We start from the raw sequence: 72089 nt of genomic DNA, 5'->3' as shown, positions 1-72089 counted from the left end.
TTATACGGCTGTAGATCTAAAAACCACCTCGTGACCCGCGGATTGGACTCCCTGTGCAAGGCCATCCACTGTAAGGGTGCATGGTCTGTCACAAGAGTGAATTCACGTCCCAAGAGGTAGTATCTCAGCTGAGTAATCGCCCATTTAATAGCCAAAGCCTCCCGCTCCACTGCCGCATACCTAGTTTCCCGATCCAACAGTTTCCGCTCAGGTACATAATGGGGTGTTCAACTCCATCGACGCTCTGGCTCAGCACGGCTCCAAGACCTGTGTCCGGCGTCCGTCTGGAGAATAAAAGGTAAAGAAAAATCTGGTGCCTTTAATATAGGAGCTGACGTAAGGGCCAGTTTCAAGTCACTGAATGCAGCCTCTGATTCCTCATCCCATACCACATGATTAGGTCGACCCTTCTTTGTGAGGTTTGTCAAGGCGTAGCCTCTCGGAAAATCGGGGTACAAACCGGCGATAGTAACCCGCTAAACCGAGAAATGCTTGAATTTGCCTCTTGGTTATCGGACGGGGCCAATTTGCAATGGCATCAATTTTAGAACACTGTGGTCTCACCATACCCCGGCCCACTAGATAGCCTAAATATTTGGCCGACCAACCCAAAATAACATTTTTCGGGTTGATACGAAGTCCAGCTTCTGCTAGTGTCCGCAATACAGCTTCAACCTGCAGTATGTGTTCCTCCCAGGTGTTGGAATAGATGACAACGTCATCCAAGTAGGCAGCACTATATGAATTATGAGGACGGAGCACTTTATCCACCAGACGTTGGAAGGTCGCAGGTGCCCCATGTAATCCAAATGGGAGGACACGATATTGCCAGTGACCACTAGGGGTGCTGAACGCTGTTTTTTCCTTAGCGGAGTCCGTTAAGGGAACCTGCCAGTACCCTTTAGTCATATCTAGAGTAGTCAAAAATTTGGCATGTCCTAGCCCGAGGAGGTCATCCACTCGCTGCATCGGATAGGCGTCAAATTGGGAGACTTGGTTAAGACGGAAGTCATTGCAAAACCTCCAACTTCCATCGGGCTTACCGACCATAACGATAGGACTGGACCAGGGACTATAACTTTCCTCAATCACACCTAGCTCCAGCATTCGTCTGATCTCCAACTCCACTTCAGCCTTTTTTGCCTCGGGAATTCTGTATGGGCGTTCTCGGACTATAACCCCAGGTTTTGTCACAATGTCATGCGCAATCAGGGAGGTCCGACCTGGTTTTTCACTAACTACCTCAGGGACAGACAGGATAACTGCTTCGAGCTCCTGACGTTGTTGGCGAGTCAAATTAGTTCCGAAATTAAGGTGTAATTGATGAGCAAAGAGAGAGCGGGGCTGTCCGGAGGAGGGTTCAGAATCCCTGTCCTTCCACGGTTTCAGCAGATTGACATGATAAATCCGCTCGCTGGGTCGACGATTTGGTTGTTTCACCAAATAGTCGACCAGCCCTTCCTCTCCTTAATTTCATAGGGCCCTGCCAATGAGCCAGTAATTTGGAATGAGAGGTAGGAACCAAAACCATGACACGGTCTCCGGGTGGAACTCCCGCAGAGGCGCACCCCGTTATAGCATCGGGCCTGAGCTGCTTGCGCCTTTTCCATATGTGTTTTTAATATGGGTCTAATTTTTTCAAATCTATCGCGTAACTGTGCGATATACTCCAATATATTTGTTGATGGGAGGGCCTCTTCCTCCCATCCTTCTTTTAAAACGTCTAATATGCCCCGGGGCTGTCGTCCATATAGCAATTCAAATGGTGAGAACCCCGTGGAGGCTTGTGGAACTTCCCGATATGCAAAAAGGACAAGGGGGAGGAGCTGATCCCAGTTCCTTCCATCCTCATTGACTACTTTACGCAACATCTGTTTGAGAGTCTGATTAAACCTCTCTACAAGACCATCGGTTTGAGGATGATATACCGCGGTCTTTAAATGTTTTATTTGAAGTAGCTTGGCAGTCTCCCTGAACGTCTGCGAGGTAAAAGGAGTCCCTTGATCCGTCAGGATTTCTTTAGGGATCCCAACACGCAAATACTCCCACTAGTTCCGTGCGATAGCTTTTGTAGTAGCTGAGCGCAGCGAACAGCCTCTGGAAACCGGGTAGCATAATCTACCAGGACCATTATATACTTATGACCTCTGGCTGAGGGTTCTAAGGGTCCCACCAGGTCGACCCCAATCCGTTCAAAAGGGATGTCTATTAAGGGTAAGGGAATTAGAGGAGCACGGTCCCTCCTAGGAATTTGCCTCAATTGACACTCTGGACAGGATGTACAAAAGCGCTAACCTCCTCGTTAATTCCGGCCAAAAAATCGGAGTTTAATTCTCTCTAGTGTTTTTCGGGACCCAAATGGGCTCCCAGCAGATGGGTATGTGCTAGTTCACAGACCTCTCGCGTAAGTCCAGCGTACTAACAACAGTGACCTCATCTGCCCCTCATGTTCTGCTACCCGGTATAACAGATCATTATTAAGCACAAAGTGAGGACCCTGTGGCATTGGATGCGAGGTGCGTTGGCCGTCTATCAGAACGACTGCATTCTTTGCAAATTTAAGGAGTCATCATTCCATTGCTCCCTTTTAAATGAAGCCGGCGTCTGCCTGAATTGAAACTGCAGACGTGAGAGAGGATCGGATTCGACCTCAAGGGGCGTGTTTTCATCCCGAGCCGTCGTAGCGCTTACTGATGACGTCGGGTTGCGACGTCCCTGGCGTTCGTCGTCATCACCAGAGGCGAAGTCCGCTCCTCTGCCGGCTGTAAACACGGCGGAGGAAGTTGAGGCGCAGAATCAGCGTCCGTGACTAGACCTAGTGATGGGGAGAAGCGCCTGAATTACCGCTATTTATTTTGACCCAATCTCTCCCTAGTATCACGGGAAAAGGAGGATTATCCATCACAGCCACCATTAACTTCTTTAAATTGCCGTCCCGACAGATGAAGCAGTTGGCGGATCGATAATACCGAACATCCCCGTGGATACAGGTAATGCAGGTCTTATTTTTACACCATTGTCGCGGTAATATCAAATGGCGAGCAACAATGGAAATGTTACTGCCGGTATCGAATAGAGCGATTACTTTAATACCATTCACTAGTACTTCTCCCGTATGCGAACAAGCCAGTGGATTAGCGAGAGCGCACCGTGCCTCCTCCCACATTACTCCGCAGACCCCTTTGCTGCTTCGCAGGGCCTGCCGGCGCGTATCAGATTCCACTCGAATATGCTTCGGATTACAGCCGCAGGACTCTGTGTTAGGGACGCAAGCACGCCCGGGTTCACCTGAGTTCCATTCTGACCTTCCTAAGGCGGTTTCTGCCTTTATGAGGTCTATCATCTCAATTAATGAGATAATATTATTATATTCCCAGGCCGGCTGGGCGATTTTTTCGGGTAGGCTTGGAGCAACAAAGCGCAGGCCACCTGCTCCGCTATTTGGTGGCTGGACTTTTTATGGGGTTTTAGCCACCCAACCACCTTAGCCCATAAAGCCACGGCCTGTTTCCTGGTTGCCTTAGCTGGGTTATAGGTCCAGGCCATTATGTTTTTCACCTGCCAGCCTGGGTTTTCCCCACCTTTAAAGGGCTTGCCCTTTGTGGGATATGATGAGGCAGTCCCCACACCCAGGTGGCCAAAATAAGAACCCAAGGTGTCCCCTGACGCACTTGGCTCTAGTCTGTGGTTCCCGGGACTATTTTTCCCCAGACCTTTAAAAGGATGATGGGTCGAAGCATAGTCAAGCTTTCTCCAACACGCCCCAACTGACGCCCACTCGGCAACTCGGGAGCGGTACTTACCCATCTGACAGGTTGTTGGTATAGGAGTGTGTGTCGAGCCTAGGTTGAGGTTTATCCTCCTTTCTCTCCTGGAGGTTATCATCCTGCCGGCTACGCCACTGTAAAATGAAGCCACTCGACACACGTATAAAAGGTTTGGGGCAGCCACCCATATAATATTCCTAGCTGCAAAGGAGTCTTTTAAGTTTCAGCACTGATGTAATCAGTACGGAGTCCAAAACAGAACTGCTCAAGGGTTGCAAAGATGGCGGTTATAAATGATCAAACAGGAAGTGACATTAACAGGAAGTGATGTTGGTTGACCGGAAGTGATGTCTCTCTGACATCAGTCTGGGAATCGGGACAGGAAGTGACAATCTTCTGGGCCGGAACTGGAAGTGACGTTTTCCTGGGCGCCGGAACTGGAAGTGACGTTCTTCTGGGCGCCGGAACTGGAAGTGATGTTCCTGATTCAGATAGGCTTTCCTGCGGCTGGTCTGCAGAGATAGCAAGAGAAGGTTTATTGCACCCGCCTCCCCTGGCCTGGCGTGGAATTACTATTACTTGGTCCACACAACGCCCTCCTATTCACACGTGTGTGACAATATATATATATATATATATATATATATATATATATACTAATGGATTATTTTTATCTGTACCACACCTTTCCAGGTTGATGGAGAGGTCAGTGACCTGAAGGGCAGAATACAGACTGTGGTATCATCTATTCTGCGCAAAATGTGTGTCCAGCCTTTAAATGGTGCTGTTGCACGTTGGTTTTTGTGTTTTGAACATGATGGCAAACAGGTTGAGATTTACAGGTTCCTGTAAATCATCTTGCACATATGAAGTATGTTTTTTGAATAAATTGTTTCCGCCATTCAAATGTTAACATAATTTTGACTCACCCTGTATTTGTATTTATTTATTGAAAAAAGCAACAGCCAGGGCATTTTCTCCTGATGGTCATCACCTCTAACATCACCTTACTTTGATAAGGTGTCCACATTGTGTGTTGAACTTCCAATTGTCATGCTATTTTCTAACCCATTTAATCCAGTTCAGGGCTGCTGGTATGGGTGTTAGGAGTGCAGGCCAGTCCATTGTATGGTGAATAATACCAAACACACACTAGGGCCAACTTAGTGTCGCCCGTTCACCTAACCTGCATGTCTTTGGACAGTGGGGCGAAACCCACACAGTCACGGGTAGAACATGAACAATGCATGTAGGAAAGACTCATGATGCAAGCCCTGGTCTCCTTACACTGAGGTAGTAGTGCCACTACTGTGACTCCTTTTTTTTAATTTCATCACTAAGTTTTCGTATGAAAATGCTTCCCATAAATAATATAATTTACATATCCCTGATTGAATGTTTTGTTCTAGGCACCATAATCAGTTAACCGACATGCCAGAACTGAAATCTTTCTTCCTTTCCTGAAAATTCTAGGATACAATCTACAACACTATCTACCATGAGGAGACTTGTCAATTTCGCAGACTTTGACAAATGATAATAAAATAGGATTTTAGTTTAAGACAAGTGATGCCATATGAGGAATTTTGTTTTGCTAAATCAAAAGATTACAATATGCAAGTTTTCAAGGCAACTCAGGATGTCTCGCCTGAAGAAGGGGCCCACGTTACCTCGAAGCTTGCATATTTTAATCGTTCTAGCCAATAAAAGGTCTCATTTTGCTTGACTTATAATTTAAAAATGATAAATTATAAAAATGATAATATAAAACTTATAATCATAAAAATTACCACATCCATTATGGTTAACATGGTACAACACCCTAGTACTATGGAAATTTTGTTTACATTTTTCAATTTAAAGTAAATTTTAATTTTCTAGTCTGTACTTAATGCAAAACAAATAAAATTAGAAATAAAGAAATTTGTCAATTAAGAAAAGCAAACATGAAAGTTTAATTAATAATAACTACCAGTTAAGAATTTTAAATTTATATTACCCTCATTTTATAAATGTCTCCCAAATTAACAAGCTTTAATTATTTTGCAGAAATTAAAATTACAAAATGTACAGCTTAAAATAATAAATAACCACAAAAAAGGAAAGCAATAATTTAAATAAAAATTAATACATGAAAACTTAAAACATTGACCTTGTATAAGTGTTATAGAAGAAAATAAGGAAAATATTTCACAAAGGTTAAAGGCAATGAAGGAGTGATTAAGAGATGGAAGACACTGGGGGGTGCTGTTGTTGCAACAAAATTTTGAATAACTGAAAGTTCCTTCAATTCTAAAGCCAACAACAGATCAGAGGTGGTCTGCATTATCTATTTATTTATTTACAGATCAACCAGTGACACCTTTAGGTCCCATGATGCCCCTTTTAAGGGAGAAAGGATACACTGTAATGAAAATGTTGCTATCATACAGAAGACAACTTATGGAATGGTCGTTAAATGTAAGCAGGAGAAAGACATTTTATTCTGAAAAATGTTAACATTCTGTGAACCATTAATTTACCTTATAGGCCAATGGCCATTTATAGAAACCATAAGAAGTCACCATCAATCTGAGAGATTATGGAATCATGATGAAAAGGAGTTCATGAGGCATTAATTGATTGATCAGATAATTTTGTATCGCCCATTAAGGATAATAGCAGAAAAGATGAGACATTTTATAGGGTTCATCATCGAATCAAGAAGAAATTGCATGTGGTAACCAGTGTAAGGCAAATCCCAGTTCTCTTTATCACAATATTGGCAAAATTACAGAAATGTTTGGGAACTTTGAAAAATGCATTGAAGTCAATGGGGAAGGAGGACCTGAACTAATTATGAGTGGATAACAATGATGTGATGGTGTTTAAAGTGTCTGAGAGGACTAGGGAACTGTGTGCCAACTATTCTGGATTGATTATTGTGGCCAATAAGTGTGAGCTGAGCTGTGAGGCAGCAGTGATAACCACTGCACCAACGTACCTTAAACAATGAAAGACACAAATGAAATGATAATCACAAACAAGATACAATAAATGGCCACATACCAGCCATATGTGGAAAAATGTATGATTGTGTTTACAGTGTCCCAGTCTTTGGGGGCACCGATTGGCCAAGCTGCACAGAAAGTTTTTAAAATCATGCTTCAACCGCCATGCACAATTAGCCATGTGGTAAAGTGGTATCCACACAGCTGGAAAATCTTTTTTGTTTCCGATCAGCCTATGCAGATGCTTTGCACTTTTTTCTTCTATGAAGAAGATTTAATTCTGTTTATTTTTGTATTGCGCTCTTTATCAAGTGGAGGCACAAAGCACTGAGTCAAGTCCTCAGGTTAAGTGCAATTACAAATTTTACAAGTTATTAAATATAAAATTAGTACACATAAAGACACAGATTTCTTTAATCATAAAAAAGCAGAAACTGATTAACACAAATGGAGCACAGCACTATCTGTCTATTAATTAATTATGGAACCATAGTCAGTTGACAACAGAAGAAAACAAAACAAAACAAAAAATCATCAATGGGAAAAATAAACCTCCTGGGGTCCACCATCACCTAAAACAGACAATGTCAGACACATGCAAGACCCAATCAGAGCCCTGCAGACTTCGGCTGACTAGCTGCCTAACACCTTCTGGTCATTCTATAGTGGAGTCTGCGCTGGCCGTCCAATCTGATGATAGAATCTTTCTATCTGATGATTTCAAGGCTCCAAATATCTGAGATGTGTTTTCCACGAGTAGACAAAAAGCTTGGCAGTAGACGCTAAGATACCTAGAAGAGAAACCGAACAGAAACAATTTATAAATATTGTATTACTTATATTTTTATACAAAGGACTAATAAACAGAAATGTATTGTGCACAGCTAATCGGCATCTCTAGTCAGGGTATGCTAAACTGAAGTAATGAGTCTTCAGCCTGAGATTAATTTGCATCTCCTAGATCATCAGGCAGATCATTCCACAGCTTTGGGAACTAAAAGCTTGACCGCCCACTCTTGTTTTATTAATTCTTGGAATTATAAGTAGGCCAGCATCTTGAGATCTTAATGTGTGCTCTTAATCATAAGTTAAGATAAGTGACTGGCCATTTTAGGCATTCCTTTTGCCTACAAGGTTCAGATTTATAAATAAGGATAAAAAAATATGAGTGCCCACTTAACAGGAATAAACAGAGTTGGATATCTATTACGTACAGGACACAGAAGATGCATGGATGGGGGATCTCCAAGCAGATGTTTTATATTGCTCAAAAATACAGATGTTATTCATAGTTAAATAATTTGAAAAATGTTCTAAAAAGAAAAGCACAGTCAAAAACTAAAGATGGTAAATATAAAAAGACAGCTGGACTAAACCAGCTGAAAAGAAAAAACAATTCTTCAAAAAGTTTGCTTGCACCTCCCCATAAATGGCACACATGTATATGGCCATTCACATGAAGCAACAGAAAACGGGGTTCATCAGACCAGGCAACCTTCTGTTGTTGATCCAAGGCTCAGTTCAGACACTCACATTATCATTGTAGGCACTTTTAATGGGGTTAGCAGGGACATTCTGACTGGTACGTAGTCCAATACGTAACATAGTTTGATTAGAATATTAGAAAGATCTAGACGAGAACAGGCCATTCAACCCAACAAGATCAGCATTCCTATCCATTTAATTCTTCCAAAATGACAAGTCAAGTTTCGAAAGTTTCTCAAGTCCTACTGTCTACCACACTACTTGGTCACTTATTCTATATGCCGTTGGATCTCTCTTTGAAGAGAAATGCTTGTGAAAAAATTGACCATTAACAAGTTTCCAACTGTTTCCCCGTGCTCTTAGTGAACTAATTTTAAAGTCAGAGTCTTGATCCACTGGACCAATTCCCTTCATAATTTTAAACACTTCAGTCAGGTCACTTCTTAATCTTCTTTTGCTTAAGCTGTAAAGGCTCAGCTCTTTTAATCTTTCCTCATAATTAATCCCCTGTAGTACTGGAATAAGCCTAGTCACTCTTCTTTGGACCTTTTCTTGTGCTGCTATGTCCTTTTTGTAGCCTGGAGACCAAAACTGTACACAGAACTCCAGATGAGGCCTCACCAGTGTGTTATAAAGCTTGAGCAGAACCTCCTGTGACTTGTACTCCACACATCAAGGCGCTATATAACCTGACATTCTGTTAGCCTTCTGAATGGCTTCTGAACACTGATGGGAAATCGATAGCTTAGAGTCCACTATGACTCCTAAATCGTTCTCATAAGGTGTACTCTCAATTTTCCGACCTCCCATTGTGTATTCAAACCTAACATTTTTACTTCCTACCTGTAATTCTTTACATTTACTGACATTAAATTTCATCTGCCACAAATCTGCCCAAGCCTCTCTGCTGTCCAAGTCCTTGTGTAATAATATAACAGATTCCTATTTATCTGCTAATCCACCTACAGTATCTTGGTATCATCTGCAAACTTAACCAGCTTGTTGCTTATATTAATTAATTAGCACAATGTTAACAGTTCGGTTTTCTATGGTATTCTATGGCAAATGCCATATCGAGCTCCACGGTGCCCACTAGAGAATGTCGGGCCCTCAGGCCACCATCATGAAGTCTGTTTCTGATTGATTGGTCAGAGACATTCACACCAGTGGCCTGCCTGCCAGAAGTCATTTTGTAGGCTCTGGCACTGCCCACCCTGTTCCTCCTTGCCCAAAGGAGCAGATACTGGTGGGTCATGCTGATGGGTTAAGGACCTTCTGTGAGAGGTCCTGTCCAGCTCTCCTGGAGTAACTGTCTGTTTGTCTCCTGGAATCTTCTCCATGCTCTTGAGACTGTGCTGGGAGACACAACAAACCTTCTGGCAATGCCATGTATTGATGTGCCTGCCATCCTGGAGAAGTTGGAGTACCTGTGCCACCTCTGTAGGGTACAGGTATTGCCTCATATGAGTGAAAAAAGAGATGAGATAAGGAGGGAAAAATGTCAGTGGCCTCCCTCCACCTGTTAACCCATTCATTCCTGTTTTGGTGGTCGTCTCTTTCAGTGTTGCCCCTCTAGTGCACCAAAGCAGCTGAAACTGATGAACAAGCCCCTCTGCTAATTCACCGACCAGATCAGTAGCCCACAAGTGTCATTGACTTGATGCTACACTCTCATTCAAAAGGGGTCTTTTCATTTTTTTGAGCAGTATTTATGCAAGTTCCCTTGTGAAGTTATTTTTTTTAATAAATTCCCACTTTTGTATGGAAAGTTGTGTAGAAACATTTTGAGTCTCTGTTTGTGCATATGTAAATTTCATAAATTTGACCCTTCCAGATCTACACACAATACTCCCGAAGGGGTCTTATTAGTTCAATGCATTAGCGCATTGAGAATATGTCAGCATAGATACCAGTTTATCTGTATTTTTTTTAAAACATCTACATTTAAGTAGCAAATCTCTATATTTTTAAGCTTTGTCAACTTGATATTCAGCGGTTCTGCTGTACTAAATATGAGGCAGTGTTTTGGGTGGAGTGGTGGCTCTGAGGCTAAGGATCTGTGCTGGTATTCCAAAGGCTGCTGGTTCGAATCCCTGTCACTGCCAAAAGAGATCCTGCTGGGCCCTTAAGCTAGGCCCTTAACCTTCAATTGCACCAGGGGCACTTTACAATGGCTAACCCTGTGCTCTGACCCCAAGGGGTATGCAAAAAAACAAGTAATTTCCTTCAGGGTTAATAAAGTGTAATTCATTAAAAACAATGTGTTACATTTAATTTGTCACAAATCTACCCAAGCCTCCATTCTGTTGAAGTTCCTCTGTTGTGATATGGCTAATTCTAGATTCTATGCATTGCACCAAGTTCGGTATTGTTCACATACTTAACCAGCTTGTAATTTATATTCCCATCCAAATAATTTTTACAGTCTATATTAAAAATAGCAGCAGCCTTTGCACCGCCCCCTGCTGGACACCACTCTTATCATCTCTTAATTTAAATAAGGTTCCTTGCATCATCACCTTCTGCTTCATGTGTCTGAGCCAGTTTTGTACCCTCTTATATGCAATGCCCTGAATTCCCACTTGTTTAAGTTTCTATATTAATCTTTCATTCGGTATCTGATCTAAAGCACCCTAAAAATCAAGATAAATAAAATCTGATGCTCCTGTCTAAATGAGCAAAGGAAACAACTCAGGCAGCAACTTAACTAAAAACACGTTTCTAATCCACTGGGTGGAACTGCCTAAAAGCTCTAAAACTACTATGCTTGCCATCTTGCTTTTGCCACACTATTAGACAATGCAAGTAATGAATAGACACCCACCACATGTACCCCTCCCAGGACTTTCTATTCCTCTGTTAAGCTTGTGTGTGCCCCACTCTGGTGTAGCACCTTTGGTTTGTGGTTTAGTAGGACCTGTTATATGGGCTTCTGTGCTCAAAATAGAAATAGGCAGTCAAATAGTGCAGAGAGGTTGACTGCTTCTTAAATGCTAAAAGCGTATTACAGTCAGCGGATGTGGTGGTCACATTGCTAAAGATGAGTTTTAGTCAGATGGTATCATTTTAGGTTTACCCTGGCTTTCCAAGCCAAGAATGTACACGTCTTCTTAAAGTGCTATGTAACCTGAAATTTCTGATCATATCTATGGGTAAAATGCAATTAATAACTCTTAGTTAGCAATCTACTGTGGACAGTCACCAGTTCGTAAAAGGGCAAAATCATTTAGTTAGTGAAGTCAACAAACAACATAAAAGCCAGGGAGAAAACCAAAGAAACCCTAAGTGGACATACAGTAACGATGTACGAAACCTCTGAGAGGTTAGGAGCCTGTGCTGATACAGCGCATAGCCACACCCACTAAATGGCAAACCAGCTTACGACTCTAGTGCAGCCGTGCAACTGGTGACACCTCAGCACCACACTAGTTCAAATGGAATGGAACCAGTGGGAGGTTTTTGATGGTGCCTAAAGTGCCAATTCTTCCACCAGCCCCCAGGTTTTTCCTAGCAGGTTGAGGGCCTACATGCATGGCTGGATAGAGGTTAACATCATACCCAGGATAGAGCAAATGCAGGATAAGGGCCTTGCTCAAAGGCCCAACAGAGTAGAGTCACTTCTGGTGTTTACAGGATTTGAACCAGCAACCTTCAGATTACCAGTGCAGATCCCTAACTTCAGAGCCACCACTCTGCCCACTAAAACTCTGCCCCTCTTCTAATTACATTAGGACTTCAAACCAGACCCTCACACCTTCTGAGGAAGTACACTCAGCTACAAGAGGCACAGCCTAACTCTCTTTAGATTAAGTAGTACTTCCTAAATTTTTGTAAAATTTACCCTCAGCCTAATTCAAAATGACATCATGTCAAGTTTTGAAAGTCCCTAAAGTCCTACTGTCTACCACACTGCTTGCTCACTTATTCCATACAGTATGTCTATGGATCTCTCTGTGAAGAAGAATGTTTGTGAAAAATTTACCTTTAACAAGTTTCCAACTGTGTCCCTGTGTTCTTGATGAACTCATTTTAAAGTCATCGTCTCGATCCACTACTTAATAATTTAAAACACTTTAGTCATGACTCCAACTACACTTCTTTTGCTTAAACTGTAAAGACTCAGCTCTTTTAATCTTTCCTCAGAATTCATCCCCTGTAGCACTGGAATGGGCTTAGTCACCTAAACTCTGGACTTTTTCCAAGGATGCTTTGTCATTTTTGTAATATTGAGACCAAAACTGAACGCAGTACTTAAGGTCTCACTAATGCGTTTTAAAGTTTAGGTGCAACTTCCTTTGTCTTGTACTGCACACATCAGGATGCTAAACTGTATAACTTATCATCCTATTAGCCTTCTTCATCACTTCTGTCCACTAAGTTTGTGTAGTGACCAGTCCACTAAGATTCCCAGGTACTTTTCATAAAGTGTACTTTCAAGTTTCAGATTTCCCGCTGTGTATTCAAGTGTAACATTTTTACTTCCTAGGTAATACTTTAGATTTTCTTACATTAAGTTTCATCTGCCACAAATTTGCTCAATCCTCTATGCTGTCCAAGTCCCACTGTATTGATTATGAAGATTTTATATTATCTGACCTTCCTGCTATTTTGGTATCATCTGCAAACTTAGAAAATTGATTAATTTCTTGACCAGATCATTTACAATATGTATTATAAAAACTATATAAGTTTCTAATTCTGATGAGATTCCTCGCACCACCACCCTCTGCTTCCTGTGTCTGAGCCAATTCTACATCCATCTATGAACATCACCCTGAACTGCCACTTCTTTTAATTTGATGCCCAACCTCTCATGTGGCACCTTATCGAATGCTTTCTGAAAGTCCAGATAAATAATATCATAAGCTCCACTTTGATCGTATCCTTTTGTTGCCTCCTCATAGAATTCCAACATGTTAGTAAAACACGACCTCCCTCTTCTGAGCCCATGCTGACCGTTCCTAATAACTCCTGTCCTTGCCATGTGTTGCTCAATCTTATCCTTAATAATTACTTCCATTAATTTATCTGTGATACATGGTAAGGTTACTGGCCTGCAGTTACTTTCATTGACCTTGTCACCCTTTTAATATAATATGAAAATATTTACTAGCTTCCAATCTTTTAAAATTTTTTAAAATTATGTACTCACTAGCTTCCTTAAGAACACGAGGATAAATATTATCTGGTCCTGGTGATTTGTTTGATTTCATCTTATTTAATCTGAGCAGCACTTCTCCCTCTACAATTTCCAAATCCCTCAGTACCTCCTTAGTAGTCATTATTACCTCTGGGAAGTTATCCACTTCTGTACATTTGAACACCTCAGAATAACACAAGTTTACAGCATGTGCTACTTCACTGTCTGTATAATGCATTCCCCTTTACTGTTCCTGATGGACTGAAAGATTCTATTTGGATCATCTTTTGCCTTTTCTGCATGGTTTCTCTCCCACTGTCTTTAAGCCTTCCTTATATCCTTTTTTAAACCGTTTCTCTCATGCTCTCATATTAACTATGATTACCACTAGACTTACTAGTCTTATATGCCTTATTCATCTATTTTTTCCTTTGTAGCTTCCCCTTAAGAGCCCTATTTACCCACTTTGCGGTTTTCTTTATTTTCTTACTGCTTCTAAATTTTGAGAAGAACTTGTCTATGCATTATATGTAAAACACTTTTAACATGCCCCACATCTCCTTGACTTTCTGCATACTTCCAAGCTTGTACGTGTTTTTCTTACTGAGGCTTTGTCATATCTGCACGTTATTTTTGTTTTACATTAACTCTTTGAGGGCTGAATATTTTTGCCAAACAAACACAGTTTTCTGAAAAGTAGTGGTTTCACACATAAATCAACATCAAAACATTTGTTGCTGCATGCTCTGGTCGCCAGTTTGCTGTTTCTTGTGACTTGAGCCACTCAGGTCCAGCAGCTGCCAGTCTGTCTTCACATTGCAGGGGTGGTCATGGTCGCAATGCAGTGCAATTTGGTTTGTCCCTCCAGTCATCATAAGTGGTGGTCCTCCAAGGCAAACACACCCGTAGATGTGTCAGCTACACAAGTGCATCCAGCACCATAATCAGCTGGAAAGCGATCAGCTGGTGCTGGTACCTTATTTGCTTTTTCAATCCCGATCTCCAGATCACTTACATCAAAATCAGACTGACATGTCAAGAGATAATATGCAAAAAATGCAGCCCTCAGAGTATTTTGCCTGGGTATTTTCATTGATCTCTCACCAGAAGTCGATGCCATTTTTGAAGTTGTTTGTTCTTCACTACTCACACGAGCACAGAAAATCTTGGTCAAACCAACAAGGCTAACTTCCCTTCTAGCAAAGTGAGTCAAACTTAACTGTAATGGTAGGTTTTGTCACCATTTACAGTTCATCATCAGCCTCATCCCCACCTGTTAACAAAAGTCAACATCCACCCTGAAAGAGTTAAAGATTCATGACATATTGGTGTGCTAAAATAACAAGCTGCTTTACCACTGTATCATGTGGCTGGCAATAACATCATTGCTAAAAAAAAAAACTATAAGGCCGTGGCCAAAGTTGTTTCTGAAACATGATGGAAAAAAAAATCAATTAAACTCAGAGTGTGCTAATTATTATTCAAAGTACAACAGAATATCCTCAGGGACTGTCAAGACTGAAGTACTCTCAGCAATTCTACCAATATTTAGGGAGAAAAAGGGAGGTTCATCCCCTTAACTTAACTGCCCTACCACACCCCATCTTTGGGAAAGAGAATTTTTAAGCATTATCTCTTAACAAACTGGTGCCTTAGTAACAGCTGTGCTTTATCAATTGTTGGATAACAACACTGAGTAATTCCCACCAAAGTGAGTGTGGTGATATTGGTTATTGGTTTCTGAAAGACTGGGTTAACCCACATAGATTTCTCCATAAAGAACCTAGTTATGCTGCCAGGTACACCCTTGACTAAGTTACACTTATAGTCTGGCTATGTTGGTTGCACTCTGTTATTCCTTTTCCTGGTTGACATAATCAGTCTCAATATTTCAGAAATTGCTGCAGTTTTCTTGTTGAGCTAAAAATACAGAAATTACCTCAGCAGCACAGTCTCAGGAGCTGTGTTGGGAGTAACACATTGAAAAAAGCACAAGTTACACTGTTTTACAGTAAAGATTAACATAACTTATTTCACTGAAATAAAAATACCTGCGTTATTATTATCCCAGCAGCACTAAGTGTAAGTCAAGAAGCACCCATATCAGTATGCCAGTCCTGTGCGGGACTCAATCACACATCCAAGCAGTATTGAGTGAGCTGTGTGCAATTAGGCAACAGAAACATATTAATAAAGGGACAGTTTAATTTGAATCCAGATATTTGCTATGGATATTGATATATATATATATATATATATATATATATATATATATATATATATATATATATATATATATATATATATATATATACTAATAAAAGGCAAAGCCCTCACTCACTCACTCACTCACTCACTCACTGACTCACTGACTCATCACTAATTCTCAAACTTCCCGTGTGGGTGGAAGGCTGAAATTTGGCAGGTTCATTCCTTACAGCTTCCTTACAAAAGTTGGGCAGGTTTTATATCGAAATTCTACGCGTAATGGTCATAACTGGAAGCAGTTTTCTCCATTTACTGTAATGGAGATGAGCTTGAACGCCGTGGGGCGGAGTTTCGTGTGACATCATCACGCCTCCCGTAATCACGCAGTACATAGAAAACCAGGAAGACCTCAAAAAGCACTGAAGAAAACATGCATTATATAATTGAGAAGGCAGCGAAACAATAAGAAGCGGCGAGTGACATATACAACCATATTCATGAGTTCTGCTACTTCGGAAACAAAGCACGATGTAAACCTACACTTTAAATTAAGTTCATAGACAGGCTGCGCTGGCGTTTGTAATTTAGTGCCTGCCCATATAAGGCCGTCCGTCAGCGGCAATCCAATAGCAAACTGCCACTAAATATTCACGGGTGAAGGACTGTGCTTATGGAGAGGAAGATGAGATGGTCAGGGTGGTGTTTGACACAAACTCAGCGAAACTGCGAGAGAAAGTTTTAAGTGCCAGGACTAAGGTAACATTAAATACAGCCATGGACATAGCACGAGATGGCACCAGCACAGCTGGGAACCTTCATGCATGTACACCGCGGCTCACGTGAACTGGCGCGTGCACAGATAAAAGCAACAGTTCCAAAGAGCTGAACAAAAACGAATTACACAATTGAAAAGGCAGCAAAAATATGAAGCGTCTGATAAGCATATTCATAAATCCAGCTACTGCGGAAACAAAGCACACGTGGAAAAGTCAATGTCCGCTAAAGGAAGACAGTGTAAAAAACCCGTGCATGCAGTGTGTCAGGTCTCAGATAAAGAAGAAGACGAGCTGTTTATTGATGCAGTAAGAAACGAATCGATGAAAGAAACCTGTCATCTTTACAGCGATTGACAAACACGGAATGTAACTTGAACACAACACATCCTACAAATACGAACCTGATTGAAAGAAATAATGATAATCAAATCCTTGATGACAGCAACACTCAGTAACACTCACAAAACAAATACTGTATATTGACAGTCATGTTACGTTATTTTTAAAATGTTCCCTTTTCTTTTCTAGCTTTTTAACACACTACTTCTCGCTGCGACGCGGGTATATATATATGTATATATATATCCCGATCTACATACTCGAATAATGGATACTTTATTAGCCATCAATGATTGTTTTGGTAAAGCCATACTCAGTGTATTCATTAGATGAGCGGTAAAAAGTAAAGCGAGGGAGGATGACTTATTGAGGCATGCAGGCTGTAGTGCGTCAACTCTATCTGAATTGCGATCACATTTGAAAAATATATCTTTTCAAGTTCTATTTAGTCCATATGTGTCAAACTCAAGGGCCCGGGCCACATCCGGCCCGGCGTGTAATTATATCCGCCAGCGAGATCATTTTATATACTGTATTATTGTTATTAATGGCCGGGTATATGAAGCACAAATAAACTACAGATCCCATAATGCAGCGCTTCAGCTGCCTTGCCGAACACTTACGCGTTAATCAAGTCTAGCTTATGATGCTGCAAGTTATTGCGAAGCTAGCTCACACGATGCTGAAGAGAAAAGTTGATTCTGAAAATAGAGCCTTTAAAACCGATGGGAGGCTGAGTATATGTTTACTGAACCCGTGTGTCTCATTTGTGGAGCTAATGTGGCTGTAATTACAGAATTTAATCTAAGACGGCACTATGAGACAAAACATCAGGGTAACCTGAATAAATGCAGAAGATACAGAAAGCAGAATAATTAAATAAGAATCTGACACTTCAGCGGACGTTTTACCGTGCACAATCACAAAGTGATTTCAAGTGAAGCTGCTTTTATGGGAGACACAAATGCACCAGTGCAACTTGCCCCACTTTCCCTGTTGCCAAGTAATGTTAAACCAAGTCGTCACTACGGTGTTCCCAAATCGCACTTTGCTGATAAACTGGCGCGCACTGAGTTTGCACGGCGCTTTGGTGACTTTGAAGAACAAAAAGTCCGTCTACATGCGGCTCGAACCTTGTGCATGTTTGGTAGCACATATCTGTGTGAGAAGCTCTTCTCAGTGATAAAGACTAACAAAACAGCACACAGGAGTCGCCTCACTGATGAGCACCTGCAATCCATCCTGAGAATCTCCACAACACAGAACCTCACACAAACAGAAACAACTTGTGCCAAAAAGATGCCAGGCGTCCAGCTCTAAAATGACATATGAGCAAAGACAACTGAATGATTTGATTTGTTATTGCTGAAAGGAACACATTTTATTTATATTTCCAGGTTTTGTTATGCAGCATGTTCATATTTGAATTTGTATAATTTTGACAGGATATATTTTTATGGAGAGCAAAATCTTTTGGGATATTTAAAATCTAAGTTTATTTTTATATAAAATTACATAAGAGTAAAGAAATTTGAAGGTTTGTTCTTTTAACGTTTACTTTATTTCTAACTTGTATAATTTAGACAGGATATATTTTTATGGAGAGCAAAATATTATAAGTTGTTTAAGGTTTGATTTGATTTATTCAGGAATAATATTCCTGTCTGTTTTACCATTCCTACCAAAGATATTTCTGTCGACTAAATAAAAATTCCTTCTATTTAAAATTTAAATAGAACTTGAACAAATCGATAGTTCATAATATCCACGCAGACTTGCACGTAAGGCGGGAGTTATCCGTTTTAACAAGCAGCGTATTGCACTGATCTGAAATAGCTGTGTGTGTATATATGTAGATATGTATGTATATGTATATATATGTTTATATATGTGTGTGTGTGTATGTATATATATATGTGTGTGTATATATGTGTGTGTATGTATGTATGTGTGTATGCATATGTATGTGTATATATGTGTATATATATATGTGTATGTATATATATATATATATATATATGTATATATATATATGTATATATATATGTATATATATATATATATATATATATATATATATATGACAACAACACTCATCACTCACAACAGTGACAAAACAATTACATTGACAATCATGTTACGCTATTTTCAAAATGTTTCCTTTTCTTTTCATTGCTTGTTTAACACACTACTTCTCTGCTACTGCCTGGTATTTTTGCTAGTATATATATATATATATATATATATATATATATATATATATATATATATATATATATATATATATATATATATAATATGGATAATATTACAAATAACAATGCTAGTAATCCCAGAGTCTTATTTTCCACAATTGATCGTCTGTAAAACCCAGGTAACTCAAATGAATGCCCCCAGAATACTTCCAGTGAAACCTGTGAGAACATTGCTGTATTTTTCAATCAAAAAATTAATGATATTAGAGATAACATAGTATATCTCCCCAACACTGCAGAACCTCCAAAGCCCCGGTACTCCATTATAAACAAATTAAATGCTTTTTACCAGGATAGATTTACCTGAATTACATATTACAATCTCTCAACTGAAACCCTCCACCTGCGTCCTTGACCCAATACCAACAAGGTTTTTCAAAGAAATATCAGGCGTGCTAATTGACAATATTCTGGACATAGTTAATTCGTCATTAGATACGGGGGTCTTTCCAGAATGTCTTAAGACTGCTGTAGTTAAACCCCTGCTCAAGAAAAATAATCTTGACCCCTCTGCCTTTGAAACTTTTAGACCCATCTCTAACCTGCCCATCTTAAGTAAAATTCTAGAGAAGGCAGTCATTTTGCAATTAAATGACCACCTCAATAAACCTGCTATTCTTGATAAATTTCAGTCAGGCTTCAGAACAAATTACAGCACAGAAACTGCACTTGTTAAAGTAGTAAATGACTTGCGGGTAAATGCAGACAGAGGCCATTTATCTGTTTTCATCCTCTTAGATCTGAGTGCTGAATTTGACACCATTGATCACAACATTCTTAGAAATCGCCTTAGTCAATGGGTGGGCCTATCTGGCAGTGTCTTAAATTGGTTTGAATCCTACCTGGCAGGGAGAAAATATTTTGTTAGTTGTGGTAATTATAACTCGAAGACACACAATATCTGATATGGTGTTCCACAAGGCTCTATCCTGGGTCCGCTGCTCTTCTCAATCTACATGCTTCCGTTAGGTCAGATTATCTCAGGGCACAACGTGAGCTACCACAGCTATGCTGATGACACACAGCTGTACTTATCAATAGCACCTGATGACCCCGACTCTTTTGATACACTAACACAATGTCTTACTGGTATTTCTGAATGGATGAATAGTAATTTTCTCAAACTAAATAAAGAGAAAACTGAAATTTTAGTGATTGGCAATAATGGATTCAATGAGGTTATCAGAAATAAACTTGATGCACTAGGATTACAAGTTAAGACGGAAGTAAAAAATTTAGGGGTAACCGTTGACTGTAATCTGAATTTTAAATCGCATATTCATCAGACCACTAGGACAGCATTTTTTCACTTAAGAAACATAGCAAAAGTTAGACCTCTTATATCATTGAAAGATGCTGAGAAATTAATTCACGCTTTTGTTTTCAGTCGACTAGATTACTGTAACGCACTCCTCTCAGGACTACCCAAAAAAGACATAAATCACTTGCAAAGAGTGCAGAATGCAGCTGCTAGAATCCTAACTGGGAAAAGAAAATCTGAACACATTTCTCCAGTTTTGATGTCACTACACTGGTTACCTGTGTCATTCAGGATTGATTTTAAAATACTACTTATGGTTTATAAAGCCTTAAATAATCTCGCTCCATCTTATATATCGGAATGCCTGACACCTTATATTCCAAATCATAACCTTAGATCTTCAAATGAGTGTCTCCTTATAATTCCAAAAGCTAAACTTAAAAGAAGTGGTGAGGCGGCCTTCTGCTGTTATGCACCTAAAATCTGGAATAGCCTGCCAATAGGAATTCACCAGGCTGATACAGTGGAGCACTTTAAAACACTGCTGAAAACACATTACTTTAACATGGCCTTTCTATAACTTCACTTTAACTTAATACTGATACTCTGTATGTTCCATTCATCACAATAACTATTCATGTTGGCTCTAAAATCCGTACTGACCCCAACTCTCTCTTCTGTTTCTTTTTCCGGTTTGTTTGTGGTGGCGACCTGTGCCACCACCACCTACTCAAAGCATCATGATGCACCAACATTGATGGACTGAAAGCCAGAAGTCTACGTGACCATCATCATCAGGTCCTTCCATGAAAACCCTAAATACAAAGAGGACTGTTTGACTTATGTTAGGTAGATTGCCCAGAGGGGACTGGGTGGTCTCGTGGTCTGGAACCCCTACAGATTTTATTTTTTTCTCCAGCCTTTGGAGTTTTTTTTTGTTTTTTCTGTCCACCCTGGCCATCGGACCTTACTTATTCTATGTTAGTTAATGTTGAGTTATGTTTGTTTTTTATTGTGTCTTCTATTTTTCTATTCATTTTGTAAAGCAATTTGAGCTACATTTTGTTGTATGAATATGTGCTATATAAATAAATGTTGATTGATTGATTGATGTGTTGAAACAGCTTGATCAGGTGATGCAGCGGCCAGTGCTCATACCGCAAATCGTCACTGGCTCAGGTCAAGGATTTAAAAAGAGGATGGATGGTATTTACTTCACAGCACATGAAGGACAAACATACAGGGTGGCCCATATTTATGTATATAATTGAAAAGGGGTTATTGTCAGGAAACTACCAATGTTATTACCAAGTAACATAATGGAACCTTAAATGTTTTTTCATCCCCTGTTCTCCATGGTGTGCTCCACCAATGCGCCATCCAGATCGATACACGCCTGAAGACCAAGAGCAACGTTGTCATAGGCAGTTTGACACATCTGTACTGGTATCCTCTGAAATTCTTCGGTGATAGCTGCACGTAGCTCAGCCACATTATGGATGCTATGTTGATACACCTTGTCTTTTAGGTAACCCCACAGGAAAAGGTCTGGTGGGGTCAAATCAGGAGACCGAGACAGCCATTCCTGAGGCCCACATCAGCCGATCCAGTGATGTTTCATTCATGCACTGTCGCACTGGTATGGTGCCCCATCTTGCTGCCACCACAGATCATCAATGCCCAGTCCAACACATCGTTACTCCCATTCTCAGGCTACACAATGATGTTATTTTCAATATTTTTCATACAGTAGTATAAATGCTACAGCCTGTGAAACATCATATACATAAATATCAGCCACCCTGTATTTATAAAACGCAAGAAAATGTTTGGCTGTGGGTTTTTTTTTGGTCAGTTTCATGAAGATTTATGCATGGGATTAGGATTTAATAACATATGCTGACCAGTCAAATGTTTTCCATTGTCACACACGTGTGCTTCAGGGCTTATCTAATGGTAATTTGCCCCCAAGTTGAGGGTTGGCGTTATTACCTAATGTTTCTCCTCCTTCTCCCCTACAGACTACAAATCCAAGTGACATCACTTCCTGGTTATGATTTCCTGGCCCCTCCCCTTCCAGTCTGGCTTCTTTTTAAGGGCCTGTGCCGTCATTTTGAGTCAGTCTGTCGTTTGAGTCCAGTCTGAAATGATATTATTGATATTTTGATGTTTTTACATCAATTATATGGGGTTCATCTTTGAGGTGCTTTAACACTTTGTCTTGTCTTATATCCCACAACATACAAAAGAAGAAAAAGTAACAAAAATGTAGTGCAATGCTTGTAACCCCTTACCTTACATATTAAGTAACAATACATCGTATTTTGTTACATTTTTTATAAGTAATGATTGATGTATCTAAATTACTACTTGGCAGGCACAGGCTCCATGCTTTCTTTAGGATTCATTGTGGCTGTTGATGATATTTAATCTTTTTGTAGAGCATCTTTACAACATTTTGCTAAAAGAAAACTGCAGAAGCACACCTAAGCATGTAAACCGAGGGTTTTATGAAACTAGGGTTCTGTCTTAACTGGGTTGCCATTTTTTTGTGAGCATCTAAACACACTGAGTGACATGCCAGCATAGCGTAAGCAATCTTTTGTACTAATTTCTCAACATGCATTTAAAGTGTCCACTTTATTTTTGTTTGAAGTCTGTTTTGTTTATGTATGAAGTGAATTGAGCTTCCTAATGACATTAGTTGTGGATATTCCTTGAATTACTATATTTATAAATATGTTGTCATTGAGGCTCTATAAATCTGTTATGTTAAGTGTATATTGGAGGACGTCAGCATTACTACCATATTACTCCTTTCAGCAGGGCTTATTATTAGGATAATGAAATATCAATAAATAAATATGTTAGTTGTTACTTCACTGCTTACTGGAATTTCAACTGAATTATCACCGCTTTCCTCAGAATTTCAGACGCCCTTTATGGATTTTGCCTTGGCACTCACCCTGAGACTGAACTAATAAATTAAATGGCTATGATATATCTATAAGATTTCTGACAATAACAAGCTTTTAAATGTGATTTTGTTGGATGCTCTAAAACTTTGGCACACTAACATACATGGATATGCCAATGTTTATTAATGGAAGACACAAGATATTTTAATACATTCACATTTTCAGATGAGCACACCTAAGCTCCATGTATGCATGTGGCAGCCATACTGTGCCAAGGTTGCAGGAGGGAGAAATCGCCATCTTCTGATGGAATGGAGATCCTTTGGTCCAAACCATGAAACCTTCCCAAAAACTCACACCACAAATAATATAGATTTGTTTAAACAATAATTGAATTCAAAAAACTATTTTGGATCGTAGGGAACAGAAGTGGTGAAAACTACCAGAAAACGAACAGAACAAACAAGGGATGTGGATGAGAAAATCAGTAGTGTAGTGCCCAGCAGGGTGGTGTAGAAGTACCATTGTGAACGACATTGGAAAATGCTCTTAAAAATCTGGATTTTATGTAATCTGCTAATACATGTTGTTATTTTCTATTCCCACAGGAAGAATGTGACATACTTTTGAAAAATAAATTACTAAAGAAAAAGGTGATATCTGTTTTTGATGAAATAAATAAAAAATGTAAAATGCTCCATCTTTCAAAACACTAAGCACATTCCCTGAGCACACCTGTATGTTACACTATACATTCATTTTCTAACTTGTTATAATTTACAGTAATGCATATTATACTTCTACCAATCATCTCTAATACATTGCCTATTTCCTCTGTACCTTTAGGGCATCTTTTATGTGTTGTGGCTTTGTTTGTTTTATGCAGTGCTTCTTCCTGTATTTAAAATGTGCTCTCTGATTGAATATAGAATTCCACCTAAGGCTGTTTTTGTCAGAGATGCAACATTCCATGCAAGGCAATTGTGGTAACATCATTGGTGTGAAGGCGTAAAACCATGATCTCTGGTCAAGTACAAAACAAGTTAAATGTCCACTAATAACTGATCATCAAACCCTAAAATGGGAAATGAGCTTGGCAGGCCACAAGTAATGCATTGACACAATCAGGCGTTTAATAAAAACTTAATTCTTCTTTAGGCAGCTTCCATTATAGGTCACCACACTGAGTGATCTTTTGCCATATCTTCTTGTCCTGTCCATCTTGTTCTGTTACACCCATCACCTGCATGTACTCTCTCACCACATCCATAAACCTTCTATAAGCCTTCCTCTTATACTCTTCTCTGGCAGCTCTATCCTTGACATCCTTATCCCAATATCCCCAGCATCTCTCCTCTGCAAATGTCCAAACCAACGCAGTCTCACCTCTCTGACTTTGTCTCCAAACCATCCAACCTGAGCTCAAGGGCCCAACAGAGCAGAGTCATCACCCTAACCTGCACATCTTTCCCAGCTCGGTCCCTCTGTCTAGCCCACCTGTCCTTTTCTCCCTCCTTAGTGTCCAACCTCTCATACAACTCATCATACGCCTTTTCTTTAGCCTTCACCACCTCTCTCTTCACCTTGTGCCTTATCTCCTTGTACTCTTGTCTACTTTCTGCATCTCTCTGACTATTCCACTTCTTCTTTGCCATCTTCTTCCTCTGTATGCTCTCCTTTATTTCCCCATTCCATCAACGGGTTTACTTTTTCTCCTTCCTCTGTCCAGATGTCACGCCAAGCACCCTTCTTGCTGTCTCCCTTACTATATCTTCTGTAGTTTCCCAGCTGTCTTGTAACTCTTCACTGCCACCCAGTGCCTGTCTCACCTTCTCCCTAAACTCAACCTTGCAGTCTTTTTTTTCAACTTCCACCATTTGATCCTTGGCTCTGCCCTCAATCTCCTCCTCTTATTGATCTCCAACATCATCCTACAGACCACCATCCTATGCAGCTTAACCTGCCACCACTTTGCAGTCTTCAATCTCCTTCAGATTGACCCTTCTGCATAGGATGTAATCTACCTGTGTGCATCTTCCTCCACTCTTGTATGTCACCCTATGTTCCTCCCACTTCTTAAAATAAGTATTCCCCACAACCATGTCTATCCTTTTCACAAAATACATTATCCTCTGACCTTTTTCATTTCTCTCCTTGACACTATATCTACCCATCACCCCCTCATCTCCTCTGCTCCCTTCACCAAAATGTCCATTGAAATCCACTCCAATCACCACTTTCTGCCCCTTGGGTACACTGTTCATTACTTCATCCAGCCTACTCCAAACGTTTTCTTTATATAAACCTTTCTTCTCTCCATCATATCTGCTAACTCTCTCCCCTTACCACTCATACTGCCAACATTCAAAGTTCCTACCCTTAGTTCCACTCTCTTTACTTTCCTCCTCTCCCCTTTCCTCCAGACACGTCTCCCCTCTCTTCTTCTCCTTCTTCGGCCAACAGTAGCCCAATTTCCACCAGCACCCTGTTGGCTAGCAGTACTGATGGCAGCCATTGCTAACCCGTGCCTAAACTCATCCGAAATCTGTATTCTTGTCCGCATTTTGAACTGGCAAAATTTTAAACCAGATGCCCTTCATGACTTAACCCTCCCCATTTTTCTGGGCCCGGGACCAGCATGAAGAACCACACTGGTTTGTGCATCCCCTGTGGCTGGGTTAATAAAAAGAAATGGTGAAACAGTGGAATGAAAAATAGTAGACATTATCTGATCTTGTTTTCTGAAATTGATTTTCCTACTAAAGGTTGCAGTGGCAGAAGATCAAGCAAGTTAGCTGAGGCTTTCCTCTCCCCACCTGTAAATTTCAGCTCTTCTGGGGAAATTCCTAGACTTTCACAAGCAAACCAAAAGATATAGACCATCCATTCATTCCTGTGTCCACTGCAAGGATCCATTGCCTAGAGAACCTCTAAGGGGAGTTGCCTCAACTGACTCATCTCAATCCTAAAGATCAGCAACTCTGCACTAAGGCTGTCACAAATTGCTTTGACCCCATCGTTTCTAGTTACCCTGTGTAAAAACCCCACTTTTGCTGGTTTTACTAGCAATCTCATTCTTTGGTCATATCCACAGGTCATGATCACAGGTGATGACAGGGCTGTAAATTAACTGGTAGACAAAGAGTTTTGCCTTTTGACTTTGCTCCAGCTTCACTAACAAGGACTAGTACAGCGGCTACAGAACAGCTTCAAGCACTCCAATCTGCTTGTCAATCTCAAGATCCCTTCATCCATCACTTGTGAAAAAGATCTTGAGATTCTTGAACTCTTCCACCAAGAGTAGTTGTTTCCCCCTTACCTGGAGAAAGCAATCCACTCTTTTCTGGGAGAGTATCTTGATCTCAGACTTGGTGGTACTGATCCTCATCTCAGATACTTCACACTATATCTGTCTTGGGAAAAGAATAGGGCGAAATGTGCATGCAGTCTGTACAAAATTATTTTCTGTAACTTCAGCTTATTGAACACAAAGGTAAGAAAATGTACTTCAACTTCATCTCTGCTGTATAGGCATTTCTTTCCATTATAGTATTGGTCAGAACCACTGATGACATGTGGTTTGTCAAACATGTCACATCACAGAAATGAGAAGACCGTGGGAAGAAGTGAGACTGTAGGTCTGTGTGTGCCCCTCTCATGGTAGGCACTCTGAAGTGGTTATATGATTAAAATTCTGCATTCAGCTCTGCAGCATGCACATCTAGACTGAGACACTTATTGGATGATGTACACATATAGGAGAAACAGAAGAGCAACAAGAGTAGGGAAACCACATTTAATAAAGACTAATTTCTAAAATGTGCTGTCTTAAGTGGCTTGAATCACACACAGTAGACAAATCAGAATCAGTGAGCACAGTAAGATTCAACATCTTCACCATGGAAGGAATAAAAAAATCAGTATGGATTGATCCATACAGTGCTTCCATGTGAATTGCACTTTAGTGATATCACAGGAATCACTCAATGGAAATTTTTACAAAACAATAAAACCATTGTACAGTACAAAAATATAGGATCAAGTTCATTAACTTATATAATATTTATTATGTACAGAAGTAAAAGTAGAGTTAGATGAACAGGAAATTGAAACGAGAACAACTTCACTAAAATATAATTTGAAATTAAATGCATTGGGTCAAATGAAGCAAACAACTTGCTCAGATGGATGCACGTGTGGATTAATACCTCTGTGGATGTCGACTTCCACAGATCTGTTGTAGTGTGTGAGAATGTGTTAATTTCTTTATCTGTATCGTCAATCTTGTGCTCTGTTAGGGCAAACAAGCTGTTAGTTATTTTCACTTATAAATTTCTTTGTGTGTGTGTGTGTGTGTACTGTCACACAGGCATGCCGGAGGATATCCTCATGGGCATTGGCCATGATATTTGATAACCTGCTGGGGATGCTGTCGTTAACATTCTATTCTCCTTCTCACCACCAAGGCACTGAAAAACTGCCCAGTGAGGGTACTTAGCTTCACCCTTTCCTGTTTGTGCAATATAATAAGACTGGCTGTTGTCTTTTATTAGATTAGATTATATTAGATAGGATTAGATCAATTTTATTAATCCCAAGGGAAAAATCAGATGCATAAACATAAAAAATAAGAATACAGACTCAAAGGACAAATAATACAGCCAATCAATCAATCAATCAAGCAAGCAATCAATCAATCAAGCAATCAATCAATACAAACAGAAAGCAGAAAAGGCCCCCTAGAGAGGCTTCTTAGTACACAGTGGTGGAATGAGCCAGTGGCTAAAATTGATCCAAGAGAGCGCCTCCTGGAGGGGACTGTTCCACAAAATCTTTACAAGATTTCACCTTGTGATGGAGCAGGGTTTCCTGATAAGTGTGTTCAGGTGTTGTGCTTATTATGAGCTCAGGTTGCTTTCCTAGGAGATTCCAGTGTAAACACCACAAACAACCTTTAGGGGTTTGGTGGTAAGTCAACCACCAGTTTCTTTTGTGTTGCTGATGTTGAGTTGTAGATTGTTGTCTCTGTTCTCCATAATTTTCCTCTACTCTGACTCATCTCCATTATTAATGCAGCCTATGATGGATGAGTCAATTGAAAATTTCTGTAGATATCAAGCGCTGGTATTGTGCTGGAAGTCTTTTGTGTAGAGGGTGAATAGGAAGGGAGACAGGACTGTTCTGTCAATACACATGTTTGTTTATCTGTCTGTCATGGATTCAGAAAGCATTCAGACCCCTTCACTCTCTGCACATTTTTCTGTGTTGTAGATTTAATTTTAAATGGAACTATTTTTCATGTTTGCCATCAATCTACACTTAATAATCGATAATGTCAACATGAAATTATGTCTTAAAAATCAAACACTAAAATCTCTCATTTGTGTTAATGTTTCTACAGTGCTAAATCTACAACACAATAAAGTGTGCCAAAAGTCAAGAGGTCTGAATACTTAATGAATCCGTAACCTATCTATTATTTAGTACTGTTCTGTCAGCATATCTGCCTACCCAATATTTTAGTGCTCTATTTATACTATAAATTTTCAATTTCTGCCCAGATCAGGACTCCCTCCCTCTATCAATTTTGTCTAAAGATCCAAATCTTACATTTTGTTATATCCTTGGTGTTTGAAATCTCTTGATACAAACTCAAGTATTTGAAATAATGGTGTCTATTTGCTTTTGTAACTCATATTATTGCTCTTCTCAAATGTTATGTTCCATGCATTTCTGGAAGCTGCCAGGTGAACACACTTCTTCATTTCAGAGTTTTCTTGATAATGTAGTTGCAGAGAAATCTCTAAAGATTAAGTACCATTCTGTAAACTTAGTTATATTTGTCATATTGTGGCCTTCCTTTAATCCAGTTCTATATCAATCTAACTGTTATAGCATCGAGGGTGGCACAGTGGCGCAGTGGTAGCACTGCTGCCTCACAGTTAGGAGACCCGGGTTCACTTCCCAGATCCTCTCTGTGTGGAGTTTGCATGTTCTCCCCGTGTGTGTGTTTTCTCCAGGGGCTCTGGTTTCCTCCCACAGTCCAAAGGTTAGGTGCATTGGTGATCCTAAATTGTGCTTGGTATGTGTGTGTGTGCCCTGCCCAGGATTTGCTCCTGCCTTGTGCCCGGGAATGGCTCCAGCAGGACCTTGTGTTAGGATACAGCGGGCTGGAGAATGGATGGATGTTATAGCATTAGAAACACTAAACCTCATCAAATACTACATTTTCTAACTCAGTAGTTCAGGATACACAATATGATTTATTTAATGATGCAGCGATCATCTGTGAAATAAACAAACCACATATTTGTATATACCAATGTGGTTTATTTTTATTTTTTTATTTTCATTTGGCAAAAAAAAGTCATTTGTTTCTAGCCAGTATGTAGATACACTTGAACTGTGAGGCAGCATAAGTTTAAAAGCACAGCCGATTCAAAATATGAAATTCCATTTTAAGCTCTATTTTCTTAATTGGACTTCAGAATACACAGTGTGTTTTTTCATTTGTCCCCTCTGTTGTTGACTTTCCATGGTTCTCACTTCAGCATAATGCAGGTCATCCTGGATAGGAGACAAAAATGATAACTCATACAGTCATTTCATTCATAAATCAGCAAATGTTTGTTTACTGTAAGTGCCACCATAAAAGGCAAGGGTGTGCCATGAGTATGCTTTTCCAAACAAAAGAGTGATATTCCCTACATATAGGAGACATTATATGAGCAAAATATCACAACTTTGCAAGTGGAAAAAGCAAGCACTCCCCTATATTTATCACTACATCATATATCTCAAATTAGAGTGAGATGCAAATGATCAGAACATCATGGGAGAGGATCATCTCTAAACCAGATTTATTTAAACCTCAGACATGTTGTCTGCTTTTTGTTGTTGAAGTGTGTGTCACAATACTGAGATCAAAAGAGCTCCCTGAGGCCTTCAGAAAGAAAGAAGGTTACAGATGCCTATAAATCTGGGAAGGAATTCAAAAAGATCTCCAAACAATTGAAAACCAACCATTCCTGAGGATCATCTATAAGTAGATAATAGTGTCAAACTACGGGAAGCACTCTCCAGGCCTGGCCCCCTCAGTAAATTCAGCCAGAAAGCAGAACACAAGATGCTTTCACTATGATAGCTCTTTCCACTGTTGATGTCAAAGTGCATGAGTTTACCATTAGAAAGTGGCTGCATAGCTAGACCTATATGCAAGGTGTGCGAGGGAGAAAACTTTACTCTCAAGAAAGAATGTCATGGCAAAACTAAAGTTTGCCCATGAACACCTAGAAAAAAAATGTGCTCAGGAGTAATGAGGTAAAGATGGACATATTTCACCACCATAAGAGAAGACATGCTTGGTGAAAACCAAAGGCAGAATTTGACCAGAAGAACATGATAGCAACTGTAAAACATGGCAGTGGAAATGTTAAGGTTTGGGGCTGCTTAGCTTCATCAGGGTCTGAGCAGCTTATTATCACAGGAGCCACTATGAATTCTTCATTGTATAAGAGGGTATTTGAAGATAAAGTGAAAACATCCATTAGAAAAATGAAGCTCAAACATAAGAGGAGCTTGCAAAATGACAATGGTCTTAAACATACCAACACATCCTTCAACAAATGGCTAAAAAGAGAGAAAGAACTGGAAGGAGCTGGAATGGCCAAGTCAAAGCCCAGATCAGAATTCCAACAAGATGCTATCAGAGGGTTTGAAACGGGCTGTGCATGCAAGACATCCCTCAAAATAGAGGACTGGGAAAAACTTTCTCTCATTTGATATCAGAGACTGCTAGGCATTTACAGGGTATGCCTGCTCTGGGAGCAATACCACCGATTAGGGCCAAGATGGTACTTACCCAGGCTACTTCTTCAGGCAGTTCCTTTAGGATTGATACTATTTGTATAGACAGATTCAATTTAAAAATGGGCATCATGTCCTGGGTCATCGGTTATTGAATAGAATACATGCTTACACTAAGTGTGCCAATGATGCTACTCTTGCACCATTTTGCAGTTTTTAAATCTTTCTCTGTGATCAAAATACTGCACTTAGCAAACCAAATCCTACACACAACAACAGTGACAGGAGTCCTGGGTTCAAATACAAGAGTTTATCAATCACAGGTACCTTATAAAGGCTTTCAAAAGTGACACAACCACAAATATTCTCTCTTCTTCTCTCTTTTGCCTCTCCTTCTACTTCTCCCAAGTGAGCTTTGCCCATCTTCCACCCAACTCCAACTTGTCTGGATGAGATTGAGTGGCTTCTTTATTCTTAGAGTACTAACAGTGCTGAGCCATTGCCTCTTGGAGGCACTTTCAGGTCAAAGTGTAAGCAAAAGCAAGGATTACAAATCCCCACAGCACCCCATGGTAGCACCCATGGAACCCAACAGGGTTGGTCCATGGCATTACAATTTCCAGTTTGCCCTGTGGATGTCCATTTGGGTACCAGGGCTCAGGGTGCTGCCAACTAGCATATCAAGGAAGGTCATTGCCATGACCCATAGTCTCACCTGTCCTTCTAATGTACCGGTTTCCAGGCTGGGTAACCATCTCTGCTCCATGTCCACCAGAATGTCAACACACACACTTCATAGCTTTGGTATCTTCTGCCAGCCTTTTGGACAGAACTTGGGCCTTGTAATGGACTAGCACTCTATTTCTGTCAGGAGCGCAATCCAGCAATCTGCATCAACAGAGGCTTGCTTACCATTGTCATGTAATGAAGACCATGAAAAGATTGATATTACCCTGTATATTAGTCAAATGTGAAAGTGAGCCCAGTAAGTTACATTTACTTATTTGGATGACAATTTTGTCGAAGATGGACTTAAAACATTTGAGATATAATTTGGTCAATTTCTTTGTTTTTTTCTCCAGTTGGAGCACAGGCAGGTGGATTGTCAGCAGGTGTCAGTACATTAGAACATTAGAACAATCTAGACGAGAACAGGCCATTCAGCCCAACAAAGCTCGCTGGTCCTATCCACTTGTTTCCTCCAAGAAAACATCAACTCGAGTTTTGAAAGTCCCTAACGTCTTGCTGTCTACCACACTACTTGGTAGCTTATTCCAAGTGTCTATCGTTCTTTGTGTAAAGAAAACTTCCTAATGTTTGTGCGAAATTTACCCTTAACAAGTTTCCAACTGTGTCCCTGTGTTCTTGATGAGCTCATTTTAAAATACAAGTCTCGATCCACTGTACTAATTCCCTTCATAATTTTAAACACTTCAATCATGTCACCTCTTAATCTTCTTTTGCTTAAACTGTAAAGGCTCAGCTCTTTTAATCTTTCCTCATAATTCAACCCCTGTAGACCTGGAATCAGCCTAGTTGCTCTTCTCTGGACCTTTTCTAGTGCTGCTATGTCCTTTTTGTAGCCGCAGTAGCAGCATATGAATTCATAACCTCAAACCTGTTTATTAAAGTTTACTTTATAGACTGAATCTTGGAGCACATATACTGTTTAAACATTTTTGAGATTGTTTTACAAACAAACAACACCATTCATATTTTTTTGATTTCACATCTACTATTTATACAGTCAGAGAAATATTTTGGCTCAAGAGCCAACTTGGACAGAGGTTAGACTTAATGGAAACCTGTCAGGGAAGCAAAATTGCCAGATTGTTATCCGAACATAGAGAGACACTCAAGCTTGTTTACTCTCCCTGATACTGTACAACTTTTATACAAATAATTGTAAGAGTTCTTTCCTAGGTAGATTTGTGATCAAATTTACAGATAAGAAAACCTGGTCAGATAAATACAAGGTGATTGGACTGAATATGAATGCATTCCCTTTATTTACAAAGGAGAAGAGCAAGACCAACAACTGTTGCACATACATTTTCAGGAAAAGGACAAAATCAATCCAATCCTACTGTATTGTCCCAAGACAATAAAGATGCAGATGTATTTAAAGAAATATGTGTGTCATGGTGGCCAACATTGATAACATGTTATTTTATAAATTATTTATAAAAAACATTTCAACATTTTGCATCACCTGTGGCTATGACAGGACTAGAGGTACACAAAGAGTTCTGTTAATAAAAGTGACTGTAAGTTATTAGTGACAAATTAAATAGTCAGATTTTGTTTTGGATACAATTCCATGAAATGTATGCTAAAATTACCATTATATCACAGCAGACATTAAATTCAAATTCACTATAGGTCAAAACCCCATATGCCATATACAGTTCCAAGAAAAAATAAGTGAACCCTGTGGAATTTCTAAATACAACCTATTAAACTAAATATATACACACACACACACACATAACACACATTTGCATTTTCATGTCTTTATTGAACACAATGAGTAATCATTCACAGTGCAGGCTGGACAAAGTAAGTGACCCCTCAAGTTTAATAACTTGTAGATCCTCCTTTAGCAGAAACGACCTGCACCAAACCTTTCCTTGACCTACTTACAAGACTTGTGCAATGTTGGGGATGAATTTTGAATCATTTGTCTCTATAAATCTTTTGATTCATCAGTATTTCTGGGTTGTCTTGACTGCACAGCCCTTGTCAGGTCATGTCACAGCATCTCAGTTGGGTTAAGGTCATGTCACTGACTTGGTTGTTTTTCTTTTTCAGTCATTCTTTAATTGATTTACTTGTGTGCTTTGAGTCATTATCTTGTTGCGTTACTCAACCTCTGTTAAGCTTGAGGTCATGGACTGTTGCCCTTACGTGTCTTGATACAACTTTGAATTTGTTCTCTCAATGATTGTAAAGCATCAAGAATCCCAAGGTTACAATGCAGGTCCAAACCATGATGCTCTCATCACCATGCTTCACAGTTGTGACGAAGTTTTGGTGTTGGTACACAATTCTCTCTTTCTTCCAAACATAGTGTTGTCCATTTGTCTCAAAAATATAGACTTTTGTCCCTTCTGCCTACAGAACATTTCTTAGATGTGCTATAAAACATTCAGGTGGCTGTAAGCAAACTTGAGGTGTGCTGCAATTTTTTTTTTTTTTTTATGACAGCAGTGTTTGCCTTCTTGGTGCCTTTTCATAAACACCATTTGTCTTCTGCTGTTACCCTTGTGCTCTTTTGCATCTCTTTGTGAATTCTCCTTTGTGCTGTTGAAGTGAAGTTTACAAAGCACCAATTCCTAGGTAGAGTAGCTACTGTCCTGATTTTTCTCAATTTCTTAACAGTTTGTCTTACCAAGATTTGATACATACCATGGTCTTTAACAAAGCTACTGCCGCCTTTTCCATCTTAATGCATCACAGCGTGACAGTTGTTTGGGTCATGGTATGGTTCACAATAACTAATTATTCTAGAGGAGAATAGATTTGTTAGTAACCAGGCTTCATGTGTCTGGCAGCTGTGCCACCCATACTTTCAATCTAATTAGAACATTAGAATAATCTGGATGAGAACAGGCCATTCAGCCAAACAAAGTTCACCAGTTCTATCTACTTAATTCTTCCAAAATTGCATCAAGTCTAGTTTTAAAATTCCTTAAAGTTCTCCTGTCCACCACACTACTTGGTCTCTTATTCCACATGTTTGTGGTTCTCTGTGTAAAGAAAAACTTACTAAGTCTGTAAGAAATTTACCCTTCACAAGTTTCCAACTGTGTCCTGGTGTTCTTGTTGAACTTATTTTACAGTCAAAGTCTCAATCCACTGACCTTCATAATTTTAAACATTTCAATCATAATCTAATTTTGCTTAACCTGTAAAGGCTCAACTCGATTAATCTTTCCTCATAATTCATTTCCTGTAGCTCTGAATCAGTCTAGTCGCTTTTCTCTGGACCTTTTCCTAGTGCTGTTATGTCCTTTTTGTAGTCTGAAGACCCAAGCTGAATACAGGACTCCAGATGAGGCCTCACCAGTGTGTTTAAAGGTTGAGCAGAACCTCCTGTAAGTTGTACACCACACATCAAGGTGCTATATAACCTGACATTCTGTTAGCTTTCTTAATGGCTTCTGAACTCCTCTGGCAGTTGACAGCTTAGAGTCCACAATGACTTCTAAATCATTCTCATAAGTTTTATTTTCAATTTTAATATCCCCATTGTGTATTTATACCTAACATTTTTAGTTCCTCTATGTAATTATTTACATTTACTTACATTAAATTTAAGGCAGAATGTTGTCCATGGTCATCTCCTTCATTGTAACAATTTTCTCCCATTAGCTTTTGGAGACATCATTCACACAAGGAGTCACTTTCTTGTTTCAGTCTGCACTGTGAATGATGACTCAATTTGCTCAAGAATGACATGAAAAGTCCGACTGTGTATCTGTTATTAGTTTAGTCAGATGGTGAATGTCTAAAATGGTGACTTGGATGAAGATCAGATCACATTTTACTAGGAATCAATGCATAAATCTAGATAATTCCACAAGTATCACTTACTGTTTCTCACAATTGAATAATAATTGACTAGGAGTTCCACTAAGAATTGTGCAAAAATGTATAAACTTCAAAGATCACAATACCTTCAACTTATAGATGATAGAATGAAATTCCTCCAGTTGAAAACAGTAAGTCTTCACACTAGTAGCGTGGTATAGGATATTAGAGCAGATTTTTCATAGCACACTATTGTCCCATCTGGTGATCCCAGTGTTGGATCTACCATCAGGGCATCTTAATCTGGCATGCTCGCCCAGAGGCCCATGACAGCAGGTGACTATTCACCAATAACCCACAAATCCCACCACTCATTCACTTGATGAAATGTTAGAGTATCTGTGTGCCTAAATGATCAATGAAATGAAACAACAAAGAATCTGTGCACTGTAATGATGAAATTTCTTTGAGTTAAAATGATCAAAGGGGGCCAACTCCCTGGGAGGTGATGAAGCAATCAAGTCTTATGCTAAAATTAATTTAAATGCATTAAATGAACTGGTGCATGTGCACTGCATTGTTAACAGTATAATGAAATCTCTGCTAAGAAGCTAAGTCTCCCAGAGACCTGTGGGGGTCTTAATCTAGCCTTGTAGTGACCTTATGCTGACCCTAGGTCACAGGGTAAGACTTCTGTTATAAACCATTCTTGTGTATCATGACACTTGAGGTTTTTGTTTTGTTTAGAATACATCATGTAAGAATTTCACTGAATTTTATGCACAAGACAATACAACAATTACTACTGATTAAAATGTCCTTAACACTACAATCCCTGAAGCCTATGAAAAAACTTGCAATCCTGGGCCACCTTAAATTCCTTCACACCTCTCCATCAGCATCTTTTGTTTTGTAAATATGCAAACAGCAAGCAACCTGCAATTCCAATCCCCACAAACCCCATCCCCACCCCCAAAACCACAACCCACCCCCACCAATAGAGCTCAGTTTGTCACAAAATTCTCAGAGTTCAAGACTCCTTATCTGCGTGTGAGGTGCCTGGGGTTGTATAGGGTAAATACTATGTGCTTATTTGTAATACATGCATTTCATGTGTGTTCTGTGTCTATAAAGATCTCGGTAAGTGTAGGTTGAAAGGAAATGTGAGAAATGCAAGAAGTGCAGAACACATACCTAAAGCCGAAACGATGATGTGAAGTGTATAATGTGTGAAGACTTCCGTCCAAATATCAAATAAACATGTTTGCTTTTATTGAAGAATATAACCAAAGGATAAAAATCATTTGTTTTACATGTTGCTGTCAATGAGTAACAAACCCATGCTCAAATGTCAATTAACAGAAAGTTGGTATGTTTTCTTGGATGGTGCAGAGGTAAGAACTGCTGCCTTATAACCAAAAGGTTCTGGGTTAGGGTTAGGGTTACAGTCTATACTGTATACTCTATTACTATAATTAAACTTACATTTCATTTGAGTCTGTAACATCAGGTGTAGATTTTGGCTACTTGTAAAAGTTAGTGCTTGTTTTTTTATTATTCAGTTTTATTCTGTCATTGACATTCATGTGGTACAGTGAACTTGCCTCTCCCTCTCTAAGTTGATGACATTTATCTTCATTCTTTTCACAAGAGCAGCGATGACCACAGTTGGCACTGTGGTTTACACCTGTTAACTATTTGTTGTACCAGCAATCAAAGATACAATGTCCTGTGACCGCTATCAGAGTACCATGCAGTATTTGTGCTTTGGCAACAAAGACACCTGTGCAGAACATTTGAAAAATGACAGATTTGCTGTGATTTTGGAAATCTGGCAACGTTTTGTTGAGAACTGTGTTTTGAGTTACAACTCAGGGCAAAGACTTTCCAAGTCTGTGGTCATAAAGTTTATGGAGCCATTTCTGGACAAAGGCAGAATTGTAACAACACACAGCTTCTTCACTGCACTTTCACTGGCTAATAGACGGCTGCACCGCAACACAACTCTGCTTGGCACCAGAAGTAAAATGGGACTTCCACCTGCAGCAAAAGTGACTTCAGTACGTGAGCAATTTGCCACGCTAGTGTGTAAATCTGGCAGTGCCATGCTGACAGAGTATGCACCCCAAACTTTTACAAGTAGCCAAAATTTACACCGGGGTTTACAGACTCAAATCAAACATATGTTTGTCACTACTCAAATCCACAACCTTGTGGTTATAAAGAAGCAGTTCTTACCTCTGCACCATCGAAGAAAACATATCAGCTTTCTGTCGATTAACATTTGGGTTTTTAACTCATTGACAGCAACATGTAAATTGAATGATTTTATTTTTGGTTATATTCTTATGTGTTTATTTGATATTTGGACTAAAGTCTTCACACATTATATACTTGACATCATTATTACTATAACATGGAAAAAGCTTTGTTTTAACTATGTGTTCAGCAGTTCCTGTCATCCTACATGTACACAGATCATTGTAGGCATGGAATACCCATGAAATGCAAGTGTTCCAAATAATGATAAGTTATTTACCATATACAGCTCTAGGTACCTTACTCCCAGATAAACAGACCTGAGCTCTGTCAGTGGAGGGGATGGGATAGCAGGCTGCTTATGCTGATCGACACATTTACAAAATAAAAGATGCCGATGGAGAGGTGCGAAGGAATTCAAAGTGGCCCGGGATTATGAGTTTTTTTTATAGGCTTCAGGTATTCTAGTGTTAAAGGTAGGAAGTAACAATGTACATTATAATATAATGCAAATAATTACCTCATAACAGGGTTGCTGCGACTCTAGAATTTTCTTAGGATTTCTACAAGACAACCATTTTTTTTCAATGGCTAAAGGAATCAAAATATAATTCATTAAATTATCTTTACCATTATAAATAGCAGACAAAAAACAACAACAACCCACAACTAATTCAAGTACATATTAAAATGTAACAAAATTGATAAAAATAACATTTAAAAAACAAATCAAACACTCAAGTAAATGAACAATAAATAAAAGTTAAGGAGTTTATAGATGAGTGATTTATGCTGCTGCCTCATGGTTCCTGAGAGTTTGGTTCAAACCCAGGTCCTGTTGTTTTTGTTTATGTGGAGTCCAAATTTTCATTGCCTGCGTTTTTATTTGGGTCCTCTGGTTTTCACGTCACATTCTAGAGACATATGTATTAAGTTAACTGGCACCTCCAAACAGTGTGGGTTTGTGCCTGATTGTGCACTAGAAGCGGGGTTGCTGTTTATGTCAAACAGAATTTAAATGTAATCCTCAAGTAAGGACATGTGGCTTTACCTTGTAAGCATTAGGGAAGAGGTCTTATATGAGGAGCGTGTTATAGACCAGCCACTGCAGACAGTAATTTCAATGCACATCTTGTTAGTAATATTAAAATGACAAGGTTACAGGGGGATATTATAGTCATGGGGGACTTTAATTATCTAAATATTAACTGGGATAACCTTGCAGATGGAGGAGCACAAGAACAGGAGTTTTTAGAAGTAATCAGTGACTGTTTGTTAACACAGCATGTTAAAGCACCAACACGGGGTGAAGCCTGTCTGGATTTAGTATTCTGTAATAATCAGGATAGAATTGAGGGTGCAGAAGTGATTGAACCACTAGGGTCACGTGACCATAATATAATACAATTCTCAGTATTTTGTAAGAGTGCAGATGCAAAGACTAAAATTGGTAAGTAAACTTTGATAGGGCAAATGTTGAGCAAATGCGGCAAAGTCTAAGTAGGATAGACTGGGATAAGGTGTGGAGACAGTTGAGAAGAAGTGGTACAGGTTTAAAATGTTTTACATGTAATGCAGGACAGATACATACCTAAATGTGGAATTAGTAGAAAATAAAATAAAAAACTCTGCAGTGGGTTAATAATGGGTTAAAAATGAAGCTGCAAAGGAAAAAAAACAGATGAATAAGGTGTATAAGACTAATAAGTCCAATGTAAATCGTAGGGCATATCAGAACATGTGGGTGACCATCAAAATGGTTATTAGGGTCCACTTCACCATTCAACCTCTGTAAAAGGCACTTTGAGAAGTATATAGCAGATAAGGTGAAAGATGACCCAAAAAGATTCTTTCAGTATTTTAATAGTAAAATTGCAATCAAGGATGAGGTCAAGTGCATCAGAAATAGTAAAGTAAAATTAAAATACACAGACAGTGATACAGCAAATGTTCTAAACTTGCATTTTTCAGAGGTCACATGTGAGGAAGTAGATAACCTCTTAGCAGTAACAGGGACTACTAAGGAGGGACTGAGGGATTTGGAAATTGTAGCGGGAGAAGAGCTGCTGAGATTAAATAGGTTGAAATCAAACAAATCACCAGGACCAGATAATATTTACAGTACTTTTAGTTTTCAAAGAGATTAGTGAGTGCAGATGTATGCTCTTGATGCACATTTTTAGGATGTCACTGTATACTAAAGAAATTATGAGGGACTGGAAAATGGTAAACATTATGCCGTTATATAAAAAGGGTACTCAGGCAGATCCAAGCAACAATAGCAAACTACAGGAAAATCTAAATAAAGGAATGATAACTCAACTCAATGAACATCTGCTCAGGCTCCCATTTCTCTGGTTTAAATATTCAGGAAGAGGGCTCAGGAGTGGTGATATTGGGGTGGCCCCGCCTCCTGAGGACCCACCCCCACATAAAGAACAAGGGACATATGCAGTCTTAAAGAGACACTAAACAATTAGACAGTTCTAAACAAAATAAACAGAAATAGTAAACATCAGAAAATATTTCAAATTTAACAGAAATAACAATAAATCATAAAATAAGCAAGAATTAAAGCTGTAATACAACAAAGAGCAAGAACTGTGTGCAATATATGTATAGGCAGTCACGAAAAAACAAAGAAAGAGCATGAGATTATGAATGACAGAAATAGACATGGACACAGGGTGCAATGCCAGAGTTTATACTTGATAGTCATCAGAGCACAGTATACCATGTCAGCTAGAAAGAGAGTATCATCCCTCAACTATCTGTTTAAAATGAGAGCAAGAAGGAGAAAGGGAGAGAAAATATTGAAAAATATAATTCTGGTAACTAATTATTTTCACAGTGTCAGTTATTTTGAGCTGCTACTGTAAACTAAGAAAAAAAGATATAAATAAATGTAAAAAAAAATTAAAAGAATACTCCCACCTATTTGTGGACTGCAGATTTGTGGTAATAAGATACAGTCAACTCAGAAATTGTATTAGGTCCAGATTATGTTGCTTTATTGTCAAACAATCTTTCAAAACCAAGTGATTTTTGAAGAAAAATAGTAATACTGTGCTCAGGTATATAAAGAGTGTAGAGAACTATTTCATTTCTTCATTTGCTACTGTGCAAAGTGATATGTAACAAAATGCAAACACCGAACAAGTAGGATGAATTGTTTTTGATCTGCAGTCCATAAAGTGTTTCAAATACAGGTTTGTGATCAGTTTATTTATATTTCAGGCTTTATATTTATTTTATACTTGCTATTTGACAGATAACAATACATTTAAAAATATTTAATATCTCTTGCCCTACATGTACCTGCAGCACCTTTCCTTGGTACACTCATGCATCTGATCCTCTCTGTTCTAGTACTTCCTCTCTTGGGCACCTTCCTATAAAGCATGCTTTTCAGACTCTATTATTTCAAAGCACCTTGCTCGATTCCTGACCACCTTTATACTTCCCTTCTTTAAGGGCGACTCTCAGCATGCCTCCTATGCCTTTACTTCTATTTGTGAATCTTACACTTGCACTTCCTGCTTTGGCACCATCACCAAAGCCAAACTGACCAATCAGATTGCTCACAGGGACTGGACATGCAAACAGATCTTGCCATTTTATTATACAGTAGATAATAAGTTCAAAGAAAGCCAGAAGCTCAGCATTAATGGCATCAGGCCACACATGCACCTTGTTAATCAGTTCCAGGATGTATTACTAATCAGATGTTGTGTTATGTCTGGGGTTCTCAGTCACAATTACATGTAATACACCATCACTTATGGACAGACTGAAATTAGTTGGCCCTCCTGCCAAACTGAAAAACAAGGCAAAAGGACTTCATCAGGAAGGTGAACCCAAGAACCCAATGGTCACTATAACACATCTGCTGAGATGGAAAAACCTGTCAGAAGAATGACCATCTCAACATCGCTCTTGAGTAAAAGAAGTATGACAGCCAATTTTGAGTTTGCTAATGGTTCTTAATGCTTCAGAACTAAAAGAACTATGTCTTGTGAAGAACTGGAGCTATGGAGTCAGGAATAGTGATCACAGGTAAGGGAAGGATGAATGCAACAGAGAGGTCCTTGGAAAAAATAAAACTGCTCTAGAGTGCATGCCACCTCAAAACAGGGTGATGGTTCACCATCCAACACAACAATGACCTAAAATAAATAGCCCAGGCAATACTAGAGTGGCTTCAGGACAAGTCTGTAAGTGTCCTTAAATGGTCCAGCCAAAGCCAAGACATAAATCCCATACAATATGTGTGGAAAGACCTGAAGATAGCAGTTTACAGATCCTTCCCATCCAATTAAATGGAGCTTGAGAGGATCAGCTGGGAAGAATCACATTAACCTCCCAAATCCTTCTGTGTAAGAGTTGTGGACACTTATCAAGAAGAATCAAAATCAACAGGTATTCCTAAAAAGTACTGAATCATTAGTCTGAACACTTCTAGGATGGAAAGATGTCAGTTTTTGATTTTTTTTATCTACTGTAAATACTCGCGTTTAAGTTCTCCCACGGATAAATCGGGTCTTAATTTTACCATATAATTTCTTGTATTTCATAATGTCCATTGCATAAGTGAAATGCGGAAAACTCACACTATTGGTCCAAGAGATTATGATATACTAAAGCCTACCTGAGAGAGTAACCACGGAGCACACAGTCTTTTATTTTCTATGTATGGTGCCTAAGTGACCACACAGTAATACCCAAACTATTCCAAAGCGACATTTGCACTGTTTTGTGTTTTTTGCATCTCACACCCTCATACACCTTTAGGATAAGAGCATCCCTTATCTACGATGGAGCGTTTGATCAGAAGAAAATATGAAGCTGGTTTTAAATTAAACATCATTGAAGTGGTGAAAGAAATTGGTAACTGCGCTGCTGCAATAAAATGTAATGTGTCTGAGAAACTGATGTGACATTGGAGGAGGCAAGAAGATGTAAAAAAATAAAACTAAGTGTCGCATTTCTGAACGGGTGTATAACTCAGGGTCAGGTTTACTGATCGATTTTTTGGGTTTGAAGACCCTAATTTATATGAATGTATACGGTGCTTTGCAAACCTTTCTGAAAACCTGTTTTAACTTTGTAATTATGGGTTTTTGAGTGCAGATTAATAGGCGAAAATGGCAAATTTGTCCAATACAGATTAAATCTATGACACAGTAAAGTGTGCAGTAAGTCAATGGATTTGAATATATTCTGAATCCTCTGTAAGTTTAAAGCAACTCCAGTTGTTACTCTATGCTTGATGACCCTCTCTATGTATTTTCATCAGCTTTCAATAATACATTCACATATTTAAGGCTTTATCTTATTACTATCTGCATTACAGGACTGTCATATTATCCAAAACATTTGATTTGATTATTATTTAAAGTAAATATATACTGTGTTTCTAAGGAAAGTTAAGAATGTTGGTTACTTTGTGCATGTTTGTAGTCTTCTGCTCTCTATATTTTATTGATGCTTTTTTTTTTCCTTTATGGTTTGTGGTATGAAGTGACTCAATTTAAAAAAAAACGTGCAGCTTTCAATTGAAACATGAAAACACAGAACTTGAAAGGACACTTTCACTCTCAGCACAAAGTTTTATAATCCAAGGGGGGCACACTGCTTCCGTCTGCATTTCCCCCTGATATACTTCTTTTTGTTTTCAAGGGCCAGAAGATGCAATGTTCTCAAACCATCTATATTTCATATAATTTTAAGCAAATGAATGAATCAAATGCTGCACTGTAATGATCTCCAACTGTTTCCACATTGTTACTATAATTTATTTTTTTTTTGTAAATAATATGTACAATATAGAAAGTAACAGGATGTATGAAGTTATCAGGTAATGAGATAAAACACCTCCTTACTCCCCCCAACCCTGTGAATAATAAAATAAAGAAATTGATTAAGTGGTGTCAGCGTTACTAATCAGAAAGGCCAGCAGTCCATAACCAGATTGACAAAGAAAGACAGCAAGGAGGATGCGTTCAAATCATCTCTAACCATGTGATAACCTTTCTCCCTAAAGCTTGGTTATTGAAAGCCACCCCTTGATTTTGAAATTAGAGGCACTATTAATCTTCATTGCTGAGAGTTCAAGAAGGATTAGGTTATAGAAAAGAGATCTCCAAGAATCAATTGAGACTGAACAGGGAGATCACCATCAAGAGGCCAGTGCAAGTTTGGCAGTGATGGTACCCAGAGAGAACAACATCTGCTAGATTCTGCTAAGACTGAGCGTGGAAAGGTCCAGAAGGGGGAAAATATAAAGTGAGAGGAGAATCTGAACAGAGACTGGGAATTCAATGTAGAACAACAGTGGGGCTGTTCTAAAATATGTTGAGGAAAGGTCCAGGGACATTTAAGGAACAAAAGTTGAAAAGGGTCATTCAACTTTCTTTTTTTTTGGTAAATTAAAAAAAAATGTATGTTTTTTGAACATTTTTAAAATGTATTTAAAAATTCACTTTAGAACACAATTCCATTATTAAGAATACATAATTTTGAATTGAAAAATACAAAATTTATTCTTTAACGAACAATGCAAGGGGAGCTATTCAGTAACTTATCTAGCTAACTGGGAAAATAAAATCTGATGGTCAAACTCAACTCATCACTTATCAGTGCAATCCCCTTTGACTTCAACACATTTGGTCCACTTTACCTCCAGTGATTTAATACCCTAGGAAATTAAGGATTCATCTTGGTCTTCCAGCTAACCTCTTACCACCTCCTTGAGGCCTTTATCATCTGGAAATCGCTGACCACAGTGGAATTTCTTCAAGTTTTGAAAGAGAAAATAATCACTGGGGACCAGTTCTGGACATTACGCTGGATGGTTAAGGACTTTGAAGCGACATTCCCTGATAGAAGGTTCAATTTATGGGATTTGTGGAATGGCCCATTGTTATGAAGTTTTTGTTTGATTGCCTTGTATAATGACTCCATTGTGGAAGGATAGGCTTCTCCAGTGATTACTGACTTTTGTAGCATGAATTCCAACAGTGGAACACCCTTTATAGCCCAGAAAATTGTTATAATGCTTTTTCTGACTGATTGCTTTACACAAACCTTCTTGTGGGCCAAAGTCCCCTGATGCTTCCAATGCATGGATTCTTGTTTGGTTTCACAGTCATGTTGATGAACTCACGTTTCATCCCCAGTAACATTTTGTGAGAAAAATTCAGTGGGATTTTCTCCAAGAAGGTGACCAAATTTCTGTTGAAGTGCTTTCTGATCTGGTGTCCGTGTTCGAAGAGCCCATTGGGAAATGATATTTTGCATCATCAAATGGTTATGGATTATTGAGGAAGCTGTTCCAGCTGAAATGCTTACAATGCTTAAATCATGGTCTATAACATTATCTTTAACACAGCAATACTCCATAATTATGGTATCCACTTTTTGGCACATTACCTGTGGAGATGTGACGATGTGGGTTCGACTCCACGCTCCCATCTGCTGTTCGGGAGCCCTTCAACCCAACACCGTCAGTAATGTCACCGATGAGCTAAACAGTTGAGGTAATAACAATTGAGCAAGGGGGTGGTTCAAAAGGTGCATAGTGCTTTTATTAAAATAGTCAACAAAAACAGTGTTTAATAAATAGTGCAGTGATCTAAAGTTTTTCAATAAATAAATAATCCATAAGAAAAAGTGGAGGTTAAAAAAACAATAGAAAAAACAATCCTTTTAAAAACAAGGTTAAAATGTTCATACAGGAAGCAATCTTTAAAAACAACAAGCTCGGTGCTTCTTCTATGCTGGCGTCTCACCTGCTTCTCCCGACTAGGCTTTGCAGCAGGCGAGATGCTCTCTGCAGCTGCACTTTTCCATATTGCATCCACACAAGACTGGAGACCTCCCGATCCCTGGCTTCGGTCTGGCACTCATCCCAGCCCCGAGACTTGGTTCATATCCAAAAGCCAGGACACTCACGTTGGGTAATCCCCGACCAAGCTTTACGACTCCCGCTGCCTTTCCGGCCTTCCGCAGCCAGTCACCTTTCCCTGGTCACTCCTGCTACCTGCTCGCTCAGCGAGAGCGACTTCCAACTCCAACTCCTGGGTGTAGGCCTAACACCCAGGCTTCCTCGCAGCTGCCCACGAGCGCTCATTCGCTCGCTCACCCATACACTCTGTGTCTCTCTCTCTCTCGCACCGACTTGCTTCCTTGCTCCCTATAACCTCCGTCCTCTTTTCCTTTTTTCTCTCGTTCTTTCCTCCAACCAACTCGCGCTTCTTTTATACAGTGAAGGGCCATAGCAGCTGCAGCACATTAGCCACGGGAACAATCACGGATGTGGGAAGTCCCTCACCTGTGCACTAGGTGAGAAACGCCCACACCGCAGATCACCCCGCGGCTTGCTATGGCCACCATGCCCACTCACTAAGCCACCGCGAGTGTGGTGATTATTTATTTTAAAAAAACGGCCTTTGCTGAGCGAGCTGTGGACCCATAACACCTCAGGAGATACCCCCATATGGGGGTCATCTTCATTTGACTCCAACCCCATATAATTTGCCCTGGCCCAAAACTTCACCTTATAGTATGAAGGAACATCATCACCAAACACAACATTCAGTCTCTCGTGAACTTCCTTTGGTTCCTTTTCTTATTTTGTAAGAAATTTAATGATGGAATGATGCTCCCAACCTGTCAAAATCCTGGTAGATTTGCAGGTAGATGTATTTACCATTCTCTCTGAGTGCTTGAGGAGCAAAAGCTATACTTATAGATTCTGTACTTTGATGCATTATGAAATTATTTCTTATAGGGAGAAAAATATACAGTGGGGTGAGAAGGCTATAAACATCATATCATAATGTGCTCTGACTATTCCTATAAACTGCCACACAAGCTCATTTATGGGAGCTTAAATGAATATCCACCTATCTGCCTGGAAAGAAGTTTACTAGTAGACAAAAATATTTTGTCAAACATGGAAGCATGCTGAGTCTTTTACAAGGATCATTTTAGGGTTCACTGGGGGTAACTGTAGTGGACTGGGACAGGTAATCACACGATTACAATTTCCACCCTGAACACCACCCTAAAAATGATTGCCACTATCTCTCCTCTGCTTCCATGTCCACCGGATGACATTGATTGATTAGCAGTCCTCACGGAGAGCAGATGGTCTTCCAGAAGCTAAGTTTTTCTATATACTGGTAAGAGTGGTGCATGTAGCCATTTTGATCAATGTTTCTATAATTAAAGAGTCTTCTGGGTTGCGGCCCCAGCTCGTCTTCTGGAGTAAATGGCCTTTCTATATAATATTCATGTTTGTTCTATGCACCTGTTATGTACTTATTGAGGAATGTCATTTCAAAAAAGATCTCCACAATGGTTTTACTTCTTTTCTCACTAGACAGACAGACAGACAGACAGATAGATAGATAGATAGATAGATAGATAGATAGATAGATAGATAGATAGATAGATAGATAGATAGATAGATAGATAGATAGATAGATACTTTATTAATCCCAAGGGGATTAGAGATTATCACTAGGATAACATTACGGATGCACTTCCGTGGACCTAAATTAAAAGTGTCATAAGCAGATGCTGAAGTGGTAAAATAAAAATGGTAGTACTCCCTGTTGCTCTGGCTGGTAGGTATTGGAATTGCGGAAACTTGATTGAAATTACAGATTGTTGATGTAAATATGGATTGGTTGTAGAGTGAGGTGACTGTATGTGCTGGTACGCATTCAACAACTGCCTGTACTCATAAGGACAGAACAGGAAGCTGCCAATAGTGGGCCACTTCAAGCACTAGTCATGAGTAAAAGCACACATAATACAAGGTAAGTGTACAAAAAAGTTATATTTTAGTTTAATTTATTTTAATATATGAGCATATTTCTAAGATACTTACCTATCCAGAGAAACAGTAAAAGATTGAGCAAAACTGACAAAGCAAGGAAAGCGTAAAGCGAGTCTCCAGACCCTTTTTCAGAATTTGCAGATGATGGTGAACCATTGCCTTGAATATAAATAAAAGAAAAGAAAAAATATATTCATATTTTTGTTATTCTTTTTCTGATTTTTATTTGTCAAATCATAAACAGGACAGTCCTGGCAGGTACATTTTAGCATTTTCTTCAACTTTTTGTTTAAAAGCTCTTGAACCTTTAATGAATATGCTTCCTATCCCAACCAGACATAAAATGATTTAGATAACAAAGCGAGAGATAATGAAGAAGTTTGCAGAGCTGTTTAAGGAGCAGAGAAGTACTTTACTAAAATCACTCTAAAGCAGCTGTTCAAGTTCTTCTTTTTGGCAAAAGTCAAAGAAGCTAAATTTAAAGTGTCTTGTACAGTGCATTTACAGGTGAGCTTACATTATGCTGTAATGACAGGAATTGCAGACATGTATTACCTCATACAATAGTCTACAAAATTTGGGTGGTAGGTACTGACTGGGAATAATGGCAGGGACAGGTGATATAAACGACAAGTTATTACTTGTGAACACAGGGGCTCATTAAGAGGTGCAGGTCCTCCGGGTGGTTGCCACAAAGCCTAACGGGTCTGAACCCTGAAGTCCCACGCCTGTAGCCCCGATGTAACACAGGAGGACTGCCACCATGTGTTCCGGGGTACATAGTGTGCATCCCAAGGCTGCTTCCCCGGTCCCCAGTGTCAAAGGGGCGTCCTGGCCAGGCATGGGTCCCAGCCATCCGGCACAATAGATAGATAGATAGATACAATCTTATTAAACATAGATATATAATTAATAGAACAGACCAAAAGACCACCCAGCCCGAACTGGGCATTTTACCTAACATAAATATTCTTAAATAATTTCCCATTGTTTCCAGCCTTCAGCATATCATCAGAGACTTTTTTGGAAAAGCCTGTTGGACTGGTCTAACATGCAGGTGGAGGATTTCAGTTCAGAAATTATTCTACGCAGTTTGGGTAGATCTATTTTAGTTAAGAAAATGTAACTCGCTTAAAAGAGCATGGTGGGGTTCAACAAGATTAAGTTTATGTATTTTGTTTTTAAAAAATGTGGCAAATCCTCACAAGTTTTGCTAGTTGTTCTTGGAAGGCATTCCATTGAGCTGGGTTTAGAAGATAATTCATAAAGGGGACTGAAGTGACTTTGAATGTGAAATGGTTGCTAATGCTAATGCTGATCTGAGTATTTCAGCAACTGCTGATCTACTGGGATTTTCACACACAACCCTTCCTAAGGTTTACAAAGAATGGTCCTAAAAAGACAAAATATGCCAGAGATCAGATGAGAATGGCCAGAATGGTTCAAGCTGATACAGAGGCAACAGTAATTCAAATAAGCATTTTTTTTCACTTAAGGAATATAGCAAAAGTTAGACCTCTTTTAACTTTGCAAGATGCTGAATTATTAGATCACGGTTTTGTTTTTAGTTGACTAGATTACTGTAATGCACTCCTCTCAGGACCACCCAAAAAAGACATCTATTAATTACAATGAGTGAAGAATGGAGCTGCTAGAATCTTAACTAGGAAAAGAAAATCCAAGCACATCACACCAGTTTTGATGTCACTACACTGGTTACCTGTGGCATTTAGAATTGACTTTAAAATACTGCTGATGGTTTACAAAGCCTTAAATAATCTGCTCCATCCTATATCTCTGAATGTCTTACACCTTACACTCCAAATCGTAACCTCAGATCTTCAAATGAAAGTCTCCTTAGAATTCCAAGAACAAAACTTAAAAGAAGTGGTGAGGCGGCCTTCTGCTGTTATGCACGTAAAATCTGGAATAGCCTGCCAATAGGAATTTGCCAGGCTAATACAGTGGAGCACTTTAAAACACGGCTGAAAACATATTACTTTAACATAGCTTTCTCATAACTTCCTTTTAGTTTAACCAGGGGAAGCTGATGAGAGTAGGTTTCTATTTTTAGAGGGGATTCTGTCTGACACAAAAGTGCTTCCTTTGGGTGATGTTGTGATACTATAAGTACTTTGTCATGCATTTGTGAAGGAGGACCTTCTGACGGGCTTGTGTCAGGTATGTGATAACCTGCTGGGGCAAGAGAGAGTGCTGTCGCTAACCTTCTCTTCTCCTTCTCCCCATGCAGCTTGGAGAAGCTGCCCAGTGAGAGCCCTTAGCCCCGCCCTTTCCGGTGCTTGCTCTGCAAAGAAGCCCAGCTGCATGGACAGAGTAATTATTCACTCATGAGAATGAATCTCTGGACAGAGCTTCTAAAAACAACCCACTATTTTCCATAGAACGGAGAGCTTATTCTGTTACATTACTTTTTATCTTTTCTGCCTGTTGCTTCAATTTTTTTTTATTCATTTTCAAAGTAAACGGGACATCCCAATTGGTGTCCCAAATTTCAGGAAGTTTCCTTACCGGTCATTCCGTACCTGGCCACAACTTCCAGGTTCAGGACAACAAGAGCCTCACTCAGGAATTTGGAAACAGGAGTAGGAAAGGGTGGACCTGGCTGGTGTTGGGTATTTATTATTTTATCTTACCTGCGGTTTTGAAGTGGTATGTCAAATCCCATTGGTTTACTGAGGCGGGGTTACAATGTATGTGTAACCTGTGTCACGCATGCACGCTTCGGAAGCAGTCAACAAACCTTCTGGTGAGTAAAGGATCACGAGACAAAGGGCTACAGAAGGGTACTAACCTCTCTCTCTCTTTTTCTACAGAAACAAAGACGAGAGGTAAACGTCTGTACCGCGGAGCCAAAATGGCTGACTTGTCCATCTATCCTCCCGGATGATGTCACGTACGAGTCAATGCCATGATGTCACTTCCCCCATCTTAATTTCCTGCGGCCATCTTTAGTTTTGTATAAATACACCTCTGTAATCACTGATTTTTGGTTGAATGTTTGGTTGATTCCTATTTCTAGGACTTTAAAACTTTATTTTGACCTGTCCTCAGGACATTATACGGGGCAGTTCCCCAAAACTTTGAGCGACCAGCTGTCATATTTATTTCTTCTACACCTGATTGATAGTAGTTATTAGACAGTTAGCAGAACCTTAAGTTGCTAATTGAGTATTTTTGATGAACACCACTTATTTTATGAGAATATTTCTGGCATGGCAAAACAAACAGAAATATCAAGGTTTTTCAGAAAGCCTAATTTAAATGAAGAGGGGGGAATGCCCGGGCATAAATAAGACACACAATATGCAATAGTGCGTGGCTGAGTAAATGACTGGAGCAAACATTTCACCCGTGTCTTCATCTGAGGACTAGTGCAGCTGGCAGTGTTGAAAGAGTTTTTTCATCCGTAAATAGGATCAAGACAGATTTGAGATCATCAATGTTATCAATTTGGCTCAGCAGCTTGACTATCTTATCATTTGGCTCACGATCTTATTGAAAATCTAGATTGTGACAAAATTATTGACCAGTTCAATCTAAAGCCCTGACGCCTAAAACTTTACAGGACAGGTAGGGACTGGTTTTATGTGTGAGAGATCGCTGTGGTAAAACAACGATTGATTGCCTATTTAATTTTTGCTCAAATTTTGCATCATCCTAATAATTCAGTTATGTGAATGTACCACAGTATGAATAGATGTATTTTTTGGAAAGGTGTCCTTATACATTATATCCTACTAAAAACCAGAACACCCATTTTTACCCAGGACCACCCTAAAATCTATTCCTAACTTCCAGGTTGCTGCAGACCTTGGCAAGTCTGTTGATCATAAGCTCCACTGGACAGCCAATCACATTGCACATTTTTATCACTTGGTGTACTTGACTTGAGTCAGATAACTTATCATTGCTTATTCAAAGCAGGGTTACAGGGCCAACAGTCTTACCAGTGAGGCCCACACATTCCCTTCCACAGCCACCCTTGCCAACTCATACTATGGGATCTCAAGATGTTCCCAGGTCATCTTGCAGATATAACCCTCCCAGCGAATTCTGGCTATTCCCCAGGATCTCCTTCCAGCTGGTCATCCCCGTAAAACCTCCACATGAAGGCATCCTTGAGGCATTAGTATCAGATGCTTAAACTACCTCAATTGGCTCCTCTGGATGCGGAGGATCAGCAGTTCTGCTCTTAGCCTCTCCTCCCATATGTCTGTGCCACTCTGCAGAGAATGCTCATTTCAGCTGCACATACTATCAATCTCATTCTTTATTCATTACCCAAATTTTATGACCATAAGTGAGGGTAGGGACTTAGATCAACTGGTATAAATCAAGAGCTTCACCTTTTGACTAAGCTATTTTTTCACCACTTCTGGTGCACACTGTACAAAAGCACAGGTTAAGTTCATATTATCTTAATCTGTTCATTTCCAAAGTTTGTGGAAACAAATAGATTAAGATAAAATGAACTTAACCAACACTTTTGAATGCACCAAGAGTCTTTTTAAATTCAGGAAACAATTGTTTTTTTCTCCAATCTGTTATCATTTATTTGTGGTGTGATGGACGGCCAGGACGCCCCTTTGACACTAGATCTGGGGGACCAGCCATGGGATCCACCCTACGTCCCCTGGAACACTTGGTGGCAGCTCCTTGCGTTACATCGGGGCCACAATTTTTGAACACCGGAGCTCATCCCTGTTGGGCTTCGTGGCCACTGCCAGGGGGAGCTGCATGGCTTTAAGAGCCCGTCTGGGCAGGAGCACAGCCACACCCAGAAGTGCAGTCGGAAATAGGTCCTGGAGCACTTCTGGGTGGGCTATAAAAGGAGCTGACAGTCACCACTCCGGGTGCCAGAGTTGGGAAGAGGAGGACAAAGCTGCCTTGGAGGAGTGGAGGAGAAAGAAGAGTGTTTTGTGGTGTTTTTCTTTTGTGTGGTTTTGGGGACTGTGTTGTGCCTGAGGGACACAGGGAAGATGTGCCCCACAGGTGAAGAAAATAAATGTTTTTGTTAATTTTTATGTGTCGGGTTGGTGCCAACAGAGCACTAATTCCACAGTGGTTATATATAGAGTCCATTACAGATATAAATACAAATGTTTTCTTTGTGGACTCTTCATATGGATTATTCTTTTTGTGGATCCAAAAATAGTTCCCCTATATGGAATTGCTCTGAAAAACCATTTGGCACCTTTATTTTTAGGGTGCAATTTTCAGTCAAATTCAAATGTCAATGTCAATGTCAAATTTATTTATATAGCACTTTTAAAACAATATAGGAATGCTGTGGACAAAGTGCTTTACAATAATAGAATAAAAGAAAAACATACAAATAACATAAATAGAAAGAAAATAAATGAACATAAATAAAATAAATAATTAATAGAAGTAATGTTACATAATCATAATGAGGAAATCATCAGTATTACTGAAGGTCACGGAATACAAGTGAATAGAAATGAGTCTTTAATCTCATTTTGAATTGTCGACGACTTCTTTATGTGACGAGGTAAAGACTTCCACAGGCGAGGAGCAGCAGCACAAGTCCTGTCTGTCCCCCTTAGTTTGACACTCGGTATGAGGGACAACAAGAGACAACTGACCAGAAGATCTAAGCACTCTGGATGGCTGGTATAAAGCACAAAATTCAGATAAATAGGCAGGAGTGAGCCCATGTAAAGATTTAAAAACTAGCAGCAAGATTTTAAAATCAATTTGAAAACTGACAGACAGCCAATGTAAAGAAGATAATATTGGAGAAACAGAATCAGACTTTCTTGCCCCAACCAGAAAGTGAGTGACAGCATTCTGGACCAACTATAGCCTGCGTATCAGGGATTTGCTAATCCCAGAATACAGCGAGTTGCAGTAATCAAGGCGAGAAAAGATAAAAGCAGGAGTAGCTTTCTCAAGATCTTTAGAAGATAAAAAAGGCTTGATCTTACCTAATAGACGAAGCTGGAAAAAGCAACTCGTAACTACAGAATTTACTTGCTTATCAAAAGAGAGATTACTGTCAAAGATAACACCAAGACTGTGGACTTGACAGAGAAAGAGCCGAGAATTTCAAGACCAATTTGGGCTTTAGCTGATGGACCCACTATAAGCTCCTCCGTTTTATTTTGATTCAGATCAAGAAAATTATTAGCCATCCAGGATCTCAGTTCAGAAAGACAGTTGTGCAGTTGAGTCATTGCAGAGTTGCAGACGGGAGTATAAACCTGAGTATCATCAGCATAGCAGTGAAAAGAAATGTTAAATTTCCTAAAAATAACTCCAATTGGGTGAAGGTATATAGAAAATCAAACAGGACACAAAATGGATCCCTGAGGAACACCACATTTAAGAGGAGCAGTAGACGAAAAAGAGGAATTTAAAGTCACTGAAAAGCGTCTACCAATTAAATGTAACCTGAACCAGTTAAGAGCAGCCCCTTTAAGCCCAACAAGATGTTCAAGCCACAACAGAAAAATGTATTATTACATCTGCGTTCTTCATGTTTGTGACTTCGGCCAACTATATATCTGCCATCACCGGTGATGAATGAAACAATTCACACAAAACTACATTTGCAGCAAAACTGAATGGTTTGCATTGCAAAAAGAAAAAAAATCCAAATAAATAATGTTTTGTTTCAGGCAAAATTGTTTCAGTCAATTAAGAAGAAACATGTTTAATGCCTGTCTAAAAGTGTTTTTTGTGCATTAACTCCACAAGTGTCTGCTTGTTTTTTAGTATTTAAATAAAGATCTCTAGTGGGGGAAAAAAATCACTGGCAGTGTGCTATCTTCATCTAGGATAAGAAAGTCGGTAGGCAACAGTGGTAAGGAAGTTCCATGTAATGAGTTTTCCTGATAGAAAATAATGTGTTTTACTGTTCCTTCATGTGGAAAATATACAGTATGTCAATATACTGCCCACGAGGCATAAACAGAATGGATTTTACCAGCGTGGTATGAATTTCATGATTTATGCAGTTGTGAACAAGGCTTCAGGAGGTAATATTCCTCATTTTCCCCCACAAAAAAACTCTTTAGAGAGAATACGTTTTTGTAATCATACAATTACCTACAAAAACAATTTTAGTGCTAGTTTTGCAAAACTGTGTGCAAACATTGTTTTTTTAACCACTAGCCTTCACATTATATCAATGTTATTATGCACAAACCCGTGACACTGCAAAATTTCTCCCGTTGTAAAGTCCTCTAACACAAGTCCAGCACTCATTTAAAATGTATGGTTCCTAATGTTTGCATTCCTCCTCTTTGGCTGCTTAATGCCATAAGTTAACAGCAGCAACTTCTCTCCCATTCAGAGCCGTTTCTTGCTATAAACAGACTATGTGGATGCGTAGGGCCGCCGAAACCAGTAGGGGCCCCCCAAGCTGCAAGTTCAGTCTTAATATTTGGGGAGTATTAACATTGTGTGGCCCCCGGCCGGGGCTGGAGCCCGGCCGGGACGCCCAGGAGGACGTGAGGAGGGCTTGTGCCTCCTCCGGACCGCGAGGGGGCGTCCGTCCTGGTTTTGTTGGGAGCCACGGGTTGAGGCATGGAAGCCCTACCCTGTAGGGGCCCGTGGTTACCGCCAGGCGGCGCCCCGATGCCGGTTGATCCCATGCAGTCGCCGGCCGGAGCTGGAGCCGGCCGGGACGCCCAGGAGGACGAGAGGAGGGCTTGTGCCTCCTCCACACCGCGAGGGGCGTCCGTCCTGGTTCTGTTGGGGACCACGGGTACAGGGCATGGAAGCCCAGCCCTGTAGGGGCCCGTGGTCACCGCCAGGCGGCGCCGATGCCGGTTTATCCCGTGCGGTTGCCGGTCGGGCAGGAGCCCGGCCGGGACGCCTTGGAGGACCGGAGGAGGGCGAGTGCCTCCTCCAGACAGAGTGGGGGCGTCCGTCCTGGTTAGGCAGGGGCCTCGGTACAGGGCTTTGAAGCCCGGCCCTGTAGGGACCCGTGGCCACCGCCAGGCGACGCCCCGGTGCCTAATTATCCCGGGAGCCCGGCACTTCCGCCACACCAGGAAGTGCCGGGGGGAAGACTTTGTGTGGCACCCGGAGAGCTGCCAGGAAGACAGCCGACACTTCCGCCACGCTTGGGCGGGCTAGAGACGGAACCCTGGGGCTCATCCGGGAGCCTTATTTAAGGGGCCGCCTCCCTCCAGTCAGGGGTGGAAGTCGGGAGGAAGTAGACAGAACTGGAGAGAGAGGACGGGAGGCGGCCAGGAAGGCACAAGAGACTGTGGGCCTGGACTTGGGGAAATCGGTGCAAGAAGGCACTGGGGGTGCACGTGAGCGAACTTGTAAATAATATTAGTGTAAATAAAAGTGTGTTGGGTGCAAAAATGTTGTCCGTCTGTCTGTGTCCGGGCCAGGTTTCACAGTGGCGTAGCCGGCAGGATACTCCGCCTGGTTCAAGGCGGGACCTGTGTTGTTAAATCAAAATATTTCTGTGAACGGCCCGGCGCAGCAGCGGACCCCACACACTGGCCGCGGAGCGCCCGCACGCACCGCTGGAGCGCTTCGCCCAGAAACCGCCTCCGACAGCGGAATGGCTTTCCCGAGTGCGGAGGAGAACCCGACATCGCCGGAGCTCAGCGGCTCCAGTCGCTGTCGGACGGACAGCCAGGCCGGCGTGGCAGCACAGAAGGCCACACCGAGGCGGGGCCTCGGCATGACGGGATCCGGGAGGTAAGTGCCCTGCCCTGCAATCATCGGCCCTTCGGGGTCGGTCTTACCTCTATTCTTACAGGGAGGGACGAACCGGATCCGCGTCCGCGGCAGGAGCACGCCGGGCCACAGGCTGTCGGCAGCGCGGCGACGGGCGGCAGCAAAGAAGGCTGCGGAAGCGGAGCCGCTGCGGCTCAAGGAATCGCCGCAGCCACAACGCGCGAAGAGGCACGCCTCCGCACTCGAGCAGGGAAGGCAAGATGGCCGCGGGCGGATGTCCCGCCGCTGACAGGCACGGGATTGGCCGGTGTGTCTTGCGTGCCCGCCGATGATTGGATAGAGGCGGCCTAAGGAATGCCAGTCTCGTGCCAAACCGAGACCCGATTGGGCCAGAGGGATTGGCCCAGAGGAGGCAGGCGTCGCGTGGAGCTGATGGACAGGTAAGCCCACCGACGCCTGTCTCTCTCCACCAGCGGCTCGGCGTGCGTCGGAGGAGTCCCTTCGCCCGCCAAGCCGCCCTTAGAGGAGCTGCTACGTGTTCTCGCCACTCAGTGTGAGCAGCTGATGGAGATGGCGGTCGCGTCGAGAAAGACACCGAGTGAGACGGAGGATCGGGCGCGCGCTGGAACCGGAGGCAGGCAGAACACGGCGGGAGTGGTGAGTGTTGCCGCTCCGTAGAGCAAGTGGGGGTTCGAACATGGCCGTGACCGATTACGGGACGACCGCTCGGTAGGCGACCTCCCAACAGCGGATGCGGCGGTGCAGACAGCTAGCGAGGCGAGGAGCTCGAACACGCAAGGGCTGGTAGGATCGGGCTGCTGAGTGCCCTGGGTCCTAGCGCCTGCGCCTAAGCCTGCAGCTGTCTCCTGTCGCTCTGCCTGGACGCAGACGGGCTGGATTTGAGCTTTGCTGTGCTCAGACCCAGACCGCCAGCGCCAAAAGAAGGAGGAACCGGCGGGTGAATGCCGGTTCCTCCGATAGGAGAGGACGCGCGCTGGGTGCGCGTCCGAGAAGGGCCGCCCTCTGTGCGGGCAGAGGAGATCCCCTGGGCGGCTGGGCGAGCCGCCTGCGAGCGGTGCCGCGGACAACAGGCGGACGGGCATGGAACCTGCGACGGAGGACTTCAGCAGGCAAGTCAGGGGCTGTCGGAGGGGGCAGGAGCACTGCGGGTGGGAGACCGGCAGGGCACTCGGGCTGAGTGTCCTGGCAGTGCTTCTGGCCCTCTTTTCCTTTTTCCACAGGCCCGAGCCCCGACGAGTGCTGAGGACGACGTCGTCAGGGACCTGCCCTCCTGAAACGGGCCGCTCCGCGGGAGGGCTCCACGCCGAGAGGCCAATAGTGTCCCAACTGCGGGGAACAGCGGGGCGCGAGCGGCGCAGACCACAGGGGCGCTTGCGCGGCGGGGTGCCGAAGACGGATGTCCCAGGGTGCCGTGTTGGACCCTGGGGCATAGTAGGACCCTCACCGGGACGTGCTGCCCTTTCGGTTGTGCCGCTCGACCCACGTGTCCTCGCTAGCGGTGGGCACTGTGGCCCCGGCCGGGCTGGAGCCCGGCCGGGACGCCCAGGAGGACGAGAGGAGGGCTTGTGCCTCCTCCACACCGCGAGGGGGCGCACGTCCTGGTTCTGTTGGGGACCACGGGTACAGGGCATGGAAGCCCAGCCCTGTAGGGGCCCGTGGTCACCGCCAGGCGGCGCCCCGATGCCGGTTTATCCCGTGCGGTTGCCGGTCGGGGCAGGAGCCCGGCCGGACGCTTGAGGACCGGAGGAGGGCGAGTGCCTCCTCCAGACAGAGTGGGGGCGTCCGTCCTGGTTAGGCAGGGGGCCTCGGGTACAGGGCTTTGAAGCCCAGCCCTGTAGGGGACCCGTGGCCACCGCCAGGCGCGCCGTGCCTAATTATCCGGGAGCCCGGCACTTCCGCCACACCAGGAAGTGCCGGGGGGAAGACTTTGTGTGGCACCCGGAGAGCTGCCAGGAAGACAGCCGACACTTCCGCCACGCTTGGGCGTGGCTAGAGATGGAACACCTGGGGCTCATCCGGGAGCCTTATTTAAGGGGCCGCCTCCCTCCAGTCAGGGGTGGAAGTCGGGAGGAAGTAGACGGAACTGGAGAGAGAGGACGGGAGGCGGCCAGGAAGGCACAAGAGACTGTGGGCCTGGACTTGGGGAAATCGGTGCAAGAAGGCACTGGGGTGCAATGGAGCGAACTTGTAAATAATATTAGTGTAAATAAAAGTGTGTTGGGTGCAAAAATGTTGTCCGTCTGTCTGTGTCCGGGCCAGGTTTCACAATTGCCTGTCAGTTTGTAGCCAGCTAAGCCCCATCATGTATTTAATGAAGCGTTTAAAAATTAAATGTAGGATATAAACAAAACTAACTTGCAATGATAGGGAAACTTTGCCTTGTGTTTGTGGGGTAATCAACTCAACATCAATGTGTATTGTCTACCGACAGGTTTGATGGGATGTCTCACTGACAGCTGCACATCACATGAGGAGGAAAATAACGGCAACCAAAGCCAAATTGATACCTAAGGGTTTACCTCTCTGGTGCTGAAAATGTAAAAAGAAGAAACCTGAAGAAAAAAATGCCGACAGAATAAAGATAAAGTATTTGTTAGTGATGTTGCGATGGATCATAGGTGGGAAGTAACGTAGTAAAACAACATCATTATTGTTCTTAAGTAGAATTTTCATGTAGGTTATCGGTATCTTTACTTGAGTATTTTATTTGTTTAAGACTTTTTACTTTAACTCATTACATTTCAAAGGTAAAAAAATCTGTGCTCTCTATAATAAAGTAATGTCTGTAACTTACTATCTTGACTACTATTTTCTGCTTCCAAAAAACAGGGGAATCTAGGTCAGATAATTTTATTAAATTGTTTGCGTTTATATACGAAATTGAGGGGCTAGGGCAGTATTTATTTAGTTGCACATTTTACGTCTTTGATTTTCTCACATACATAACATTAAGTGCATGGGAGAGGAGCATAGGCAGCAACCGTGGTGATTTAAACAGTGAAGATAGCATCAAACCAATTTCAAGCAACGCTGGACTTACTGTATTAATGAGATCAAAGACACAAGTAGATTAGAAAATATGCCCCATACAAGAGGTTGGCACAAAAAATAGCCTTGGTGAATGGATTACCTTTTAAGCCATAAAAACACGAGGTGATAACGTTCAAAATTCACTCTCCAATCTTAGAAAACACGTAGAGGTAAGTAGGCTCATATGAAATTTTGTTTGACTTGCCATGTGGATACATTGATTATTAAAACGATAACTAACAATCAATTGAAATAAACTATGAATATTAGAGAAATATGCTTTTTCAATAAAATTATTGGGATAGGCTACTAAGTTAATCTAAATATGGTGAGCCCATTAGCGTGCAAAAGTGCAAAACAGATTCTAATTTACGTTGATATATATACCCAATAAAAGGAGACAGCGACCACCACTCAGCGGCCCGAGTCAGGAGGAAGAGGACGAGGCTGCCTGGGAGGAGTGGTGGTGCCAGAGAGAAGAGTGTGTTGACTTGTGGTGTTTAACTGTACTGTGCTTGGGACTGTGTTGTGGCTGGAGGGATTACGGGGAAGATGTGCCCTCCAGCTGAAGAAAAATAAATATTTGTTTTATTTTACCTGTGCCTCCCATGTGAATCTGTGTCGGGTTGGGCGCTATATAGTGCCTTTCTTACAATATATACACAGACATATATAGGGTAATGTTATATGGGGAGATAATTAACTGGAATGGAAGATAAAGAAATAAGATAAACTTAAGCTTAATTAATTTTAATATTTTAAAATCAAGTTTAATATAAATTAATTCAAGAATAGTTATCAGATTTATAAGTAATTTATAAGGTTTCTTGACAGTTGTTTGTAACTGAAGCACTTAATGCATGTTTATGTCTTTCTGACACTTGTTTGTTAAACATATTTCTTACTTGATTCTTAATCAGAGAAATTTTCAGCTAAAGGAAATTTTTACTTTTACCCTCAAAAGTAAATTTAAGAACATGCATTTTTATACTTTTACTTGAGTAAATTTGATTAATGCATATTTTAGCTTTTGACTTTTACCAGAATATTGTTTATAGATCAGGACTTGTACTTTTACTTAAGTAATATATTTCTGTTCTTCTGCCACCTCTGCAATGGGGAAATATTTTAATTGTAATCTGTGCAATCTCTTGATACTCACCTTTCTGTCTATCTGTATGTTTCTCTCTCTCTGTCACTGTGATTATAATATTTGTCTCCCTCTGTATCACTCTATATTATTAATTTACTCTTGTTTGTATTACAAAAGCAGAAAAAGTTTGAAATAGCAAGTTTGAAATTTGATTGCAGGCTTTAAAATTACACTGTATATTGCAATGTTTTGATATTATATTTATTTAAAAAAGAAATATCTGTATTAGTGTGACATGATTGAAAATTTGAGGGAAATGCTGCATTTGTTGAATTTATGGATGTACAGGATCCCCATTGTTTACCTTGTATTGTCATTTTCTGTATGTTTAAATTGCGTGGGTCAACTGCAGATCATTAACTTGAATGTTAGATTTACAAATCTGGACTGTTTTCTTCTTAAAGTGTAACAGATTGAAGCATCACCACAGATCATCCTAAAAGGTTTGAAGCTTTCAAACCTACTTTACTTTAACAAAATAAGGGGTAACCAAACAGAATCTTGCTTAGAGCCCCCAATATGCTAGAAACTGTCCTGCTCCCACTGAAGAACATTTTCAGCTAACTCCATTTAAAAGCTATGAAGAACACTGAAAAACAGACTTTAAAACATTTTTTTTTTCACTCAACTTCGACATCGGCAGTGATGCTGCGGCCAGCAGTTTGAAAGGCTCATCCTTGTCCTCATGGAGGTTGTGTTTTTCAGCGTACTGTTCAGTTTAGTTAGGTGTTCGTGACCAAAGGCGGCGTGCGAAAAAAACGACAAGGTTTAACGGTGATATTCGGTGTAAAGGAAAATGTCTCCCATCTTTCCGTCTCCCCTCTTAACAAATTCTAAATGTCTTCGTCACTAGTCTAAAGCAAGTACATGCCTATTATTAAAAAAAAAAAAAAAAATCAATGAATATTTAGCTTATCAATTTTACGAAATAGGAAGATTTGCACATTACGTCAATTGCTCTTACTCAATTCCAGGACAGCTCATAGTATTATGAATGTAGAGACCGACCATGCGTTGGATCACAGGTTGAAAAACTTTAAAAATACAATAATAACTGTATTAAATGAATGTTGCACAAAGACTCTTCCCTAAATAAACTGTAGCGCCACTCTTACCGTTCACTCGCAGCTCGATCCCGTCGCCGAAGCGGCACACGTCTGTTTCCAGCTTGGAGCAGTAATAAGTGGCGATGTCTTCTTGGGTGATATTTCGGATGACTAGGGTGTGATTTTTCTTCAGGGAAAAGTGCTCTCCATACTGGAAAAATGGAGTGCTGAACGTACTTTTAGGACTGAAGGTCTGCAGTATGGGCTCAGGGGGCTGGCGGGGGAGCTGCCTGTACCAGCGCATTGATGAGCCGTTACTGCTGCTGTTAGTGGAGTACAAGCAGTTCAGGGACACCGTGTCACCCGGGGGAGATGTCACCAAAGAGCTCCAGGCGTGAAGACAAAAGCTCATGAGACCTGGAAGGATAAGAAAGAAAGAAAGAAAGAAAGAAAGAAAGAAAGAAAGAAAGAAAGAAAGAAAGAAAGAAAGAACATGCAAACTATTTCAATGTAATACCTAAAGGAATTTATCCATAAGATTTTAAAATTATGAATTATGTTTAAATAACCCCAAACCTTTAGTTAAAACTTTAATAACTGTGGAAAGTTAACGATACACTCCTTCTTCTAAACATACTAAATTCTAAGTCAAATTTTGTCAGGTCGTGTATATTAAGGCCTCCACAGCTCAAGTTAAGCAATTTAACTGTTGCATATTTTTTTTATTTTCTTAAAAACTTAAGAAGTGACTTAAGGAATTAAAAAAAAAAACTCAAGAGGGCTTACCTATCTTGAAGTACTGTGCATATCTACACGGAAAAATCATTCTTACGCTTTCCAGTGAGCCGACCTATTATAAAAAGTAAAACTCCTTGCTCTTGTTAAGCCAGGCATCAGTATCTCCTTGCAGCTTCTCACTAAACCCGGGACGCCTCGCTCAGTGTGTTCGTTAGAGCAGACACGCAATTTAACCGCGAAGGGGTGGATCTCTCATTTACTTCCTTATAACTTCTGACCAAATGGATAAAAGACTTCCAACACACAGGTGAATTCTGAAATGTAAGCGTATGTTTTTGGTGCACATCATCCCCGCATATCTCTTTTTTCAGAATTCACTTAGTTTGGTTCAGGATGATGAGATCCATCCATCTGAAAAGCCAAGTATCACAAGGCACACTAGGCGTACATGCTGGTGTAGAGCAGCCGTTTCTGGACGGGCGTGTTTAGAGGCGGAATGTTAGTTTTACTTGGAGTATTTTATTGTGTTTTAATGTTGTGTTGATTATATTTTTTAATGATTTGATTTGTTGTTCTCTTTTTCTTTTATTCTTTTCCCTATTTGTAGGTATTAAACAATTTAAGTCTTACTCCTACCTCTCCTTGTGAAATATTGATATTAGTTTTGACGATCTCTATGGCTTTACTTAACGTTAAAGTATCTTGTTTCAAGACGTTTTCTCAATCAGATGGTCCTATGTTTTGTTTTTCATTATTATTCTTATATTTTTGTCTTTCTTGTAACTTATTCTTTTTTTCTTTGACATCTTGTAAAGCACTTTGAGCTACATCCAGAATAGGAAGGTGTGCTTTGAAAATAATATTTGTTATTGTTGTTGTTGTTCTTCTTCTTCTTCTTCATGGTATCTGAATACAGATAATTAATACTGAGCAGAGCAGACACCAGTGCAAATGACTCTGAAAGGAGTAACTCATTTAGTTTTACCCATTTCAGTTCTTATTAGTAAATTATTGTCTAAATAAATGGAACATTAAAAATAATAACAATCACAAAAGACTGAATTCTTACCTATCTAATACATATAAAGTCCTGCTCCATTCAATAAAAATATAGCATAACCAGTTTGTAATTTCTGAATGGTTATAAAAAATATTAACAATTTGGAAATATTTACATGCTTAATTACATGTAGGAGTCCATCTAAGAGAAGAAGTGAGTTGGGACAAACACCTGCAGACAGAGGGGACCCCTAAGACTGAACTTTGAGAATCACTGCCCTATTGGGCCATGGTCCCCTGGTCGAGGACAACTGTTCTACAGAATCACATGTCAGTATTATACCCATTATTTGGCACAGTGGCGTAGCATGGGTGTCAGCCGCCCGGGGCGGAGGAATATTTCGCTGTCCCCTTATTTATGTATTTCAATTTAAAAGACTAAAATATACAGTAATTCTAAAGAATTTTTCGGCAAGAACAATCACCATTATTGTGTATTGTACAGGTTACAAATAAAAAAAGTCATGTATATATGTTTTACAATATAATAATCACATTTATTACAAAACTTCTTACACCTATGCCACTTACATTGATATAACAGGTATAGAACACTTATGATTATACCTTGATGATCGACAAGATAAAGTTATAAGTGAATTGAATATAAAACACAAATCGACTTCCAATTAGAACTAGAACAATACTGTTACTATTTATATTTTTAATGAAAAATAATATAATTGTTAGAATTAAAAACAAAACGTCTGTCTTTAACTACAACTTTATTCGTCTACTTTTTTTAAGAGCAAAGTCTTTTATTGCACTATCAATGTCTATAGCATCACATACCTCTTGCTCAATAGACAAGATTTCCAGATTGGTTAACCTTAAAGTTCTCAATGTTGATCTTAAATAATTTTTGATCAATTTCAATTTTGAAAAACTCCTCTCACAGCTGGCATTGCTTATGGCAATTGTGAGGAATATTCGGAGCATTATTATAATATTGGACAGAGTATCTTCCAGCTTGGATTTCAAAATAAATTTTAATAATTCAAGTGGGTCCGCATTAATTAATTTATTTTTGTTGCCTGTGGCAGTAATAAAAGTCCGCAGTCGAAGTCGTTCCAGCTTGAAGTCCTGCTCGTCAATTTCGGCAGATGCATAGTCTAGATTACATTTAGTATCGTCCGAATCTAGTAATATAGCCGGCGTTAGATAAGCAAACTTATCCTCCAAATTCTGTAGTTGCTGAAAACGCTCACAAATTTCTACAATATACTTATGAGCACTAAAATCACAGTTTGGAAAGCTGAGCACTCACGGACTTCCCTGAAGGGACTTATTCATACTGTAATCTAATTTGCAGGTGTTATTATGCAATATTGAACACTATTCTTTATATGATAGAAGTCATTCTCATTGAATATTAGTCATAAACAATCCAAGCACAAAATAAAATATGGGGAATCCCTACAAGTCAGTACAGACGGTGTTGCCAGTCGCTACAATGAGCAAAATGTCATTATTATACATTCATTTAAAGAAAGGGGATTGGATTCCCCAGTTTCTTCACAGAATAAGTAATGAAAAATTCTGTGCTCATTTCAATCGGTCCAAATCGTAGGAGCGACAAAAATCTGAAATGAAATGGTTCATTTTTTTAAAAGATATTATTATTATTTATTGTGAAATTTTGCCGACCCCTAAAAGTGCCGCCCGGGTCTTGCCACCCTCACTACGCTACGCCACTGATTTGCCTTGATTTATTTTAATCTTGTAACTCTATAATATTTTTGAGAATAATAATTAGCAATAGTCAAAACCAAACTTTATTATGTTTTTAAGAATAATATTGTTAAGAGGCACACAATTGTCAAAACCTTCAGAACTTGTTTAGAAACTGCTGGCATCCCAGCTGTGTCTGCAAGTCCTATCCACTGATGGTGCTCTACTGTTTAGCATGTCTCATAATGTTGGTCTCCCAGCCAGATGAGTAAAGGAAATCATTCTGGACAAGAGAAAAAAACTCAGTAGCCTAAGATTATATAGAGTTTGGGCACCTTGAAGATGCAAACAAGAAAATGTGCAAAAACACAGTGGAAGACATCTTTTCAGATAAGATTCAAAAGCAGACTGGCTTGGGATGATGGTGGAGCTCCTTAAGATGAGGCTAGAGCATAAGAGGTGGGCTCAGCAGACCATGACCCGGAAGTGACGTCACTGATGTTGCCGGTCATCAGATCCTTTAGAGGAGAATGAAAAACATTAGGCAACAGCACCAACCCTCAACTCAGAGTGGAATTACAATTTAATGAGCCCACAAGAGCACATGTGTAGCAATATACAGTACATATACTTCAGAAAGTTTTCAGACCCATTCATTATTTTCACATTTTGTTATGCTACGGCCTTATTCTAAAATCTTTTAAATTACAATTTTCCTCATCAAACAACATGTATTACACCTGAATGACAAAGTGAAAATAAGATTTTTGCAGATGTATTGAAAAATAAACAACTGGAATATTTTATCAATGCCAGTATTCAGACCTTTCACTATGACACATACAATTTTGTTCAGATGCATCCCACTCTATGGATCACCATCAAGATACACCTATGCTAAATTTAATTTATTGGATTGATCAGGAAACATAGACAAGGTCCCACAGTTGAGCAAAATCTAAATCAGGGGGTTTCAGTAATTGTCTGCAGAGCTTAGAGATAGGTTTGCATCATGGCAGAGATCAGAGGAAAACTACAAAAAGAGAAATAACAAAACTTCTGCAGTATTAAAGGTTCTCAAGAGCACAATGGCCTTCCTAATTCTTAAATGAAAGATGGTTTGCAACCACCATAACTCTTTGTAGATCTGGACCCCCAACAAGACTAGGCAACCTTGGGAGAAGGGCCTTGATAAGAGAGTGGTGATCAAGAAACCAATGGTCACTCTGACTGAAATCTAGAGAATCTATGACGAAATGGGAGAAACATCTAGAAGTTTGCAGAAAGGCACCTATAGGACTTTCAGACTGTGAGAAACACGATTCCCTGGATAATGTAACCAAGACTGAAGTGTCTGACCTCAGTTCTACACATCATGTCTGGAAGAAACCAGGCACTGCTTACCACCAGTGCAGTCCAACAGTGAAGTATAGTGGTGGCAGCATCTTGCTGTGGGATTTTCAGTGGAAGGGACTGGGAGACTAGATAGGGTCAAAGAGAAGATGAATGCAGAAAAGTACACAGATTTTGTTAATAAAAGCCTGCTCCAGAGCTCTCTGGATCTCAAAGTGGGCTGAAGGTTCGGCATCCAACGGGACAATGACCTTAAGCACAAACAAAAGACAACATGGCTTAACAACATTTCTGGCAATGACCTTGAGTTGACCAGCTATAATCTGAACTTGAGCCAAATTGAGCATCTTTAGGGATACATGAAAACAGCTGTCCATTGATGGTCACCATTCAACCTGACAGAGCTTGAAAGGATCTGTAAAGAAGAATGACAATTAAACCACAAACTGAGATATGCAAAGCTTGGCACATCAAACGCAAGAAGACTCCACGCTGGAATCACTGCCAAAAAGGCTTCAACAAACTACTGAGCCAAAGGTCAGAATACATGTGTCAATGGAATATCCATCCATTATCAACCTGCTATATCCTAACTACAGGGTCATGGGGGTCTGGTGGAGCCAATCCCAGGGCACAAGGCAGGAAACAAACCCTGGTCAGGTCACACACACGCACACCCACCCACATACACTAGGGACAATTTAAAATCACCAATACACCTAACCTGCATGTCTTTGGACTGTGGGAAGAATCTCAAGCAGCTATGGGGAGAACATGCAAACTCCACACAGGGAGGACTCGGGAAGCTAACACAGGTCTCCTAACTGCGAGGCAGCAGCGCTACCCACTGCGCCACCGTGCCACCCTTCAATGGAATATTTCATATATATATATATATAAAGTATCTATCTATCTATCTATCTATCTATCTATCTATCTATCTATCTATCTATCTAATGAATTTGCAAATGATTTAAGTGAAATGCTGCAAGATATCAAAATGTGAAAAAAGTGAAGGGGTCTAAATACTTTTTGGAAAGCACTGTGTATAAAAATCCTCAGAATTGTTAAAAACAAATCTTTATTTTAAAACTTACAGGAACTCTGTTTAAATCACCTTCAGAATCCTTTCTTTGAGATGTCATCCTCTGGTCCCAGAGCTTCTTCCATTCTTATTAACATTTCATTTACTTAGCTACTGTTACTGTGTCTAGAGCCTCCTGAGTTTTTTCCTGAAGTTTTTTTATTGTAACAAATCTTCTTCCCTGCAATCTCAATTTTATTATTATTATTATTATTATTATTATTATTATTATTATTATTATTATTATTATTATTATTATTATTATTATTATTACCACACTTTTTTAACATCACCTATTTATTGTCTGGTACAAATCTTGTAATCAATATTTAACCCGATTCCTATCGTCCAAATTACTTGAAATTTTAAATGCTTACTCATTTCCGATGACAATACATGAATCAATAATCAGTTTCACTAATTGATCAATTAATCCATGTTAATTAAGAAATGAAATTTTAATATGAAGAATAGTTAAAGATTTCACCAATAGATGGTGCTAGTAATGGATAGAAATATTAAAGGAAGTGTCAAAATATTGATTACAAAATTATACTAAAACAAACCCAAGACTACAAAGTTGAAAATAATATATATATATATATATATATATATATATATATATATATATATATATATATATATATATATATATGTGTGTGTGTGTGTGTGTATATATATATATATATATATATATATATATATATATATATATATATATATAAACTTTGTTTGTATTATGTTAAAAGTGTACTAAAAGTAAAAATAAGTCTCTCATACATCACTTGGAATATAAAAGTGTGAGCGCTTTTCATCAATCAACATTCAAAAAACACTTTTTTAAACCTTAGCAAAAGCGCCCATCTTTAATTTTACGATTAAAGTATGAGAGACTTATTTTTTACATTTTAGTACACTTTTTAACTTAATATAAGAGTGGTTTTTAAAAAGTATTTTTTAGATATACATTATTTTTATTTCCGAAAACAAAAAAAAAATTCACACAGATCAAGATCTGGCAAATGCAGGGTGCTAAGCAACAACCACGTAATTCTTGGTGAAAAACTCTGACTGACAATGCTGTCTGTGCAGGTATGCTGTCATGGTGCAAAATCAATTTCAAGGTATATCATTTCTATTGAGAATTTTTCACTGATGTTTCCCTGAAGACGCCTGAGCACTAATGTTGCTGATTAAAAGTCTACTGACAGGGAGCAAAACTCTTTATAGAGAAGTCAATCATTTGTCACTTGAAAATCTGCCATTGTGACTTGGAGAAAAAAATCACCAAAGTTACAAGTGCAATTACAGAATAAACACCATAAATATGGGCAGTCTCTTTGCTTCGAAACCCCTGCAGATTTAATTTTTTGGCCATGCTCTCTGGAGTTTTTTTTGTTTTGTTTTTTTCTGTCCTCCCTTTCATCAGACCTTACTTTATTCTTTGTCATTTAGTTTTGCCGCATCTTATTTTTATTTTCTATTGATTTCTCTTTCTTCATTCCTTTCATCAGACCTTACTTTATTCTTTGTTATTTAGTTTTACCGCATCTTATTTTTATTTTCTATTGATTTCTCTTTCTTCATCCTGGAAAGTACTTTGAGCTACACCATTTGCATGAAAATGTGCTATAGAAATAAATGGTGTTGTTTTTGTTCTCAGCATGATGCCAAATGAAGTGATAAACCACACTTGTAGGCACACAATCTCCAACAGCATATTCAAGAATTACACGCTACTTTCAATCATTTGACTGATTCCAGGAATTTTTAGGTTCCCTCCCAATATAAGACTTAAATCCCTAATACAGTCATACAGACACTCGTCCTGGGATCAAAAGACCTTATATTTGAACCAATAACATTACAAGTATTCTTCCCAACATTAAATAGACAGTTCTCCCTCCTCCACTACTCCCACATGAACTTTAGCCTCCTTCTTTCCAGGCTCCAACTTTTTGAGTGAGGTGAAGTGGCTCATTTTATGCTGGACACAGGATTACTTCTAATACCATGGCATTGCATAGAGGAGGCATGTACGTATGGGTCAGGCAGAATATCCTCAGAAACACTAAATCTACTCTTAGCAGCTCCCCCTAGTGTCAGCTGGAATTGTTAAAAAAATACCTTTATTATAAAGCCCCCAGGAGTGTCAAACAGAACTACAATTTCCAGTTGGCACTGCAGGTAATCAAGTCACCACCTAAAAGTCTGGTCAAGTATATAGTACTTACATGAATTCTCTCCAGTCATTTTATTGCACAGTCCTGTCAGAGAAATGAAAACAAATTATACTGAGTGAGGCGGCCCCTTTTATTCAGTCCCCAGATGTGTCGTAGGTGGCCCCTGATTAACATCCGGCACCACTTCTGGGAGTGTGGGAAGTGCTGCATATTCAAGTCCAGGGGCTATCCAGGCGCCCCCTGGCTGTGGCCACAGTGGAGCATAGAGTTGGATCCCCCATCTCAGTGGCACAACACAGGGTACAACACAGGGGCCATGCCCCCTTGTAGCCCAGGGAAAACACTGCCTTCCTTCTGGTATTTCCATATGTCCGGCATCCCAGTGGGGCAAGGTCCCTGGACATCTGTATATATATATATATATACTTCTGTATGTACAGTCATATGAAAAAGTTTGGGAACCCCTCTCAGCCTGCATAATAATTGACTCTCCTTTCAACAAAAAAGATAACAGTGGTATGTCTTTCCTTTCCTAGGAACATCGGAGTACTGCAGTGTTTTCTGAACAAAGATTTTTAGTGAAGTAGCAGTTAGTTGTATGAAATTAAATCAAATGTGAAAAACTGGCTGTGCACAAATGTGGGTCCTCTTGTAATTTTGCTGATTTGAATGCCTGTCACTGCTCAATGCTGATTACTTGCAACAACAAATTGGTTGGATTAGCTTGTTAAGCCTTGAACTTCATAGACCGGTGTGTCCAATTATGAGTGGTAAAAGGTAATTAAGGTGGTCAACTGCAAGTTGTGCTTCCCTTTGACTCTCCTCTGAAGAGTGACAGACAGCATGGGATCCTCAAAGCAACTCTCTAAAGATCTGAAAACAAAGATTGTTGAGTCTCCTGGTTTAGGGGAAGACTACAAAAAGCCATCTCAGAGGTTTAAACTGTCAGTTTCAACTGTAAGGAATGGAATCAGGAAATGGAAGGCCACAGGCACAGTTGCTGTTAAACCCAGCAGGTCTGACAGGCCAAGAAAAATACAAGAGCGCCATATGCAGAGGATTGTGAGAATGGCTACAGACAACCCACAGATCACCCCCAAAGACCTGCAAGAACATCTTGCTGCAGATGGTGTATCTGTACATCATTCTACAATTTGCACAAAGAACATCTCTATGGCAGGGTGATGAGAAAGAAGTCCTTTCTGCACTCACGCCACAAACAGAGTCGCTTGTTGTATGCCAGTGCTCATTTAGACAAGCCAGATTCATTTTGGAACGAAGTGCTTTGGACTGATGAGACACAAATGGAGTTATTTGGTCAGAACAAAAAGTGCTTTGCATGGCGGAGGAAGAACACCGCATTCCAAGAAAAGCACCTGCTACCTTCTGTCAAATGTGGTGGAAGTTCCATCATGCTGTGGGGCTGTGTGGCTATTTCAGGGACTGGGGCCCTTGTTAAAGTCAAGGGTCGGATGAATTCAACCCGATATCAACAAATTCTTCAGGATAATGTTCAAGCATCTGTCACAAAGTTGAAGTTATGCAGGGGTTGGATATTCCAACAAGACAATGATCCAAAACACAGTTCGAAATCTACAAAGGCATTCATGCAGAGGGAGAAGTACAATGTTCTGGAATGACCAGAATATCATCAAAAATCTATGGAATGATTTGAAGCAGGCTGCCCAAGCTCGGCAGCCATTAAATTGAACTGAACTGGAGAGATTTTGTATGAAGAATGGTCAAAAATACCTCCATCCAGAATCCAGACACTCATCAAAGGCTATAGGAGGACAGCGTCTAGAGGCTCAAAGGAGCAAAAGGAGGCTCAACTAAGTATTGATGTCATATCTCTGTTGGGGTGCTCAAATTTATGCACCTGTCTAATTTTGTTATGATGCATATTGCATATTTTCTGTTAATCCAATAAACTTAATGTCACTGCTGAAATCCTACTGTGTCCAGAAGGCATGTTGTATATTAAAAGGAAGTTGCTACTTTGAAAGCTCAGCCAATGAGAAACAAAAATCCAAAGAATTAAGAGGGGTTCCCAAACCTTTTCATATGACTGTATTTGCCCGCCATAGGACAAAGACACAATTTTCTATGATTTCCATTTTGAAATGGAAAATTATTGAATGGCCAAGCCAGTTACCTGATTTGATCAGGCCGTCCATATGCTGAATAGAAAACCTAAGGGGACAAACTCCCTGAAACAAGCAGGAGCTGAAGATGGCTGCATTGGAGGCTTGGCAGAGCATCACCAGAGAAGACCCTCAGCACTTGTTGATGCTGATGAATCATAGACTTCAAGCAGTCATTGCACAATAGAAATATGCAACAAAGTCCTAAATATGCAGACGTGCCTTTCATGTGTCCAAAACATTATGGTGCCATGAAATGGGGATGGGCATGTAAAGAAAGTGTTGTGTGACTGAAATGTGTGCAAATCCCCTTAAATGAAAAGTCTGCATAATGC

The 72089-nt window shown here is 40.2% G+C and overlaps 1 protein-coding gene across 1 annotated transcript; it reads right to left on the bottom strand.

The window, feature by feature from the left end:
• Positions 1 to 29476: 29476 nt before the first annotated feature.
• Positions 29477 to 62408, bottom strand: LOC120521309. Its single transcript, XM_039743021.1, has 5 exons — positions 62309 to 62408; positions 61592 to 61939; positions 47636 to 47743; positions 38258 to 38328; positions 29477 to 29706 (listed from the first exon to the last, which is right to left on the bottom strand). The coding sequence occupies exons 1-5, from the start codon at positions 62346 to 62348 to the stop codon at positions 29605 to 29607; spliced, it is 669 nt and encodes a 222-aa protein (XP_039598955.1). The 5' UTR covers positions 62349 to 62408; the 3' UTR covers positions 29477 to 29604.
• Positions 62409 to 72089: the final 9681 nt, after the last annotated feature.

Source organism: Polypterus senegalus, unplaced genomic scaffold (assembly GCF_016835505.1).
Source record: "Polypterus senegalus isolate Bchr_013 unplaced genomic scaffold, ASM1683550v1 scaffold_119, whole genome shotgun sequence".
In the NCBI taxonomy this organism is placed as follows: domain Eukaryota; kingdom Metazoa; phylum Chordata; class Cladistia; order Polypteriformes; family Polypteridae; genus Polypterus; species Polypterus senegalus.
Note: the sequence above shows the minus strand (reverse complement) of the source record. Positions and strands in the feature narration are given on the sequence as shown.

Coding starts and splice junctions, on each gene's coding strand:
- LOC120521309 (XM_039743021.1), bottom strand. CDS start 62,348: ATGATTTTTCCGTGTAGATATGCACAGTACTTCAAGATAG. Junction 47,744..61,591: donor GATCGAGCTGCGAGTGAACG/GTAAGAGTGGCG, acceptor TTTATATTCAAG/GCAATGGTTCACCATCATCT. Junction 38,329..47,635: donor TTTACTGTTTCTCTGGATAG/GTAAGTATCTTA, acceptor TGATTCCTTTAG/CCATTGAAAAAAAATGGTTG.